The sequence below is a fragment of the Salvia miltiorrhiza genome, chromosome 1 (genome assembly GCF_028751815.1).
Source record: "Salvia miltiorrhiza cultivar Shanhuang (shh) chromosome 1, IMPLAD_Smil_shh, whole genome shotgun sequence".
NCBI classification, from domain to species: domain Eukaryota; kingdom Viridiplantae; phylum Streptophyta; class Magnoliopsida; order Lamiales; family Lamiaceae; genus Salvia; species Salvia miltiorrhiza.
In genome coordinates, this window is record NC_080387.1 from 8,191,836 (window position 1) to 8,263,924 (window position 72,089).

Genomic DNA, 72,089 nt, shown 5'->3' on the forward strand with positions numbered 1-72,089 from the left:
GGTCGCCAGCGGAATGGTGATTTCTCTGCTATCGCCAGAGGAACGGTGATTTCTCTGGCTATCGCCAGAGGAACGGTGATTTCTCTGGCTTCACGATTCCGCTGTAATGGACTTTTGCGATCCCGCTGTTCTGGCTTCTATCCCCTCTGCTCTGACTTATGACTCCTCTGGTGATGACTTGGCTACACTGGCTTCTTGATTTCGCTGACTCCAGAGAAATGGTGATTTCTCTGGCGTTTAATTCCTCCGCACTTATAATTCCAGCAGCGAAGTGATTTCTCTGGCGCTTCCGATTCCTCTGGTGCTTCGATTCCTCTGGCGCTGCTCTGGCTCTGGGGCATTTATCTGGCTTCCCATTTCGCTGCTCTGGCAAGCGGGGCTTTGCTTCTCTTACATGCCAGAGTATGCACAAAAACACGATTCTTAGCCCAAACTCTCCAAAATTTGCACTCTTCATCTCGAAAACCTAAATCTCCTGCAAAGCATAAAATAAACCATAAAACGCACCAATTTCCAGAAGATTATCTTTAAAATATGCACATGCAAACCCCTAAAATTAGAACAATTAAGCATAAATCAGTAGGGTCGAATCCCACAGGGAGTGAGGAACCACTTTGTTCTCTAACGACAAACTGAGGTGTCACAAGTCTCAATCTGTATACTCTGCACAAGAAATTAACAAGATCAATAATAACAAAGGGGTGAGGTTATTCGGTTAGGTCATAACTGTTGTTAACATTCATTTCGGTCATAGGCATACTAATAATCCGTCCATGATCCATATAAACCCAAGGCGTGGCCCAAAGACATTGGGGCGTTTCAAGGGATTATACTTCACATTTAGGATGGTTGATCCCATTGTGGTCACTTGGTCCGAAGGTCACACATTCCCCGGTCACAAGGCAATGCTTCACTTCTCCTTAGATGGTAGTCATACCCGTTACTCACCAAGTATGACCCTCACCAACCTTCTCTCCCGAGGTCCCCAACTCTGCACTTTGAGTGACACATGCCTCCTGGACACAACCATTTCCGGCTTGTTAGCCGACCAGTCATAGACATGCTACAGCGCAAAAGTTACCTTCCTCGTTCGATAACCATGGCTTTATGCCTCGTCACAGTTGATGGATATTCTCTAGAGAAGCCCAAGACTGAGGAAGGACAGTGTATCCCATCAATCCTTTCCCCACCTTCCGGATCTACAACGCCTTTTGTCGACGCTGATCAGCTACTCGGTCTTGGGTGTACCGGTTGTCATGCCTTGGTACACCCTGGCCTTTGCTTGACATGGACAGCGTTTTACCGAACGGAGATCACCCGTTAGGCCCCTACTGCCCATGGTTTCGAACAGATCCTTCCGGAACCACGAGATTCAACCGAAAGAACAAATGTCTCACGAATGTTTACATGTTAACAACAATTATTTCCACCCCTAAAACCTCACCTAAGGAATTACTCACACATAGCAGAAATCTTAAATGCGAAATGAATTAAACACATCATGAAACAAATGGAAATACTTAAATAAGATAAAGTAATACCTAAGGCTACGAGCCTTGAATCTTGTTCGAATGAAAACACGACGGAAATAGGAAATAGAACTGGAATGTAAATTGTTTCGGTGCCACACTTCGGCAGAATTAAAGTAATAAACTAAATAAAATAGAGTTCAAAAGGGCCAAGAACATTTTCACGCTGCACACCATCATCCTTTTATACTGTCGCCTGGTAAAGGTCCAACTCCAGCTGTGCCAGCTTCATATCTTCAAAGAGATCTTCTTTCCTTCTTTAGCTCAATCCATGATTGATCTGATTGAAGATAGCCTCCAGCTGCTTGCTGTCGTCAACCTTTCCCTTTCTTCCGATGCTTCTAGCTTCTTCCTCCGTCTTCTCTTTGCTTCTTCCAAATCCCCGAGATTTACTTTCCTTTTCTAGCTTTGGCTGTCTGCTTCACATGGTAGTGGTCAGACGGATTGCTTTCTTCGGTTTGATTCATACCAGGTGGGTTGCTTCAGGTTCCCATGCCCCAAGTTAGACTGGAGAGGTACTGCGGCCGAAGCTCCATGCTGATAAACATGACATAGCAATCTGGGCTTGGTAATGCCCATTCCAACCACATTCTTTCCGTTTCCGCTCCACTGGAGTTTCATTCCTTAACAACTTCGTTTTCCCCTGGACAGACCTGAACTGACACAAATAAAGAGAAAAATAGGGCCAAATGGCCCAAAAGTCGAAGACGCATCACACCTACACACTTAAACCATACTTGCCCTCAAGTATGTAGGTGGATTCACAGAAGACACGGACGAAAAGTTTGAAAGGAAAGAAATAAAACTACGAGACACGAAACTTGCATCAACATCAGGATCAGATCATACTAACATGCATCATTCAGTTTAGTCTAACCACAAACCAGAGTAATGAATATGCATAAAGTGTGATAGTAGTCTCTCTTTCTCTCAAGTACCGGGCTAAGTGTATACACTCTTACTTTGTTGTACTAGTTCTTCTAAGAGTTTGATTGAAAACTACAAGTGGAACACACTAGTATGACTCATCAGATGGTCTTTGTTTGGTTGTAATGGGGTATACGGAGCAGAGGTGGGATAAATATAGTTCAGTGGCTAATTCAGTATCACCCTTACTCAGCATTTATGTTCAGTAAAACTACAACCAACCTTTTAGTCCCTTGTTTTAATAGGGTTCACCTTTTCTTTGATTTTTGGCAATAATTTTCTTTCATTTTTTTTGTGCCAAGATTTTCTTTCTTTTCTCCAGTTCCTTGTTTACCATTTCATGCACTCCAACAATTCTTTCTTTTAGATATAGCAATAGAAAGGCTCAAGAAAGAATGAATTCGGCTCAAATTGGCATAACAAGGGATTCTTTTCACATTCATCAACAAAGAAAAATCTGGGGCCCTAATCAAAGAAATGTGCCCTAATCCCGCAAGTCATTACTAGCAATATAAGTTCTCAAACAAAATCTAGATTCCCTAGCACAGCAAAGTCTCACCAGAAACATGCGATTTTTTTCAAAAATATGGCCCTGATCTCACTGGTGGGGTACTATCTGTAACCTCACAACTACTATCATGCATATCTGTAATGACCCGACTTTTTATTAAGGATTATATACTTTTAATTACTGATTTAAGGATTTATTTTGGTAATTAGGGTTCAGCATCCATTAATAAAATACGAACTTATATGAATTTGATAATTTATATATGTGATGATTTATTTTTATTTTCAATAGATGATGCACTCAAAATATATTTTGAGTCCATTAATTTATTGTGGAGAATTTAACACTGAAGTGTTAAATATGAATCTTTTATCGATTGTTTACTTAAGCCCATGAGTAATTTAATTTATGTTAGAAGCAAGCTCAAATGGATTTTATGCTTCAATAAGAATTAGGCTTATGTGTCTTAATGTATTTAAATGAGTTTGGAACCATATAATTAAAATATTAATCTCTTAGATTTTTTTAATGATTAAATTTGAATAAATCCTAAGCATGCTGAAGAATTTACTACGCATGCTGAAAAAAAGTTCTTCAGTCATACAAAGTAGCTGAAAAAGAATTTCTATGTTCATACCATTTCCACGCTCCTCATTTTTCTTTAAAACCACAGCCACTTTCACCATTCTCACACCACCATTTTCAACTACTGCAGCCCATTTTCAACAGCAAGATTTACGGTAATAATGAAAGGAAATTCTCCCTCTTTCAATTTTCTTCACTACAGATTTCTAACTTATGCTATACACATAATTACGCAGAGATAAAAATCCACCTATTCAAGGTATCATCACCCTTTCGTTGTCAATTTTCAGAGAAACACCAACAGAGAACCACCAAAACCACATACAATTACTTGATATTTCTTTATGTGTTTACAAGATATGGCATACGATCTGAAATTTAGTTTTTTAAACTACAAGAAAAGATGTTTAGATGTTATAAGCAATTGATATATATGATATTTACAGTATGAGAATGATATGTGCTAAGAAAAATCCTATGCTATTTTGTGAACTGAATTGTGGCTTGAACCCTGCTGTGTGTGTGTGAGTCGAGGTCAGGGGATGGCAGCCGCGGGGCTGCCGGCGGTCGACAGGAGGCGGCAGAGCCACGTGGTGGTTTCCGTTCTGCCATAGAGGAAAAGAGGAGAGGGGTTTTCAGATTTTTAATTTAGAAAAGGGGAAAATGGTAGAAGTTAGGGTTTTACCTGGGCAGTCTCCGGCGACGGCGGCTCCTCAACTGCCGTGGGCCTGTGCTGCTGGCGAGAGGGAGGGCGACGCGGCGGCACGGCTTACGCCGTGTCTGCCGGCGTGTGTGTCAGTGAGGTTAGAGAGAGATCGAGACGATGTTGAGAGTTAGGGACAGAGAGAGAGGGAGAACAGGTGGCGGCCGTGGCGTTGAACGGCGGCGGCGGATCTGCCGCGAGGATGAGGAAGCAGGCGGTGGCCCGGCGATGGCGGCACACCGCGGTGGTGGTGTCTGCTGCGCCTGGGTCCAACGGCCGAGAGAGCGAGAGAGATAGAGGAGAAGAGAGGGGGAAAGAGTTCAGGGAGAGAGGAGAGGGGCCGACGCCGGCCTCCGTCCGGCGGGCACCGCCATCGGGGCGGCGGCGGCGGCAGAGCACCGATAGAGAGAGAGAGAGAGTAGTGAGATGTGGGCTGATGTTTGTGTGATTGTATGTGTAATTGTGTGTGTAATATTAGGTTAAATATGAAAGATGGGCTTTGGGCCTTATTTATTAAAATCTGACGGGCTTTGATTTAAATGTTTGGGCTCGGCCCTTTACAAATAAAAGCTGATGGGCTATTTCATTTAAAAGTTTTGGGCCTATTTTAACTTAATTGCTTGGGCTTTAATTAAACAAAAATTAAATGGATCTAATTTATCTAATTAATTTGGGCTTATATCTATTTAAATTATTTGAGCTTTTAATTATTAAAATTAAATTGAGCTTGATTGATTTAATTATATATTAACCTTTAAATTAATTATTTAAATGGAGTTCATTTGTTTCAAGTATTTTTATAAGTGGACTTTAAAATAAAATATTTTGAGTTAAACTCTTATTTAATTAATTCTTTTCAAATGACTTATTAATATGGATTATTTGAAAATGATTAAATTATTTTAAGTATGAGAAAGCATGATCTATGATGATATAATTTGTCTATGTGATATTATAGGATTTGTTTTTAAATGACGGAATATTTGACTTGTTGGCATAAATAGAACGAATTATGATTGATGCGCATGTTGATGTTCGAATAAACGGTTTCGAACCTAAATGTTAGTTATGTGATAGATGTTTTGAGTTTAAGGTTTTGAACGAGACAAGATTAATATGGATGCTAGAACCCTAAAATCATTAAAGGAGATAGTTTAGTTTAGAGACCTATCTTCCTTTCTTACACAACTTTCTTCTCGAACTTATCGACTCTTCGTCAATAAAGGTCCAGACGGGAAGTGAAAGCTAAAGAAGGAGGTAACTCTACGCCCCTAGTGGGAACGGAATGAGGTGGGCTTTCTTAAAACACGTATATAGAGATCCCCTGGATACAGGCCTCTTATACGAAATGAAATGAATGACATGATATAACTGTGATATTTCAAATGATGAATGATTATTATGAAATGAAATGTTTATGGAAATGATTAAATGATAAATGGTTCTTATGAAAGGAAAAGAAATATTTATGAATGATTGTCTGCCAAAAATATTTATGTTTTATATATGTATTCTATCTGTGTTGGTTCGCCAACTATAAAGGAAATCGAATTCGGACCCTACGCTAGACGAAGGTTTGCTAGTAAGGGTTAACGTGTACACTCATGGAAACTGTGTGTCGCTTGCGACCGGTCTTAGCGTCCGTGGAAGGAGGCCTCCTTCCCGGCGCGTAAAAGGAACAGATATGGATCATATAGACTGAAAATGGGATGCGCATCCAACTTTATGAAATGAAAGAAAATGTTTAGTAAGCACAGGTCCTTCAAGTAAAACCCTGTGTGTTACTATTGGCAGTACAATAAATGATATAAAATGTTATGTTTCCGGCATATGTTCACTGAGTATTTTTACTCAGCCCTGCATGTTGTTTTCCCTAATGTGCAGGTTGAGCGGGTGATGGAATGGAGTGGAGTTGAGCGGATGTACCCTTGTGACGTAAAATAATAATGTAACCTTGAGTATACATCTTCATATGTATAACTCACACGTATTTCCGCTGAAAGATACTCTGATTATGTTAAGGTTTTTATTTTAAGTGTAATACTCTTTTGTTGGTAATCCACTTCGACGGGCCTTCCCGAACAAACGTCTTGTATTTGCCCAAGTGATCAGTTATGATCCTAGTGTGATATAATAAATGTCTCTTTTCGTAAAATATTTGATTGTTAAGTAAATGCCCCTTTCTTTCCCCGCTTCTTAATCCCCTTCCCGAGTCATAACCCCGGTTAAACCATCCTTAGGGATTGCGGGCTGTGACAGAGTGGTATCAGAGCAGTTCGTTTGCTCTGGACCCTAGAAGTTCCTTTCAAAGTAAAGCCTAGATCGAGTCACTAGACTTATATGGGTTCATACGACACCGCTCAACACTCCATTGCATCACGCTCAATCAAAGAAAAAGGTAACTGAAGTTACAAGGTTTAAATATGTTATGGTTTTAAACGGTTGCAAGGATGTGATTGTGAAACGCATGTTATGAATGAAATGTTGATGCTTTACCTTTTTATGGCAAAATTTGTGCATATTATGTTGATACGATTGTACGAATGAAAGGACATGAACACGTTTTCCAAGGAACATAGATTGCTATAAGTTACATGATCATAATTGGAAAAGAACATAGATTGATGGATCAATAGGATATTCATATATTCTAGATGCTTGATATGTTGAATGAGAAAAATGATTGAACACCTCGAGTGTTTTGGTTTTCTTCGGGAGACTGTAGTTTCGTTGAAACTCAAAGATAGACTGAAAAGATACGTGCCACGTTGAAAGTAAGTTAACGAAAGGTGGCAAGAGACAACTTTAAGATGGGCGTTACACCACGAAGGTTTTTAAGCATAGTCTCTACGTTCGATAGTTCACACATGACAGAACATCGAATTGACTTTGTTTCATGATGAGTTATAGAAAGAATATGGTTTGACTGTTACATTACTATGTTGTAATATGTCTACTTATGGAAGAATGTTGAACGTTCAGAATATAAGTCTAGGAGATAGGACCCTAAGTTTGAGCTATTAGCTTACTGTTACGAACTTAAGTTTTGTTATGTATAGTATGATGAGAATTTAGAAGACTCAGAATTACCAAGTTCGGGATGATGTTTCCCGTGTAACTGGGAAGTGATTATGTTGGACCTGGCCAGTCCACATGATCCAAATCTCAGTAGACGTCTTTTGGGTTTATAAACCCATGTATTTCAACTTCAGTTTAAAATCAGATGGGTTCTCACTCTAGGTCATTTTGTTCGACCTGGTAGTTACTCCCTTCTACCCTCTGGTTATTTATTTGAGCCTCTTGAACAAATTTTCTGCAACACTTTATTTTGATATCATTTGAGATTTGAGCTTGTGCAACTTTTGAGTTGCCCTAGTAGATTCTTTTGAGGTATACGACTAAGAAGCGTTAGTATATTGACTTAATAAGTCACCCAAACTATAGCATGGTTAATTGACTTCAGTTGTGTCTAAATTAGTTGAGATTAGTATTTCTCCTCTGATTATTATCGACCACTCCTTTTGTTAACAATTTATAGTACAAACCGTAAGGTTTGAGAATAAGGATTTGAGTTATTTTGTCTATGCTGATTTCACAATGGAATCATGGAAAAAGTGTTACGCATGTGATATGAGAAAAGGAATGTATTGATGATCGTTTTTCTTTGAAAAATAGAATGTCTGGTAGATGAGAAGCTAGAAACGAGATGGGGACAAAAATGAACCATTACGAAAGATGGATGAACTTTTTCTCGAGTAAAGCTTGTTATAGCTATGAAACCAAGAATCCAGTTGAGGGTAAACTCAAGCCACGTTTCATAGGACCATATGAATTACTAGAACGAATATGCCCCGTAGCCTACAGGTTGGCATTGCCGCCAAGCCTTGGGAATGTGCACAATGTATTCCACGTGTCGCAGTTAAGGAAGTATGTTTACGATTCAAAGCATATGATCCATAAGGACAACATTGTTATTAGTCAATATTTGAGTTACGAAGGAAGATCCAAATCTATCTTAGATCGAAGTTCAGGTACTAAGGACTAAGTCGATACCGATAGTAAGGGACCTATGAATATATCATGGTCAAGAATAGACTACGGTCTAACAAGAAAGTGAAGTACTCAGAGTTATTTTCTGAGGTACAAATTTCGGGACGAAATTTATTTTAAGGGGGATAGTATGTAATGACCCGACTTTTTATTAAGGATTATATACTTTTAATTACTGATTTAAGGATTTATTTTGGTAATTAGGGTTCAGCATCCATTAATAAAATACGAACTTATATGAATTTGATAATTTATATATGTGATGATTTATTTTTATTTTCAATAGATGATGCACTCAAAATATATTTTGAGTCCATTAATTTATTGTGGAGAATTTAACACTGAAGTGTTAAATATGAATCTTTTATCGATTGTTTACTTAAGCCCATGAGTAATTTAATTTATGTTAGAAGCAAGCTCAAATGGATTTTATGCTTCAATAAGAATTAGGCTTATGTGTCTTAATGTATTTAAATGAGTTTGGAACCATATAATTAAAATATTAATCTCTTAGATTTTTTTAATGATTAAATTTGAATAAATCCTAAGCATGCTGAAGAATTTACTACGCATGCTGAAAAAAAGTTCTTCAGTCATACAAAGTAGCTGAAAAAGAATTTCTATGTTCATACCATTTCCACGCTCCTCATTTTTCTTTAAAACCACAGCCACTTTCACCATTCTCACACCACCATTTTCAACTACTGCCCATTTTCAACAACAAGATTTACGGTAATAATGAAAGGAAATTCTCCCTCTTTCAATTTTCTTCACTACAGATTTCTAACTTATGCTATACACATAATTACGCAGAGATAAAAATCCACCTATTCAAGGTATCATCACCCTTTCGTTGTCAATTTTCAGAGAAACACCAACAGAGAACCACCAAAACCACATACAATTACTTGATATTTCTTTATGTGTTTACAAGATATGGCATACGATCTGAAATTTAGTTTTTTAAACTACAAGAAAAGATGTTCAGATGTTATAAGCAATTGATATATATGATATTTACAGTATGAGAATGATATGTGCTAAGAAAAATCCTATGCTATTTTGTGAACTGAATTGTGGCTTGAACCCTGCTGTGTGTGTGTGAGTCGAGGTCAGGGGATGGCAGCCGCGGGGCTGCCGGCGGTCGACAGGAGGCGGCGGAGCCACGTGGTGGTTTCCGTTCTGCCATAGAGGAAAAGAGGAGAGGGGTTTTCAGATTTTTAATTTAGAAAAGGGGAAAATGGTAGAAGTTAGGGTTTTACCTGGGCAGTCTCCGACGACGGCGGCTCCTCAACTGCCGTGGGCCTGTGCTGCTGGCGAGAGGGAGGGCGACGCGGCGGCACGGCTTACGCCGTGTCTGCCGGCGTGTGTGTCAGTGAGGTTAGAGAGAGATCGAGACGATGTTGAGAGTTAGGGACAGAGAGAGAGGGAGAACAGGTGGCGGCCGTGGCGTTGAACGGCGGCGGCGGATCTGCCGCGAGGATGAGGGAGCAGGCGGTGGCCCGGCGATGGCGGCACACCGCGGTGGTGGTGTCTGCTGCGCCTGGGTCCAGCGGCCGAGAGAGCGAGAGAGATAGAGGAGAAGAGAGGGGGAAAGAGTTCAGGGAGAGAGGAGAGGGGCCGACGCCGGCCTCCGTCCAGCGGGCACCGCCGTCGGGGCGGCGGCGGCGGCAGAGCACCGATAGAGAGAGAGAGAGAGTAGTGAGATGTGGGCTGATGTTTGTGTGATTGTATGTGTAATTGTGTGTGTAATATTAGGTTAAATATGAAAGATGGGCTTTAGGCCTTATTTATTAAAATCTGACGGGCTTTGATTTAAATGTTTGGGCTCGGCCCTTTACAAATAAAAGCTGATGGGCTATTTCATTTAAAAGTTTTGGGCCTATTTTAACTTAATTGCTTGGGCTTTTATTAAACAAAAATTAAATGGATCTAATTTATCTAATTAATTTGGGCTTATATCTATTTAAATTATTTGAGCTTTTAATTATTAAAATTAAATTGAGCTTGATTGATTTAATTATATATTAACCTTTAAATTAATTATTTAAATGGAGTTCATGTGTTTCAAGTATTTTTATAAGTGGACTTTAAAATAAAATATTTTGAGTTAAACTCTTATTTAATTAATTCTTTTCAAATGACTTATTAATATGGATTATTTGAAAATGATTAAATTATTTTAAGTATGAGAAAGCATGATCTATGATGATATAATTTGTCTATGTGATATTATAGGATTTGTTTTTAAATGACGGAATATTTGACTTGTTGGCATAAATAGAACGAATTATGATTGATGCGCATGTTGATGTTCGAATAAACGGTTTCGAACCTAAATGTTAGTTATGTGATAGATGTTTTGAGTTTAAGGTTTTGAACGAGACAAGATTAATATGGATGCTAGAACCCTAAAATCATTAAAGGAGATAGTTTAGTTTAGAGACCTATCTTCCTTTCTTACACAACTTTCTTCTCGAACTTATCGACTCTTCGTCAATAAAGGTCCAGACGGGAAGTGAAAGCTAAAGAAGGAGGTAACTCTACGCCCCTAGTGGGAACGGAATGAGGTGGGCTTTCTTAAAACACGTATATAGAGATCCCCTGGATACAGGCCTCTTATACGAAATGAAATGAATGACATGATATAACTGTGATATTTCAAATGATGAATGATTATTATGAAATGAAATGTTTATGGAAATGATTAAATGATAAATGGTTCTTATGAAAGGAAAAGAAATATTTATGAATGATTGTCTGCCAAAAATATTTATGTTTTATATATGTATTCTATCTGTGTTGGTTCGCCAACTATAAAGGAAATCGAATTCGGACCCTACGCTAGACGAAGGTTTGCTAGTAAGGGTTAACGTGTACACTCATGGAAACTGCGTGTCGCTTGCGACCGGTCTTAGCGTCCGTGGAAGGAGGCCTCCTTCCCGGCGCGTAAAAGGAACAGATATGGATCATATAGACTGAAAATGGGATGCGCATCCAACTTTATGAAATGAAAGAAAATGTTTAGTAAGCACAGGTCCTTCAAGTAAAACCCTGTGTGTTACTATTGGCAGTACAATAAATGATATAAAATGTTATGTTTCCGGCATATGTTCACTGAGTATTTTTACTCAGCCCTGCATGTTGTTTTCCCTAATGTGCAGGTTGAGCGGGTGATGGAATGGAGTGGAGTTGAGCGGATGTACCCTTGTGACGTAAAATAATAATGTAACCTTGAGTATACATCTTCATATGTATAACTCACACGTATTTCCGCTGAAAGATACTCTGATTATGTTAAGGTTTTTATTTTAAGTGTAATACTCTTTTGTTGGTAATCCACTTCGACGGGCCTTCCCGAACAAACGTCTTGTATTTGCCCAAGTGATCAGTTATGATCCTAGTGTGATATAATAAATGTCTCTTTTCGTAAAATATTTGATTGTTAAGTAAATGCCCCTTTCTTTCCCCGCTTCTTAATCCCCTTCCCGAGTCATAACCCCGGTTAAACCATCCTTAGGGATTGCGGGCTGTGACAATATCATACTCAACCACCAAATCAAACCAAAACCGAAATCAGCATGCAAATTCTCATCACCATCAAACAATGCAAGTAAGACTCGACTCTAACAAGACTCTAGAGACACTAAAACATGAAAATCAAAAGATAAAAACAAAACCTAATCTAAAAGCTCAGGGTAAGAAAACTTAATTTTCTCGGTCGGAGGATCTCTCCTCCGCATTCAACCGGTCCATGATTGCCTTGAAGCCAGCGTCCATTGCTTCCCTCAGGGTTGTTATCTTCGCGCTCAACATCAGCAGCTCGTCTTTTACTTCCTTCATCTCAGCCAACAACATCACGCTCTCGCTGCTGACAAGGCGGGGTGCATCTTGCTCTTGTGGCCTCCTCGGTTCTGGCCTAGCTGCTGCTCCTTCCGGGTACACCAAACGGTATCTCCCGCCTTCGTCGGCCTCAACCACTCTCCAGCGCACAAACCTGCCGAGGTCTAGAAAGCGACCTTCGGCCAGAGCGATGTCAGTTGAGTTATCCACGTCGAACCTGACGAGCTTCTCCGCTAGGATGGTCAACAGTGGGCAGAGGGAGAGAAACTTGTTAGTATGGGTTACCCCATACTGGAACTGAAGCGCCACGGTGAACCCGAAGTTCACTTTTTTCTTCTCCATCATACACCACAACAGGAACACGTTGGAACCCTCCAGCCGACCGTAGATGTTGTAGGCCAGCCACCTGTGGCAGATCTGCAGGGCGGGGTCCCGAATCTCGTTCGACTTGCTGATATTTTTGACATATTTGGTTTCGGTAGACAACAGTGACCAGTAATGGTCAATCTGACTCCTCCACTCTGGTGTGGCTATGGTTTCCGCTTGCCTGTACTCCTCTTCGTAAACTTCTGTGGTTTCAATCACCCCCAGGTGGATATTCAGCTCATTGATCGAGAGCGGGAATATCCTACCTTGCAACTGGAACCGCAAAGTACCTGGGGTCTCGATCGTATAGTTTCCCTTGGGCTTAAACTCAATAGTGCCCATGAATTCCTCCGTCAACTTCTGGAATGCCTTCGGATTCCACTCCAGCACCTTCTTCCAACCTATCCCCTCGAAATAACCCTCCACTTTCTCTTTTATTCCCAACTCCTCCAAAGCTCCATTAACTAGAAAATACCAAAGGGTAATTTCTCTGTTCTGTAGAGTGGCATACCTTTGGCTGTCTCTCGGTATGACCGCTCCTGAAGCAGTGGTGCGTATCAGCCCTTTTTGCTTTGCAAGCTTCGGCTTTGTGGTAGTGGCTGTACTGGAGGTGGGTTTCTTTGGCGCCAAAACATCCTCTGATCTGGAGCTGTCCACGGTCTCAGTCCTCTCCGGATCTTCCTCAGCTTGCTTGCCTTTTCCCTTTTCAGCGGGGGTTGCTCTCCTAGTCTTGCTCTGGACTTCCTTGCCCTTCGTCTTACTTCCGGCCGCCGCCGGTCTGGTCTTCGTGGGCAGAGGGGGTTTGGTGACATCCAACTTCCTTTTCGCTCCAATCTTCACCACCTTGCTTTGAGGGGTGGAAGCCTCCACCTCGGTCTTGTAGGTGGCCTCCTCTCCCTCTTCTTCTCCTTCTTCGGACCCCGTCGCCGTCTTCCCTTCTTCAAGAGATGGCGCTGGTAGTGTAGGGAAAAATGGAGTGGGCTCCCGCTCTTTGGCAGTCTGAGCGGGGGTTGATTTCTTCAGAGCTTTCCTCGGCTTTTTAACTGGTGGGGTAGGTGCGACCTGTTCTTCTTCCATGGGTTTTTCCGACACCTCGATCATCTTCTCCGAGGTCTCCTTCTCTACCTCATGTTCTTCCACCACAGGGGCGTCTTCTGGCCCTCTCTCCTCCGTCTGACTGGCCACGACCGGCTCTTCGGTAGCTTTGATAGATGTTTCCTCGAATGCGGTTCGTCTGGTGGTCTATTTTGTCGGAGGTCGGGGCTTGGCAGCCTTCTTCTTCACCGGAAGTTGAGTGCTTCCAGAACCAGTTTCACCCTTAGTTTTTGCCATTGCGGGTTTTTGGGATTGAGAAAGTGTTTGGAAAGTTAGGGTTTTGGGTAGGAATTTAGGGAACTAGGTGGTTTTTAAGGTGGTATTAGCGGTTACTGAAATTGAAGGTGGTGCGAGGTAGTGGAGATCGTGTGTAGCGGTTATGGAGATTTAGGGTTTTGGAAGAAGTGGGGATAAGTGTTTAAGGGAAGTGGGGATGACGGTTATGGCAAGGCTTTAAATTAATGTAACACCCCGTACTTTTATGAGTAGTAGTAGTGTCGAGACACTACAGAGACTACTACGGTACTGAGATATGAGATTATAATTAAGATGAGATGGAGTTATGATGATAAATAGAGATATTGAGTATTAGAGTTACACTATTTGATGAGATGAGTTATTATTCTAGATGGAGATATGAGTCTGATAGAATTAATGATAAAGATAGCGAGTGAGCAGTTTGAAAAAACGAGTTGAGATTGAGATGTTGTTTGAATTTCTTTTCTTTCGATAAATTGTAGCAGCTCTGGAGTAGCCGAGCTCTACTCTGGCAGCAGAGCTGAAAACCGAGCTCTGCTCTGGAAGCAGAGCTGAAGTTGAGATCTGCTCTCGAAAAAGTTGATGAGTTTTCGAGTTTGCTCTTGTCTGCACTGTTCTGCCTTGAGTTTTGCTCTACTTTGCTGAGTTGTGTTTGCTCTGCTCTGAACCGAGAAGTCATTTCTCTGCTCTGACAGAGAATTCATTCCTCTGCTCTGACAGAGAATTCATTCCTCTGCCTGCCCTGACAGAGAAGTCATTCCTCTGCTCTGACAGAGAATTCATTCCTCTGCCCTGATAGAGAATTCATTCCTCTGCTCTGACAGAGAATTCATTCCTCTGCCCTGACAGAGAATTCATTCCTCTGCCCTGACAGAGAAGTCATTCCTCTGCTCTGACAGAGAATTCATTCCTCTGCCCTGACAGAGAATTCATTCCTCTGTCCTGACAGAGAAGTCATTCCTCTGCCCTGACAGAGAATTCATTCCTCTGCTCTGAGCCGAGAATTCATTTCTCTGCTCTGACGTGAATTTTTTTTGCTCTGCTTTGGCGAGCATTCCTCTGCTCTGGCGAGTATTTCTTCTCTGCTCTGACGAGCGAGGCAGAGCTGAGTGAGCTCTGCTCTAGAGGCAGAGCTGAAATCAAGCTCTGGTGCGGAACCGACTTTAGAGAGAGAGGAGTCAAAGCAAGTGGATAAACATAGTTATCGGATTAGATTTTTTTTGGATAATTAAGCATGTGTTTTTATTGAAACACTTGGTGGCAAAGTAAATGGGATTAAATAAAGTACCTTATTTCTCTTTCATCCCTCATAGCAGACGTCCCTTTCCTCTCTCTTTTCTCTCTCTCCTCTCTCGACTATCTTCACCCAACACCATTGATGTGATAGAAAAAAAAAACTTCACAAGCTACTATTATGCCATAACCACCGATTAAATCAAGCTGAAAACACTTTTAAATCCATAGAACAAAAGCTGGGTTGAAGGTTCGAGCTAGGAATCAAGAAGGTGGAGTTATACTTTTTTCTACACAAATCATAAGAGTAAGCCTCTAAACACATAAATCTACTCATAATTAAGCTGTATAAGCATGAAAACAACTCCTAATTCAAGCTGGTAATTTTCGAAAATTACTAGGGTTGGAAGTCTTCTAAAATTTTGTCATCTTCTAACTTTAAGTGGAGAGTATATGCATGCTATTAAGATGTTATTTATTTGTCTTTGAATGAAAAGCATGAATTGATTTTGAGATATGGAATATTAAGGTGTTAGGTTGTGTGATGTTGGAAAGTTGAAGTTCATGAAGAAAGTGAAGATTTGAGTGGTTATATGAGTTCTTGAGCATGCTATGATGTTAAGTGATGGTTTAGATTGATGATTAGAAGTGATGAAATGAGTTTTGGTATGAGTTTGTTGTTGAGAGTTATGATGTTATATTCAAGTTAGAGATGTTTTTGAGATATATGAGTTTTAAGTACAAATTGGAGAAATTTCGTAGGCCTACTGACCTACTGTGATCGATGGTTTGTCGATGTCTAATAGCTTTGAAAAATTTATAGCAAGTCCCTACATGAGTCTTGAGTACCCTGGTAAAAGTTGAAGCCATTTCAACTTCGTTTCATATTTCTTTAAAATGCAAAACCTAAACTGCACTTTATTACCGAGAATTTCAGAGAACAGGGGAAAGAGTCATTTATTTCAGTAGCTTCCTATGTGATCTAGCTTTCCAAATTTTTATGTATCAACCTTATTGTGTTAGCTAGATATTCACCAAAGTTGATCCCAGTTTGGCAACGTTTACTATTGTTCAAAAAATTTAACTTTCGGTTTCACAAAACTGCCAGAAATGGTAGATCGTGGTAAAAACGTCATATCTCTCAAACCACTTGGAGTTTTCGACTCTACTTTTTTTAAGTGAAATTAGACTCGAAGATCTTTCTTTCGGTATGAGTCTTGAGTCCAGGAGATGTCGGAGTCAGAACAGTTTAAATTTTGAAGTCGAGTCAGTGAAAAACAGAGCATGTTTTGTTGATGTTTGATTGTGATTTCTTATGTGCCTTATGTGATTGTGTTGCCTATGTGTTTGAATGAGATTAGACGAACCTTATATGAGAGATAAATCGAGACTTAGAACCATGATTTTCTTGAAACCTATCCTTGAACTTAAGGATGTGAGATGATTGGAGAGTTTATATAGAGTTGAGTAAGGAGATAGAATATGAGATAGAGCATAAGTTAATGTTTGAGAATTAGTCAATGAGTTTCTAATCGAGATTCATTTTATAACATGAACTTTCGATGATGATGATCCCTGAAGACACGAGCAGAGCAAGGAAGTAAGTAACTCCACTTTGACGGGAGATTTTGAGTAAGGTCTTCAGGTGGGCATTATTTTGAGTATACAATTTAAGAGCTTTTCTAAACTATTTTAAATGATGATGAAATTATGAGATGTTTGATGTTTTGAGATTATGATGATGTTTGAGAATTATTGACTTGCCAATATTTTTTATGATGATGTTGAGCTTGTATGTTTACCCTCTACTGATGAGTTGAGATGAGACGATCGGGTCCTAGGCAGTTGATAGCTATCCTTCCAGGGCTAGTGTACACTGAGGTGACTATGAGCCGTCTTCGGGTCGGCCGGTCACGGTGCTTGAGAAGGAGGCCTACTTCTCAGTACCTTGATGATGATGAAGAGTTGTAGATGTGGTACATACATGTCGAGTACTTGTCTGTAGACACTTAATTATGATGTTTATGGTTAAAACTGCTTGCACAGGTTCTTTTAAGATATAATTCCTGTGTATTGCTGAAATGTGGCAAGTTCAATTTATAGCTCTATGAGCTGCTTTGTTTTCGGCGATATGCCCACTGAGTATTATGTACTCACGCCCTGCATGTATTTCTAAACGTGCAGGATAAGCGGAGGGGGAGTATGGTGCGGTGCTGGTGGGGAATGTTTCGGGTTGACGTTTTCTTTCTCTATCGTATGTCTGTTTTGTCGATAGAGTTTTGATATGAAGTTATGTTATATTAAATCAAGCAGTTTACTCACGATTATGTGTCTTCATACATATAGTCGGTTCACCTTTTGTTATCACACTCTGAATATTATGACTCTACATAAAAATCGAGCTATGTTTGTTTTGCTTTCATGTTGAGATTCATGATATTTATCGAGTTATGACGATGTTGACGATTATTCCCTTTTGATGAATTATGATGATCTTTCCTTAGCATGTTTCTTTGTGAGCTTCCGCTGTTGATCTATGTATTCTTTCCATCTTCCCCCTTCCTTTTATTAGTCGTATCGATACTCGGTCCCCGCTATTACTAGTGTCGGAACCGGGCTGCGACAGAGTGGTATCAAAGCAGGTCGTTTGCTCTGAGTCTAATGCTTGATTGAGTTGAGCTTTTATTTGCTCTTATTTATGAGTTGAGTACTAGTCTAATTTGAGTTCTTAGACTGGTTTGAGAGTCAGTCGAAACAGAACCCCAGCACCCCATCTCCTCCGACTTATCGAGTAAAAGCTTTTGATGTTTTTCTTTCCGCATTCATGCTGAGTTTTGATTTGACCCACTGATGAGTTATGTGATGTTTGATGGCGGAACTATCTGAGCATGATGGAACATGATGAGAACCATGAGTTGAGGAATATTTGGGAGTTATGTTGATGCTAGTATAGCCGTTGCCCCACCGTACCAAATGAGAAAGAGTATGTTGATGATTGGGGTGGAATACCAAGTAAGTTTCGTATCCACTTTTGAGAAACACGATGTTTTTGTTTTCAGGATGCAGCGTATTGTTGAAGAAGTAATGAAACGCTGGTTTAGAGAGTATGAGCCAGATGAGGACGATACGCTAGGAGAGTTTCTAGCGCATTACCATCGACGCTGGCAGAGGGTTATTCCCTACGGGATCGACGGAGCGGACGCTATCGACCTTCTGATTCCGCGGTTACCACCCACGTGGGGAGTTTGGGCGACAACGTTAGTCCATCTATTCGTGGGCACTACGTGGTTGGGAGGAGTGAGGTATGGTGATATTAGCGGTTTTATCGCGACGCTCAACCATTGTTATTTTGCGTTCGGTGATCCCTCTGCACCGCCGTACGAAGTGCCCGATGGGCCGGTCCAGGGTGGAGAGTTAGTGGTTGCACCCCCACTGCCAGATGAGCCTTACCCGGTTGCACCACCACCCCTTAGTGAGGCGATGCCGATTATATCTGAGCAAGCTGTTTCAGATTCGATAGTTTTCGAGACGTATTCACCGGTCGTGGAGCACGATCCGTTTTCATATTTGGCAATGATCACATATGCTAGCGCCGACTTACCATTATGGGTTTTGACCCCGGTGACGGCACCCTTGCCAGTGCTACCTATCAGGTCAGCACCGCCGATTGTTTTTACAGAACCTCAGATTCAGCGGGTATCGAGGCCATCCGATTCGAGAGTTGCCCCAATGCTAGATTCCGATGTTTTGGCTTTACAGCCTTACACGCACCAGCTCCACTATGCACCTTATCGAGGCGCCCAAGAGGGAGGATCTCGACCTGCGAGGTTAGACAGCGATGAGGAGGATCCGGACGAGGAAACTCCGGATATGACAGTTGGACGCGGGCGAACCCAGCCTTTACGGCATTAGGTTGCGGACGACGGCACCGAGACATGGGTTTCTATTCCCGAGGTGCCGGTTTACTATCCGATGTATGACACGGATGTAGAGGATGAGCCGCGTGAGGATGCACCGACTGATGATGTTGGGAGTAGGATATCAGGTGATGACGATGACGATGACGAGATGAGAGATTGATAGATGACGACTGAGACTATCTAGAGATGTATATGTATATATATAGTGATGCATAGCCGATGTACATAGCTAGAAGCATAGTATAGAACATATATGACGCTTAGTCCCTATGATGCTTGCATAGCGAAAGCATCATTATAGTATAGGGCGTTTTGTACAGAGAACCTTTGCTTTTGTGTAAGACCTCAAAAGAGAGGCAATTTTCCCTATTATATAGAGATGACGTTGATGACTAGAGAGCTTTATGTCACATCAGAGTTTTGAGATTGATGATTTGATGCATGATGTTAGATGAACGATAGAGATAACGAGAACTATGAGAATTCTATATGAGAAATATAGAATTGAGTTGAGATATAGAAAACCGAGATAAGAATTCTATATGAAATATATAGAACCGAGTTGAGACGTATATTTGAGTTGAGAAAATAGAACTTGTATTTTGAGATGACGAAAAGATTAGCTTTAAGGCTGATATATATATATATATATATATATATATATATCTTTCTTACCCTTATAGTATGCCCCCGAGAAGGAGAAACAGAAACCGAGAAGAATAGGAGGAACAGAGAAATCCTACACCACCACCTCCTCCACCACCAGAGATGAGAATAGAGGAACTTTTCCTGAGACAAAATCCACCAGTGTTTAATGGATCTGGAGATCCTGCTAAGACGGAAGAGTGGATCCGGAGTATGGAACGGATCTTTAGATTTTTGAGATGTGATGATCACGAGCGTCTTACATGCATGTCCTATCAGCTCAAGGGATCTGCAGATTTCTGGTGGGAAGCTAAACAGAGAACCATGACCCCAGAGCAAGTAGATGCCCTAACTTGGGATCAGTTCAAAGCAGCTATGTGTGAGAAGTATATACCCCGGAGTTACCGGAAAAAGAAGGAAACGGATTTTGCCAATTTGAAGCAAGGCAATAAGACAGTAGCCAAGTATGACCGGCAATTCTGCGATTTGGCTCGATATGCCCCATATCGAGTGGACACGGACAAAAAGATGTCGGAACTATTTTGTTCTGGTTTGAAGCAAGAGATACGAGTTGTGTTAGAAAGCCAGAGTGCGCTAACGTATGCTGAAGCACTGAACAGAGCGCTAGATATAGAATTGGCTATGCAGCCAGAGAAAATGAGTCAAGCTTCGACGTAACTGTTGAACTCGAATTTTCAATCGGGAAGCCAATCTTTTTCTGGCCAAGGCCAGAAAGGCAAGAGAAAATGGGACGACCAAAGTCAAGACCCCAAGAAGCCGTGGCAGAGTCAGAATGCACCGCCACACTATCAGAACCGAGATAGACGGCTTTACGTTGGCCAGACTGCTCCAGTAGCAGCTCCACAAGGATCGCGAGGAATACCTCATTGCCCGAAATGCAATAAGCTACACTTGGGAGAGTGCAAGATGGGACAGAACAGCTGCTATACCTGCGGAAGGATCGGACACTACTCCAATCAGTGTCCAAATCGCCAGCAAAGTGGAGGCGGAGGAAGGCCAAACCAGTACCAGCCACAGCTCAAAGCGATGGAAGGAGTCCTACCGCTACCGCCGCCACAGCGACAGCAGCCAGCCTATCGACCACGTCAGTCAGGAAGGCAGCCGCCAGCCCCGCAGGTGAATCAACCCCATCATCAGAGAGTGTTTGCGCTTGAGCAGAAGGCTCAGGACAAGAATCGAGGAAATCTAGCAGGTATTGATGAGTTGAAGGGTGTACCCATAGTAATACTGTTTGATATGGGAGCATCCCATTCTTTTATTTCCCATACTTGTGTCGATACTATGGAATTGAATATAGAGCCTGCTCCACAACATCTAAGAGTGATGACTCCAATAGGCAGAACCACTACGGTCTCACTCATATGTCCTGACTCAGAATTCGAGCTAGAATCGATTAAGCTCAGGGCTAGAAACCTAAGGATGATGTCTATGTGGTACATAAATATTATTTTGGGAATGGATTGGTTAGAGGAGAACCATGTGCCGATACAATGCAAGGAGAGATGAATATCGTTTTAATTTCCAGGCCAAGAGCCTACTTCGTTTGTTGGCGTTGAGAGAAAATGGAGAAAGTCACCAATAATTTTGGCGCGTCAAGCCCGAAAGCTTTTGCAGAGAAATGATACAACCGCGTATGTTGTATAACTGAATCAGAGTGAGGAGTCCAAAACAAACATAGATGACGTTCCAGTCGTACGAGAATATAAAGACGTTTTCCCTAAAGCTTTATCAGGATTACCCCCAGATCGATAGCTCGAGTTTACGATTGATCTTGAGCCCGGAGTCGCACCGACGTCAAAGGGACAACATAGAATGGCCCGACAGAGTTGCAAGAATTGAAGCTGCAACTTCAAGAATTGCTAGTTTTGGGCTTCATTCGACCTAGTGTTTCCCTGTGGGGAGCATCGGTTCTCTTTGTCAAAAAGAAGGACGGTAGTTGGAGGTTATGCATTGACTACCGCGAGCTGAATAAGGTGACACTGAAGAATAAGTATTCGTTACCTGGGATCGATGATTTATTCGATCAACTCGAGCACTTTTTCAAAGATTGACTTGAGAACGGGGTATCATCAACTGAAGATAAGATTGGAAGATATTCCGAAGACGGCATTTCGTACGAGATACGAGCACTATGAATTCATAGTCATACCTTTTGGATTGACGAATGCTCCTGCAGTGTTCATGGATCTCATGAACCGAGTTTTTCACGAATACTTAGACAAGTTCGTGTTAGTGTTCATAGATGACATTCTGATTTACTCAAAGAGTAAACGAGAACACGAAGAATATTTGAGAATTGGGTTAGAGAGTTTGAGAGCTGAAAAGCTATATGCTAAGTTCAGCAAATGTGAGTTTTGGCTTAAAGAAATCAATTTCCTTGGCCATGTCGTTTCTGCGAGAGAAATCGAAGTAGACCCAGCAAAAGTTCAAGCGGTAGAGTGGAGAGCACCGACTACACCACATGAAATCCGCAGTTTTCTAGGATTAGCAGGGTATTACCAAAGATATATTGAGGGCTTTTCAAAAATCGCTAAGCCATTGACGCACCTGCTAAAGAAAGAAGTTAAAGTTGAGTGGACGAACGAGTGTAAGTTGAGTTTTTTTTTCAAAGCTGAAGAAGAGAATTACCACTGCCCAGTTTTAGCGGTTCCAAAGGCGAACAAAAAGTATACAGGCTCTACAGACGCATCGAAGAATGGACTGGGATGTGTACTGATGCAAGATGGAAGAGTTATTGCATATGTCTCACGACAACTCAGGCCGCATGAGATGAATTATCCGACGCATGATTTAGAGTTAGCAGCCGTAGTGCATGCTTTGAAGATCAGGAGACACCATCTTTATGGAGTACGGTGTGAGATATACACCAATCACAAAAGTCTCAAGTACTTCTTTGAGCTAAAAGATCTGAACATGCGACAGAGAAGATGGCTAGAGTTGGTGAAAGATTACGATTGCGGGATAAATTATCACCCCGGAAAAGCTAACGTTGTCGCTGATGCGTTGAGTAGAAAGAATCAAGGAGAGTTAAGATTTTTCCTTACTCAAGAAGAAAACTTGATCAAAGAATTCGAGAGATTGAGATTGGAGGTAGTGATACCACCTTAAACGACGGAAATAGTGATTGCTACACTGAACGTTACATCTGACCTACGATCAAGGATAATCACAACTCAAAGAGAGGATGAAAAGATGGAGAGGTTACGAATGAAGATTCGAACCGAGAAGATGGAGAATTATCAAGAAGCGGCAGACAATGCCATATTATTTGATGGAAGAACGTGTGTGCCTGATAGAGAAGAGCTGAAAAATGAAATCATGAGTGAAGCTCATGACACCCCTTACACAGCACACCCAGGACGTACGAAGATGTACCAAGTTTTAAAAATAAGATTTTGGTGGAAAGGAATGAAACGAGAGATAGTGCGATTGCACGGAGTACGGATGACGATTACATAGGATCGAGATTCCAGATTTACTTCACGTTTCTGGACGAGCATGCAAAAAGAGTTAGGTACTAAACTGAATTTTAGTACAGCCTTTCATCCGCAGACGGATGGACAGTCCGAAAGGACTATACAAGTTTTAGAAGACATGATTAGAACTGTTGTGCTAGATAGAGGAAGTCAATGGGAGCAAGTTTTACCCCTGATCGAGTTTGCTTATAATAACAGTTTCCAATCAACTATTAACATGGCTCCATACAAAGCCTTGTATGGACGAAAATGTAGATCCCCACTTTATTTGGGATGACGTGGGAAAGAGAGAAAGTGCTTGGACCAGAAGCCATTGAAAAGATGATCGCCATTGTGCGACAGATTCAACAGAGAATTAAAGAAGCACAAGATTGCCAAAAGTCTTATGCAGACATCAGGCGAACAGAGATTCATTTTGATGTAGGAGACAAAGTCTTTCTTAAAGTTTCCCCATCCAGAGGAGTACATCGTTTTGGAGTTAGAGAAAAACTCAAACCGAGATATATTGGACCCTACGATATACTCGAGAAAGAAGGCCCTGTTGCCTATAGACTTACGTTGCCTCCGAGCTTCGCGAACGTTCATAACATTTTCGATGTTTCACAATTAAGAAAATACATGTTTGATCTAAAACACGTCATTCATAAAGAAGAAGTGTCCCTAGAGCCGGACTTGAGCTACGAAGAGAGGCCCGATGCTATTCTGGACTGGAAGATCCAGCAACTGAGAAACAAGTCAATTCCTTTGGTGAAAATCCAATGGAGACATCATGGGCAAGAGGAAGCAACATAGGAACTTAAAGAGAAGATGAAAGAGAAATATCACGAGCTTTTTCCCGAAGGTGAATAATTCAAATTTCGGGACGATTTTTTTTTAAGGGGGGTAGGATGTAACACCCCGTACTTTTATGAGTAGTAGTAGTGTCGAGACACTACAGAGACTACTACGGTACTGAGATATGAGATTATAATTAAGATGAGATGGAGTTATGATGATAAATAGAGATATTGAGTATTAGAGTTACACTATTTGATGAGACGAGTTATTATTCTAGATGGAGATATGAGTCTGATAGAATTAATGATAAAGATAGCGAGTGAGCAGTTTGAGAAAACGAGTTGAGATTGAGATGCTGTTTGAATTTCTTTTCTTTCGATAAATTGTAGCAGCTCTGGAGTAGCCGAGCTCTGCTCTGGCAGCAGAGCTGAAAACCGAGCTCTGCTCTGGAAGCAGAGCTGAAGTTGAGCTCTGCTCTCGAAAAAGTTGATGAGTTTTCGAGTTTGCTCTTGTCTGCACTGTTCTGCCTTGAGTTTTGCTCTACTTTGTCGAGTTGTGTTTGTTCTGCTCTGAACCGAGAAGTCATTCCTCTGCTCTGACAGAGAAGTCATTCCTCTGCTCTGACAGAGAATTCATTCCTCTGCCCTGACAGAGAAGTCATTCCTCTGCTCTGACAGAGAATTCATTCCTCTGCCCTGATAGAGAATTCATTCCTCTGCCCTGACAGAGAATTCATTCCTCTGCCCTGACAGAGAATTCATTCCTCTGCCCTGACAGAGAATTCATTCCTCTGCTCTGACAGAGAATTCATTCCTCTGCTCTGAGCCGAGAATTCATTTCTCTGCTCTGACGTGAATTTTTTCTGCTCTGCTCTGGCGAGCATTCCTCTGCTCTGGCGAGTATTTCTTCTCTGCTCTGACGAGCGAGGCAGAGCTGAGTGAGCTCTGCTCTGGAGGCAGAGCTGAAATCAAGCTCTGCTCTGATGGTTGAGATGCGCTCTGCTCTGGTGCGGAACCGACTTTAGAGAGAGAGGAGTCAAAGCAAGTGGATAAATATAGTTATCGGATAAGATTTTTTTTTTGGATAATTAAGCATGTGTTTTTATTGAAACACTTGGTGGCTAAGTAAATGGGATTAAATAAAGTACCTTATTTCTCTTTCATCCCTCATAGCAGACGTCCCTTTCCTCTCTCTTTTCTCTCTCTTCTCTCTCGACTGTCTTCACCCAACACCATTGATGTGATAGAAAAAAAAAACTTCACAAGCTACTTTTATGCCATAACCACCGATTAAATCAAGCTGAAAACACTTTTGAATCCATAGAACAAAAGTTGGGTTGAAGGTTCGAGCTAGGAATCAAGAAGGTGGAGTTATACTTTTCTCTACACAAATCATAAGAGTAAGCCTCTAAACACATAAATCTACTCATAATTAAGCTGTATAAGCATGAAAACAACTCCTAATTCAAGCTGGTAATTTTCGAAAATTACTAGGGTTGGAAGTCTTCTAAAATTTTGTCATCTTCTAACTTTAAGTGGAGAGTATATGCATGCTATTAAGACGTTATTTATTTGTCTTTGAATGAAAAGCATGAATTGATTTTGAGATATGGAATATTAAGGTGTTAGGTTGTGTGATGTTGGAAAGTTGAAGTTCATGAAGAAAGTCAAGATTTGAGTGGTTATATGAGTTCTTGAGCATGCTATGATGTTAAGTGATGGTTTAGAATTGATGATTAGAAGTGATGAAATGAGTTTTGGTATGAGTTTGTTGTTGAGAGTTATGATGTTATATTCAAGTTAGAGATGTTTTTGAGATATATGAGTTTTAAGTACAAATTGGAGAAATTTCGTAGGCCTACTGACCTACTGTGATCGATTGTTTGTCGATGTCTAATAGCTTTGAAAATTTTATAGAAAGTCCCTACATGAGTCTTGAGTACCCTGGTAAAATTTCAAGCCATTTCAACTTCTTTTGATATTTCTTTAAAATGTAAAACCTAAACTGCACTTTATTACCGAGAATTTCAGAGAACAGGGGAAAGAGTCATTTATTTCAGTAGCTTCCTATGTGATCTAGCTTTCAAAATTTTTATGGTATCAACCTTATTGTGTTAGCTAGATATCCACCAAAGTTGAGCCCAGTTTGACAACGTTTACTATTTTTCAAAAATTTTAACTTTCGGTTTCACAAAACTGCCAGAAATGGTAGGTCGTGGTAAAAACATCATATCTCTCAAACCACTTGGAGTTTTCGACTCTAATTTTTTTTAATGAAATTAGACTCGAAGATCTTTCTTTTGGTATGAGTCTTAAGTCCAGGAGATGTCGGAGTCAGAACAGTTTAAATTTTGAAGTCGAGTCAGTGAAAAATAGAGCATGTTTTGTTGATGTTTGATTGTGATTTCTTATGTGCCTTATGTGATTGTGTTGCCTATGTGTTTGAATGAGATTAGACGAACCTTATATGAGAGATAAATCGAGACTTAGAACCATGATTTTCTTGAAACCTATCCTTGAACTTAAGGATGTGAGATGATTGGAGAGTTTATATAGAGTTGAGTAAGGAGATAGAATATGAGATAGAGCATGAGTTAAGGTTTGAGAATTAGTCAATGAGTTTCTAATCGAGATTCATTTTATAACATGAACTTTCGATGATGATGATCCCTGAAGACACGAGCAGAGCAAGGAAGTAAGTAACTCCACTTTGACGGGAGATTTTGAGTAAGGTCTTCAGGTGGGCATTATTTTGAGTATACAATTTAAGAGCTTTTCTAAACTATTTTAAATGATGATGAAATTATGAGATGTTTGATGTTTTGAGATTATGATGATGTTTGAGAATTATTGACTTGCCAATATTTTTTTATGATGATGTTGAGCTTGTATGTTTACCCTCTACTGATGAGTTGAGATGAGACGATCGGGTCCTAGGCAGTTGATAGCTATCCTTCCAGGGCTAGTGTACACTGAGGTGACTGTGAGCCGTCTTCGGGTCGGCCGGTCACGGTGCTTGAGAAGGAGGCCTACTTCTCAGTACGTTGATGATGATGAAGAGTTGTAGATGTGGTACATACATGTCGAGTACTTGTTTGCAGACACTTAATTATGATGTTTATGGTTAAAACTGCTTGCACAGGTTCTTTTAAGATATAATTCCTGTGTATTGCTGAAATGTGGCAAGTTCAATTTATAGCTCTATGAGCAGCTTTGTTTTCGGCGATATGCCCACTGAGTATTATGTACTCACGCCCTGCATGTATTTCTAAACGTGCAGGATAAGCGGAGGGGGAGTATGGTGCGGTGCTGGTGGGGAATGTTTCGGGTTGACGTTTTCTTTCTCTATCGTATGTCTGTTTTGTCGATAGAGTTTTGATATGAAGTTATGTTATATTAAATCAAGCAGTTTACTCACGATTATGTGTCTTCATACATATAGTCGGTTCACCTTTTGTTATCACACTCTGAATATTATGACTCTACATAAAAATCTAGCTATGTTTGTTTTGCTTTTCATGTTGAGATTCATGATATTTATCGAGTTATGACGATGTTGACGATTATTCCTTTTTGATGAATTATGATGATCTTTCCTTAGCATGTTTCTTTGTGAGCTTCCGCTGTTGATCTATGTATTCTTTCCATCTTCCCCCTTCCTTTTATTAGTCGTATCGATACTCGGTCCCCGCTATTACTAGTGTCGGAACCGGGCTGCGACAATTAAGGAAAGAATAATCTCCCCAAAATTTGAAATTCAAATTTCCTTCGGAAACCCAAACGTTCCCGTCCCATCATGTCAGACTGCTGCCTCCGCCTCTCTGACGTCACCCCTTCCCGGTTAGACCTCTCCTGCTCGCAAAATTCCCAATCCTCCACCTACACACTTTGCAACGCAAAGTGGGTTTGAAATCTCCACTGGGCCTCCGCCCTTTCTTACCTTTTCCGGCCCATCTCATCTGCAAGTTAGTGCATCCAAACAAAACAGAACAACTTAAAAGAAAAGAAAATTCGGTAAAGGCCATACCGAAGAAACCACACTGGGTTGCCTCCCAGCAAGCGCTCTTGTTTCCCGTCTTGAGCTCGACACTCCTTCGCTCTTTATTCGTACACAGGGTCGAGAAGGTGGCATTCCTCCTTCTCCTTTACTACTTGAGCAAGCTCATGGTAGGGCTTCAGGCGATGCCCATTCACCACGAACGTATCAACTCCATTGTGATCGTACACTTCTATGCTCCCATTTGAAAAGATCTCTTTAATCACGAATGGTCCTGACCATTTTGAATGAAGTTTCCTAGCCATCATCTTGAAGCGTGAATTAAACAATAGGACCTTTTGTCCCACCAAGAATTCCTTCTTTCTGATCTTGGCATCATGGATCTTCCTGGTCCGCTCTTTATAGAGCACCGCATTGTCGTCAGCCTTCAACCGAAGTTCTTCCAACTCACTCAGCTGCAACTTCCTTGCTTCTCCAGCTAGGGTCATACTGAGGTTGATTTGCTTGATTGCCCAGTACGCCTTATGTTCGATTTCCCCAGGTAAATGACATCTTTTCCCATAAAGCAAGCGGAACGGGGACATTCCAATAGGTGTCTTGAAAGCAGTTCGGTATGCCCATAACGCGTCCCCCAAATAGTTACTCCAGTCCTTGCGGTTAGGGTGTACCACCTTTTCCAAGATTCTTTTTATCTCTCTGTTGGAAATCTCAGCCTGGCCATTGGCTTGGGGGTGATATGCTGTAGTGACCTTGTGTGTCACCCCCACCTTCTTAGTTAGTGCTCTGATAGTGGCATTACAGAAGTGAGACCTCTGATCACTGATTAGAATTTTGGGTATACCGTACCTCTCGAACACTTGCTCCTTCAGGAATCCTGCCACGGTGTGAGCATCATTGCTTGTGGTTGCCTTAGCTTCAACCCATTTTGACACATAATCAACTGCCACCAGAATATACTCGTAGTTCCTTGACTTTGGAAAAGGCCCCATAAAGTCAATTCCCCACACGTCAAAAATCTCAACTGGCATGATTGGAACTTGTGGCATTTCATCTCTTGCGGTAATACCTCCAGTCATCTGGCACTTCGGGCAGCTCTGTACCCACTTTCTTGCATCCGCGAATATGGTGGGCCAGTAGAATCCACTCTCTAAGATTCTGTGGGCCGTGCGCTTTCCCCCAAAATGCCCGCTGTTTGCTGTTCCATGACACATGTCTAGAATTTGGGCATGTTCATCCTCAGGTATGCACTTCCGTATGACTTGGTCTGCTCCAGTTCTCCAAAGATATGGATCCTCCCAGTAATAGAATCGTGCTTGCACAAGTAACTTTCTTTTCTCAAACCTTGTCAATCCTGGGGGCAACTCTTTAGTGATCAGATAGTTAGCTATATCGGCATACCATGGCTCCTGGTTGGCTAGAGCATACAGTTCTTCTCCTTCCACTCGGGTGCATACAGAGTATAATTTTTCGTCTGGAAAAGTATCAGTAATGGGCATACCATCATCCTCTTCCAGTTGCAACCTGCTCAAATGATCCGCCACGAGATTGGCAGCTCCCTTTTTATCTCTTATTTCGATGTTGAATTCTTGCAAAAGTATAATCCACCTGATGAGCCGAGGTTTGGACTCCTTTTTGGCCATCAAATACTTCAACGCTGCATGATCCGTGTAGACCACCACCTTTGTTCCCAAAAGGTAGGAACGAAATTTCTCTATGGCAAACACCACTTCTAAGAGTTCTTTCTCGGTAGTGGTATAGCTGCATTGTGCTGGATTCAGAGTCTTGGATGCGTAATAGATCACACAACTCTCTTTGCATTTCTTCTGCCCCAGTACTGCTCCAACGGCATGGTTGCTGGCATCACACATAATTTCGAACGGTAAGTCCCATACCGAAGGTTGAATAATGGGGGCTGACACCAACTTGTTTCTCAAAATTGTGAATGCCTCCTTGCAATCGTCATCAAACTCGAACGGCACATCCTGTTGAAGAAGTCTGGTCATGGGCTGGGCAATCTTGGCGAAATCTTTAATGAATCGCCGGTAGAACCCTGCATGACCAAGGAACGCCCGTATGTGCTTTACTGTTGTCGGGTAGGGCAATTTGGCGATGGAATCAACCTTCGCCTTATCCACTTCGATTCCCCTTTCCGAACTCACGTGCCCCAGCACTATTCCTTTCCTTACCATAAAATAGCATTTCTCATAGTTAAGGACCAGGGTTTTCTCCACGCACCTTTTCAACACAAGCTATAGATGCTTCAAACATGTGTCGAATGAGCTACCATATACAGTGAAGTCATCCATGAAAACTTCAATGCAATTCTCAAGTAGGTCGGAGAAAATGCTCATCATGCACCGTTGAAAGGTTCCCGGTGCATTGCATAATCTGAACGGCATTCTTCGGTATGAAAATGTTCCAAATACACAGGTGAAAGTGGTTTTCTCCTGGTCTTCATGTGCCACAAAGATTTGCATGTATCCGGAATATCCATCGAGAAAACAGTAATAGGCATTCCCAGCTAGTCGTTCCAGCATCTGGTCGATAAAGGGCAATGGGAAGTGATCCTTCCTGGTTGCCTCATTCAGCTTCCTGTAGCCAATACAAACTCTCCATCCTGTTTGCAAACGGGTGGGTACAAGCTCGCCTTGATCATTCTCCACAACCTGTATTCCTGACTTCTTCGGTACGACATGGACTGGACTCACCCATTGGCTGTCGGATATGGGATAGATGATTCCCAATTCCAGTAGCTTGAGAATTTATTTCAAGACTACCTCCTTCATGACGGGATTCATCTTTCTTTGTGAGTCTCGAACAGGTTTGGCTCCTTCCTCAAGATAGATGTGGTGCATGTACTCTGTGGGACTGATGCCTTTGATGTCGGCTAAGGTCCAACCGATGGCTTCCCTGTTCTCCCGTAATACTCTGACTAATCGATCTTGCTGCACACGGGTTAAGTCAGCACTGATGATAACTGGGAGCGTTTCTTCTGGGCCCAAATAAACATACTGCAAATGCTTAGGCAGCTTCTTGAGTTCTAGCATGGGTGCTTTCTGGATTGATGGCAACAGCTTCTCGTTCTGCCCATACTGAGCCAACAACTCTGGTTTGCTTGTCTCTGTTCCTCCAGCTAAGTAGACCTCCTGAATTAGCTCCTTGATCTTCTGGTCTACCTCCAATTCAGCTTCCATGGTACTTTCTCGGAGAGAGTATAGTTCCATGATGGCTTCCTTCATCTCATCATCCTCCATATGCTCTGCATCTCGATCAGTCAGACCATACTGAATCACTTTCTCTATAGTATCCCCGGAACCAAAAGCAATTCCCTGTTCTTGCACCAATGGCTCAAACACATCGATCATGTCCACCGTTTCCATTGCTTGTTTCATCTTCATGGTCTCATAGATGTTGAATTCTTCTTGGACTCCATCGAACTCACATGTTAAAATTCCGGTTTTCATATCGATCTTGGTTCCAGCGGTCATCGTGAACGGTCTTCCCAATAATATGGCATTCTCCCCGGTTTCAGGTCCAGTGTCCAGAACATAAAAATCACCTGGGAAGATTAAATCTCCAGCCTTGATCAGTACATCCTCCACCACTCATTCAAGGTAAGCGTTGGATCTGTCGGCCAACTGTATGACCACACGGGTGTTCCTCATGTCACCAATATTCAATCTCTTGTACACAACTAATGGCATCACATTGATCGCGATCCTAGGTTTCACATGATCCTATTGATATTATTAAGATATGATAGATCCCTAATTCCCGGATAAAAAGAATAATTATCCTAGCAATGATTTAATGAGTCTTGATGCCTAGGTTTTCTCTAAAAAAAAAAGAGACGGTAAATAAGAAGATGATTATTTTTTTTCCGTGTGTTGTTGATTTCAATAAATATATATATTTATTTTCATTTCAAAGTATGAATAGCAAAGTGCATATTTATTTCGAATACGCGTTTGTTTTAGTTCGGTTTGAACGATTACGGGCCCGTATAGAGGGCCAAAGGTGGGCCGATTCTTAGAGAGCCTTGGGCCGATTTTAAGGCCCTATTTTAGAGCCCAAATGCAGCCCATTTCAGCCCCCAAAGCCCACTTACACATCACCCTTTCAAATTCAAAAGGGGACAAGGGTGATCATTACATGCATGGGGAACTACCAAAATGCATGGGAAGTGCAAGAGTCTCACAACCAATGCACCCATGCATTGGTGGCAGCCACCCTACCCTCCCCTAGGCCTTATTTTCGTTCCCCCTCCCTCCACTTAAGTCATTTGGCTGATGCAACTTCCTCTATACTCTTTAACTCTCTCTACAAAGCCTAAAGCCTCACTCCCCCTCCATTTTCGTCCCTCCTCCTTCCCCCACCCTCACAACGTTTCTCCCACCATTATCACACTCCATATAAGCCCTTGAAGCCCCAAGAGAAGTATCAAAGCAAGGGAGAGCGTGGAAAAACTAGGGCGTAAAGTTAGAGTGAAGGTTGTGCTTCGAGGGTGAGTTTTTCTTTGATTTTCTCAACTGAAAAAGCTTTATGGCTATGGATTTTTACACATGTGTGTGATATATTATGTGAGGATATGATTTATGATTTTAGATGTTCATTTTGGTAGAGTTTATTGGGTGAAAAACCGTGCATGAGGTAAGGCAGCGAATCTGCCATAAGCATACTGCTCCGGCAGTGTTTTGCAAGACGATTCCAGCCATCCAAACGGTCCCCAAAAATTCCCAAATTAATTGTGTATCGTGTTCAATATGTTTTCTATAGTATGATAAAATTTCGGAATAGTTTGAGCTCGTATGTTTTAATTATGAATTTTTGAACATGACTGCCTGTCTGGAATGCATTTCTGGTAAACAATTTTTGGGAGGCCATAAGTCAAGTTTCAATCGGTGAAAACCTTTGAAACTTGAATATGTCACTCTAGACTCCCGTATCTTTCTTTTGGTATCGGCCTAACCATTTTTGAGTAAGGAAAACAACCGGTATAAATTCTTGAAATCTAGTTCTTATTCTTTGTACCATCTAGTAGCATTTACAAACCTACGAATTTGAGGTGGAAAAGGCCAACCTAAATCTTTGATTCTCAAGTCCATTTTTCTACTGAATATTCATTGACATGTTAGGAACTTGTTTGTTTATTTATAGAAGTTTTGGTAAAGACTAAGGTGGTTTTTCTGATTTAAACTTTGAATCTGCCGAACTTGAACTCTTTTTGTGCACTGAAATTTGGATGTTAATATCTCCTAAACCATGAATCTTCTTGGGGTAAATTCAACTGGAGAGTGTTACACTGTCTCCCTAGTTTTCGGATTGACCTTGGAGTTCCTAGTGGCGTTTTGTAATGGGAGATATGAATTTTTAAAGAAGGCCCATTGACTTGGTTCTAATCTGGAAATCTGAAATTTCCATATTTTTGCTTGTTAAGTACCCATCTTTGAATGGGCATATCTTGCTCGTTTGAACTCCGTTTCATTCGATTCAAATTGGAGAATGATCCTTGAAATGTCTAGTTTCCAGAATTTCCTTTGGAGCCTCATTTAGAGATCCGAGCCAGAATTGGTGTCTGTTGCAAAACAACCCCTTAAGAGCTCAAGTTGTTGAATTATTTTCTAAGTTTGAAAGTTGGTTTTAAAGGATGTTTCATGAAATATTATGTATATGTGCATGACGAGTTTGGGATATGTTTTGTGCAAAGTTTTCATGAAAATGAGTGAGTTAACCTAGATAAGGCATCAAGATAAGCTAACGTATGTAAAATGCATAATCCCTAGTTCGATTTTGCGTTGTAAGTCCGGGAATAGGTTGACCTAGAGATCCTAAGCAGACAATGGTTTTTGTTATCCATGATATGCTCTAAGAGTTAAGAACTCGTCTTGTAGGAATTGGTCCGCAGGACGGTGCCACAGCTTAAGATCACCTCTCTCTTTCACACCGAAGATCAGGTGGGTTATATTTGCAAAAGTATATTGGGTTAGTAAGCCCTCTCTTTTTATACAAGCAAATATGTTTTAAATTGTGAATGCATGCAAATATTTTGTTTGGTTGTTACAAAGAACAAACGGGGTTGTCCCCACAGAACAAACGGGGTCGTCCCCAAACGATCGGCTCTGTCCCCGACGGGGGCCAGGGTAGTGTACACAAGTAAGAAGTCTAGGTATGGGATTGATTCGGCCGGGTCTCCCATACTTAGCACCAAGAAAGGTAACATCAAACCAGAAAGGCGCGCAAAGGTTAAAAGAGCTGCGGCTCACAAGTATTTCAGAATTTATAGTAATTATTTTTCAAGTATTGCTATATTTTCTTACAGGCATGCATCTCACCAAGTATCACAGTTCTTTACAAACCAGTTTAAAGAAAAAGGGGCATTAACTTCACTGAGTGCATTAGTACTCAGCCCAAAGTTTTAAATCATTTCAGGTTAATGGAGTCGGGCGCAGCGGGGGCTAGGTGGTGGTGGTGGTCTGGAGCTGTCGACAAGGTTTCTCAATGATATTTATTTCCCATAACCTCGATCACCAAACATTTCATTTTGTTGGTTATGCCCTGCGTGGCGATTATGAGCTTGTTTACTGCTTTCCCTAAACAACTGAACAATTGAGTTGCTCTTGGGCACTCAGACACCGTGATAACGAACTCTCTAAACTTGACCGGAGTCCTCATACTTCGTGTTAAGTTGGGTTTCCTTTGAGCAGAACGATTAAAGAATAGGTTCATTAATTCCGCTAATTAACCAAGTTTTTTTTACCAAAATAGTTAAGTTACTTACTTCCGCTAAATAACCTTGATAATCACACCCAGTTCAGCGTGGCTGGCCCCTAGATAAGTCGGGCCAACCTACCCCGGATTTTCGATCCTAGGTTTCACATGATCCTATTGATATTATTACGATATGATAGATCCCTAATTCCCGGATAAAAAGAATAATTATCCTAGCAATGATTTAATGAGTCTTGATGCCTAGGTTTTCTCTAAAAAAAAAAAGAGACGGTAAATAAGAAGATGAATATTTTTTTTTCCGTGTGTTGTTGATTTCAATAAATATATATATTTATTTTCATTTCAAAGTATGAAAAGCAAAGTGCATATTTATTTCGAATACGCGTTTGTTTTAGTTCGGTTTGAACGATTACGGGCCCGTATAGAGGGCCAAAGGTGGGCCGATTCTTAGAGAGCCTTGGGCCGATTTGAAGGCCCTATTTTAGAGCCCAAATGCAGCCCATTTCAGCACCCAAAGCCACTTACACATCAGCCACCCTTTCAAATTCAAAAGGGGACAAGGGTGATCATTACATGCATGGGGAACTACCAAAATGCATGGGAAGTGCAAGAGTCTCACAACCAATGCACCCATGCATTGGTGGCAGCCACCCTACCCTCCCCTAGGCCTTATTTTCGTTCCCCCTCCCTCCAGTTAAGTCATTTGGCTGATGCAACTTCCTCTATACTCTTTAACTCTCTCTACAAAGCCTAAAGCCTCACTCCCCCTCCATTTTCGTCCCTCCTCCTTCCCCTACCCTCACAACTTTTCTCCCACCATTATCACACTCCATAGAAGCCCTTGAAGCCCCAAGAGAAGTATCAAAGCAAGGGAGAGCGTGGAAAAACTAGGGCGTAAAGTTAGAGTGAAGGTTGTGCTTCGAGGGTGAGTTTTTCTTTGATTTTCTCAACTGAAAAAGCTTTATGGCTATGGATTTTTACACATGTGTGTGATATATTATGTGAGTATATGATTTATGATTTTAGATGTTCATTTTGGTAGAGTTTATTGGGTGAAAAACCGTGCATGAGGTAAGGCAGCGAATCTGCCATAAGCACACTGCTCCGGCAGTGTTTTGCAAGACGATTCCAGCCATCCAAACGGTCCCCAAAAATTTCCAAATTAATTGTGTATCGTGTTCAATATGTTTTCTATACAATGATACAATTTCAGAATATTTGGAGCTCATATGTTTTAATTATGAATTTTTGAACATGACTGCCTGTCTGGAATGCATTTCAGGTAAACAATCTTTGGGAGGCCATAAGTCAAGTTTCAATCGGGGCAAAACCTTTGAAACTTGAATATGTCACTATAGACTCCCGTATCTTTCTTTTGGTATCGGCCTCACCATTTGTGAGTAAGGAAAACAACTGGTATAAATTCTTGAAATCTAGTTCTTATTCTTTGTACCATCTAGTAGCTTTTACAAACCTACGAATTTGAGGTGGAAACGGCCAACCTAAATCTTTGATTCTCAAGCCCATTTTTCTACTTAATATTCATTGACATGTTAGGAACTTATTTGTTTATTTATAGAAGTTTTGGTAAAGACTAAGGTGGTTTTTCTGATTTAAACTTTGAATCTGCCGAACTTGAACTCTTTTTGTGCACTGAACTTTGGATATTAATATCTCCTAAACCATGAATCTTCTTGGGGTAAATTTAACTGGAGAGTGTTACACTGTCTCCCTAGTTTTCGGATTGACCCTTGGAGTTCCTAGTGGCCTTTTGTAATGGGAGATATGAAGTTTTAAAGAAGGCCCATTGACTTGGTTCTAATCTGGAAATCTGAAATTTCCAGATTTTTGCTTGTTAAGTACCCATCTTTGAATGGGCATATCTTGCTCGTTTGAACTCCGTTTCATTCGATTCAAATTGGAGAATGATCCTTGAAATGTATAGTTTCCAGAATTTCCTTTGGAGCCTCATTTAGAGATCCGAGGCAGAATTGGTGTCTGTTGCAAAACAGCCCCTTAAGAGCTCAAGTTGTTGAATTATTTTCTAAGTTTGAAAGTTGGTTTTAAAGGATGTTTCATGAAATATTATGTGTATGTGCATGACGAGTTTGGAATATGTTTTGTGCAAAGTTTTCATGAAATTGAGTGAGTTAACCTAGATAAGGCATCAAGATAAGCTAACGTATGTAAAATGCATAATCCCTAGGCATCAAGACTCATTAAATCATTGCTAGGATAATTATTCTTTTTATCCGGGAATTAGGGATCTATCATATCTTAATAATATCAATAGGATCATGTGAAACCTAGGATCGAAAATCCGGGGTAGGTTGGCCCGACTTATCTAGGGGCCAGCCACGCTGAACTGGGTGTGATTATCAAGGTTATTTAGCGGAAGTAAGTAACTTAACTATTTTGGTAAAAAAAACTTGGTTAATTAGCGGAATTAATGAACCTATTCTTTAATCGTTCTGCTCAAAGGAAACCCAACTTAACACGAAGTATGAGGACTCCGGTCAAGTTTAGAGAGTTCGTTATCACGGTGTCTGAGTGCCCAAGAGCAACTCAATTGTTCAGTTGTTTAGGGAAAGCAGTAAACAAGCTCATAATCGCCACGCAGGGCATAACCAACAAAATGAAATGTTTGGTGATCGAGGTTATGGGAAATAAATATCATTGAGAAACCTTGTCGACAGCTCCAGACCACCACCACCACCTAGCCCCCGCTGCGCCCGACTCCATTAACCTGAAATGATTTAAAACTTTGGGCTGAGTACTAATGCACTCAGTGAAGTTAATGCCCCTTTTTCTTTAAACTGGTTTGTAAAGAACTGTGATACTTGGTGAGATGCATGCCTGTAAGAAAATATAGCAATACTTGAAAAATAATTACTATAAATTCTGAAATACTTGTGAGCCGCAGCTCTTTTAACCTTTGCGCGCCTTTCTGGTTTGATGTTACCTTTCTTGGTGCTAAGTATGGGAGACCCGGCCGAATCAATCCCATACCTAGACTTCTTACTTGTGTACACTACCCTGGCCCCCGTCGGGGACAGAGCCGATCGTTTGGGGACGACCCCGTTTGTTCTGTGGGGACAACCCCGTTTGTTCTTTGTAACAACCAAACAAAATATTTGCATGCATTCACAATTTAAAACATATTTGCTTGTATAAAAAGAGAGGGCTTACTAACCCAATATACTTTTGCAAATATAACCCACCTGATCTTCGGTGTGAAAGAGAGAGGTGATCTTAAGCTGTGGCACCGTCCTGCGGACCAATTCCTACAAGACGAGTTCTTAACTCTTAGAGCATATCATGGATAACAAAAACCATTGTCTGCTTAGGATCTCTAGGTCAACCTATTCCCGGACTTACAACGCAAAATCGAACTAGGGATTATGCATTTTACATACGTTAGCTTATCTTGATGCCTTATCTAGGTTAACTCACTCATTTTCATGAAAACTTTGCACAAAACATATCCCAAACTCGTCATGCACATATACATAATATTTCATGAAACATCCTTTAAAACCAACTTTCAAACTTAGAAAATAATTCAACAACTTGAGCTCTTAAGGGGTTGTTTTGCAACAGACACCAATTCTGCCTCGGATCTCTAAATGAGGCTCCAAAGGAAATTCTGGAAACTAGACATTTCAAGGATCATTCTCCAATTTGAATCGAATGAAACGGAGTTCAAACGAGCAAGATATGCCCATTCAAAGATGGGTACTTAACAAGCAAAAATATGGAAATTTCAGATTTCCAGATTAGAACCAAGTCAATGGGCCTTCTTTAAAAATTCATATCTCCCATTACAAAACGCCACTAGGAACTCCAAGGTCAATCCGAAAACTAGGGAGACAGTGTAACACTCTCCAGTTGAATTTACCCCAAGAAGATTCATGGTTTAGGAGATATTAACATCCAAATTTCAGTGCACAAAAAGAGTTCAAGTTCGGCAGATTCAAAGTTTAAATCAGAAAAACCACCTTAGTCTTTACCAAAAATTATATAAATAAACAAACAAGTTCCTAACATGTCAATGAATATTTAGTAGAAAAATGGGCTTGAGAATCAAAGATTTAGGTTGGCCTTTTCCACCTCAAATTCGTAGGTTTGTAAAAGCTACTAGATGGTACAAAGAATAAGAACTAGATTTCAAGAATTTATACCAGTTGTTTTCCTTACTCAGAAATGGTGAGGCTGATACCAAACGAAAGATACGGGAGTCTAGAGTGACATATTCAAGTTTCAAAGGTTTTAACCGATTGAAACTTGACTTATGGCCTCCCAAAGATTGTTTACCAGAACTGCATTTCAGACAGGCAGTCATGTTCAAAAATTCATATTTAAAACATACGAGCTCCAAATATTCTGAAATTTTATCCTAGTATAGAAAACATATTGAAAACGATACACAATTAATTTGGGAATTTTTGGGGACCTTTTGGATGGCTGGAATCGTCTTGCAAAACACTGCCGGAGCAGTGTGCTTATGGCAGATTCGCTGCCTTACCTCATGCACGGTTTTTCACCCAATAAAATCTACCAAAATGAACATCTAAAATCATAAATCATATACTCACATAATATATCACACACATGTGTAAAAATCCATAGCCATAAAGCTTTTTCAGTTGAGAAAATCAAAGAAAAACTCACCCTCGAAGCACAACCTTCACTCTAACTTTACGCCCTAGTTTTTCCACGCTCTCCCTTGCTTTGATACTTCTCTTGGGGCTTCAAGGGCTTCTATGGAGTGTGATAATGGTGGGAGAAAAGTTGTGAGGGTGGGGGAAGGAGGAGGGACGAAAATGGAGGGGGAGTGAGGCTTTAGGCTTTGTAGAGAGAGTTAAAGAGTATAGAGGAAGTTGCATCAGCCAAATGACTTAACTGGAGGGAGGGGGAACGAAAATAAGGCCTAGGGGAGGGTAGGGTGGCTGCCACCAATGCATGGGTGCATTGGTTGTGAGACTCTTGCACTTCCCATGCATTTTGGTAGTTCCCCATGCATGTAATGATCACCCTTATCCCCTTTTGAATTTGAAAGGGTGGCTGATGTGTAAGTGGGCTTTGGGGGCTGAAATGGGCTGCATTTGGGCTCTAAAATAGGGCCTTAAAATCGGCCCAAGGCTCTCTAAGAATCGGCCCACCTTTGGCCCTCTATACGGGCCCGTAATCGTTCAAACCGAACTAAAACAAACGCGTATTCGAAATAAATATGCACTTTGTTTTTCATACTTTGAAATGAAAATAAATATATATATTTATTGAAATCAACAACACACGGAAAAATAAAATAATCATCTTCTTATTTACCGTCTCTTTTTTTTTTAGAGAAAACCTAGGCATCAAGACTCATTAAATCATTGCTAGGATAATTATTCTTTTTATCCGGGAATTAGGGATCTATCATATCTTAATAATATCAATAGGATCATGTGAAACCTAGGATCGAAAATCCGGGGTATTACAACCTACCCTCCTTATGGAAATTTCGTCCTCGAAATTTGTACCTTGGTATGGCAATTCGGGGTACTGTTGGTTCATGTTAGACTCCAGCTCCCAAGTTGCCTCTTTTTGCCCATGGCGATCCCACATCACTTTCACCATTAGGATCTCTTTGTTTCTAAGAACTTGTATCTTCCTATCAATGATGCATACTGGTTTCTCCACATGACTAAGATCTGGCTCGAATGTTAGATCATCATATGTTATCACGTGTTTGGGATCGTACACATATTTCCTGAGCTGTGATACGTGGAAAATATCGTGCACTCCCACTAGACTTGGAGGTAGTGCTAGCTTATAGGCGTTCTGACCTATCCTTTCCAGTATCTCAAACGGCCCGATGAAACGGGGTCGCAGTTTTCCTCGCTTGCAGAAACGCACTATCCCTTTCATTGGTGATACTTTGAGGAAGACCTTGTCACCTACTTCAAAGGCTAATTCTCTTCTTCGCTTGTCTGCGTAGGAATTTTGTCTGTCTTGAGCTTCTTTGATTCGCTTGCGAATCTGTGCCACGATATCTATCATTTCTTGGACCATTACTGGTCCTAACACCTTTTTCTCACCTACCTCGTCCCAATACAGTGGAGATCGACACTTACGTCCATACAATGCTTCGTATGGTGCCATCCCGATGGTGGTCTGATAACTGTTGTTGTAGGCGAATTCCACAAGTGGTAAGAGTTTCTCCCATTGCTCCCCTTGATCGAGTGTAACTGTCCTAAGCATGTCTTTGAGCACTTGGATAGTTCGCTCAGATTGTCCATCAGTCTGGGGATGGTACGCTGTACTGAAACGAAGTTTAGTGCCTAAGGCGTTGTGGAGACTTGTCCAAAATTGCGACGTAAATCTTGGGTCTCGATCGGATATTATTGTACTGGGCACACCATGAAGGCGAACTATTTCTTTAACATAAACCTTGGTGAGCCTTTCGAGGTTCCACGTCATCTGGACTGGTAAGAAGTGAGCTGACTTGGTTAGTCGGTCGACGATGACCCAAATCGCCGTGTTTCCTGATTTTGACTTGGGTAGCCCCACTACGAAATCCATTGTGATGTGCTCCCATTTCCATTCTGGGATTTCTAGCGGTTGTAGAGTCCCACCTGGGAGCTGATGTAGGGCCTTCACTTGTTGGCACACCAGGCACTTTGCTACGTGGGAAGCTACGTCTTTCTTCATACCTTCCCACCAGAAACTTTGCCTCAAATCTTGATACATCTTGGTGCTGCCGGGGTGAGCGGCATATGGTGTGGAGTGCGCTTTTGTGAGGATCTCCTCCTTAAGCATTGGGTCGTCGGGTACGCACAATCTTCCTTTGAAGGTCAGGGCGTTGTCTGCTTCTTCCCTAAATTTTCGGGGTCCTCCCATTCTGCTAGCTAAACGTTTCTTTTCTAAGGCCTCACTCTGGCGTTGGGCAGAGATGATTCTTTCCCGAAGGTCTGATCTCACAATCAAGGCTGCTATGCGTTCTTGGATTGTTTCTGGGGGTACTACTACCTCAAGCCTAAGTTTCTCAAATTCTCGAGTCAATTCTGGTTCCTTAGTAAGGGTACTCCTTAGGCTTGCTGTTATCTTTCGGCTCAATGCATCAGCTACCACATTTGCCTTCCCTGGGTGATAATTAATGGTACAGTCATAATCTTTTACCAACTCTAACCATCGCCTTTGTCTCATGTTGAGTTCCTTTTGCTCAAAAAAGTACTTCAGACTCTTGTGGTCTGTGAAAATTTCACACTTTGCACCATAAAGATAGTGCCTCCATATCTTTAGCGCGTGTACGACGGCTGCTAACTCTAGATCATGTGTGGGGTAGTTCATTTCGTGTGGCCTTAACTGACGCGAAGCATATGCTACAACCCTTCGATTTTGCATCAGTACACAACCGAGTCCTAACTTCGAGGCATCGGTATATACTGTGTATCCCTCACTTGCTTCAGGTATGATCAATACTGGTGCCGTCGTCAATCGCTTCTTCAGTTCTTGGAAACTAGCTTGGCACTCCAACGTCCACTTGAAAACTACCCCTTTCTTCAGCAGTTGCGTCATTGGTCGCGCTATCTTGGAAAATCCCTCGATGAATCGTCGGTAGTAGCCTGCCATCCCCAAGAAGCTTCTAACTTCAGTAACTGAAGTTGGTACATTCCAGTTGCTTACAGCTTCGACCTTCTCAGGGTCCACTTTGATTCATTCTGCTGTCACAATGTGACCTAGAAACTGCACTTGCCTAAGCCAAAATTCGCATTTACTGAATTTGGCATACAATCGCTCCTTCCGTAGCATTTCCAGTACTATTCTAAGGTGTTGGGCATGATGATCAGAATCCACGGAATAGATTAAGATATCGTCTATGAATACTAGCACGAAACTATCGAGGTACTGGTGAAATATCCTATTCATGAGGTCCATGAATACTGCGGGTGCATTTGTTAGTCCGAACGGCATTACTGTAAATTCATAGTGGCCATATCTTGTTCGGAATGCAGTTTTCCAGATGTCATCCTCACGAATCTTAAGCTGGTGGTAGCCTGATCATAGATCTATTTTTGAGAACACCGATGCTCCCTTCAGTTGATCGAACAAGTCACCAATCCTAGGTAGAGGGTAACGATTCTTGATGGTGAGCTTGTTGAGCTCTCTGTAATCAATGCACATTCTGAGCGATCCATCCTTCTTCTTCACGAACAGAATTGGTGCTCCCTATGGTGATACACTTGGGCGGATAAACCCAAGCTGCAGAAGCTCCTGCAATTGGATCTTTAGTTCTTGAAGCTCTTTGGGCGCCATACGGTATGGTGCTTTTGAAATAGGTGCGGCGCCAGGTTCTAAGTCTATTGTGAACTCAAGTTGACGAGTTGGTGGTAGACCCGGTAGCTCATCCGGAAATACATCTGGGTATTCACGTACTACTGGAACGTCTTCTAAGTTTACCCCGTTATTCCCCTTCTTAGTGATGCATACTAGGAAGGCTTGACATTTTTCTTTGTGTAGTAACTTGACGGCTTTCATTGCAGTGATAACCGTTATCTTTTTGCTGGACCCTACCATGGCTCCATGGTAGGTGATCTGCTCTTTTCCTAGCGGTGAGAAGATGACCTCCCTGTCTTGACAATTTATCGTTGTCCTGTTGGCTGACAGCCAATCCATTCCCAGGATAAGGTCAAAGTCGATCATAAAGAGTACCCTGGGGCTAGCGAAGAACTTATGTCCTTCTAGGTTTAGTTCTAAATTCAAGCAAACTTCCCTTGTTCTCATCGTTTCCCCTGAAGGGGTGAGTACTTCTAGTTCTTTATCTGCCCTAGTAGGCACAATATCTAGTGCGCCACACACAACATTGGAAAATAAAAGAATGTGAGGCACCAGTATCAAATAATGCCAAAATGCTTTCTCCGGCTATGGTGATCATACCTGCTAAGTTCCCCTGGGTTCCAGCTGCCTCTTGCTGGTCCATAGCGTAGGCCCTTGGTGCTTGCGGTGCCCTTGGGCCCCCGTTGCCCTTTGGGTTTCCTCTAGGGTTTTGGTTAGGTCGTTGTGGACCTCCCTTGTTCTGGTTAGGCTGTTAGGGACCTCTTTGGTTTGGTTGGGTCATTGGAGCTCCGTTGTTTCTTGGACAATATTTCTTGATGTGTCCAATCTCGCCACACTCATAACAGCCTGTCATCCCTTGCCTGCATTCCCCAAAGTGTTACTTGGGGCTTCTGGTAGTTTGGTTGGTTGGATCTAGCCCAAGGTTTCTTTCCCTTTGAATTCTGATTTGAGGATTGGCCCTGAGGCCCTTCCCACTTCCTTTTCTCTTGCCTTCTCTCTTCCTCAGGGAGCTGAGCTTCTGCGTTCAAAGCCTTACTCAAGGCCTGGGCATAAGTGAGCGTATCGTGCGTGGACAGGGGCACACCAATCTCAGGGCGTAATCCTTGTCTAAACTGTTCTGCCCTTTTGGCATCCGTGTCAACGTGGGCTGGTGCATAACGTGCTAGCTGATTGAATGCACGATCGTATTCCTCAACGGAGCAATTTCCCTGACGCAGTTTCCAAACTTCATTTTCTCTTTTGTGTCGAAAGCTTAGTGTAATGTACCTTGTGAGGTATGCTTCTTTGAACTCATCCCATGTCATGGTCTCAAATGCCTCATTGGTGAAGGTACGTCGCACAGATTCCCACCATAGATCTGCTTCTCCCTCGAGCTGGTAGGTGGCACAGACCACCTTCTCATGTGTACTGCAGCGCATGCGTCCGAAGACTTTTTCAATCCCGTGGATCCATTCCTTAGCATCATCAGGCTTCCCTGTTCCATTGTAAGTTGGGGGCTTCTTTTTCTGGAAACTTTTGATTAAGTTGTCCATCCGTTCGAGTGCCAGTTGTTCCAGCTCTTCTTGGTTGCGGTTAGCATTGCAGTTTCTTGCCATTTTGATAAGGTAATATCGAAGGTTCTTTATCGAGTGCTCATCGAAAGGTTCAACTTGGCTATTCAAGGAGCATTCAAATTGTTTGGATATGACCCTCAACCCCATAAGTAGTGGGTTGGAACAAATAAATCATGAGGGTGATAGAAAGTTTGCCTACTGAGAGGGTTCAAAAATAATCCACGAGTTTAACTTCATCAGGATTTTATAATGGAACAATAAGTGTAACCAATAGTCAGCCTCCTGAGAGGACATAGCAAAAGAAAAAAAATACATCAAGCTTCTCTCCACGAAGGCTTCAAATATTGTGGTTATGAATTGACTCAAGGGTCATTGATAAGTAAGGGCTCATGGAGAAAGGGTTTTTAATCTCTCTGACTCTTTGCCTCGTTATAATTCTCATGCTGTCTAGCTAGCGGCGAGCATACTCTCTCTATCGTAGTGGATGTTCGTCGATCATCTTCCTTGTTTGCCTCGTAGTTTTCCAATAGGCTCCAATTCTCGGGGATATTATTCTATAATGTTATCGCCTCGACGATGCACTGCCCATGTCGTTGATCGTTACCCTTCGTTCATGGTTCAGGTATCTCTCTATTCGTCCTGCTACGGTATATCTCCTAGCGGTATTCTTTCCCTAGGTCGTATGTTGTTGTGCCATCTACAACATAAGGTTCTAATCTAGAATTGCGGGGCAACATAAAGTAAAACTAAATACAAACATAAACTTCCATCTGAGCTTGGGGACCTATCCTTCTTGATCATGTCCACTATCTTAGTCCGTACGTCTAGAGTTTCTACCCTAAGTTACTCAGGGTCGGTTCTCGTAGACCTCAATCAATTCCTAGGGCATACTACCCCTTACTCGTGACTGGTCAAATGTAAATAACTTTGAGGGGTGCTACCCTCCTTAAAAGCATAACACATAATTCAATTTTGAGTTTAAAACATCATCACATTCACACACTTTCATAACTTGTGAGGGGATACTGTCCCTCTTTACGAAAGAATAACTCATATCTTGCGAGGGGAAACTGTCCCTCCTTGGTCAAGATAATTCATACATGGGCATTAACACTAAACTTTCACCAACAAGTAACTTGAAAACTTGTACCTGTTTTTCTCGAGTCGGGGCAGAGGAGTAGGGGTGTGGTCCTGGTGGATTTGTCTTGGAAGAAAAATAACTTGGGCTCTAGGGTATCCTTTGAGCAACCTGGGCTCTGATACCATCCTATGACGGCCCGACTTATCTAGGGGCCAGCCACGCTGAACTGGGTGTGATTATCAAGGTTATTTAGCAGAAGTAAGTAACTTAACTATTTTGGTAAAAAAAACTTGGTTAATTAGCGGAACCTATTCTTTAATCGTTCTGCTCAAAGGAAACCCAACTTAACACGAAGTATGAGGACTCCGGTCAAGTTTAGAGAGTTTGTTATCACGGTGTCTGAGTGCCCAAGAGTAACTCAATTGTTCAGTTGTTTAGGGAAAGCAGTAAACAAGCTCATAATCGCCACGCAGGGCATAACCAACAAAATAAAATGTTTGGTGATCGAGGTTATGGGAAATAAATATCATTGAGAAACCTTGTCGACAGCTCCAGACCACCACCACCACCTAGCCCCCGCTGCGCCCGACTCCATTAACCTGAAATGATTTAAAACTTTGGGCTGAGTACTAATGCACTCAGTGAAGTTAATGCCCCTTTTTCTTTAAACTGGTTTTTAAAGAACTGTGACACTTGGTGAGATGCATGCCTGTAAGAAAATATAGCAATACTTGAAAAATAATTACTATAAATTCTGAAATACTTGTGAGCCGCAGCTCCTTTAACCTTTGCGCGCCTTTCTGGTTTGGTGTTACCTTTCTTGGTGCTAAGTATGGGAGACCCGGCCGAATCAATCCCATACCTAGACTTCTTACTGGTGTACATTACCCTGGCCCTCGTCGGGGACAGAGCCGATCGTTTGGGGACGACCCCGTTTGTTCTGTGGGGACAACCCCGTTTGTTCTTTGTAACAACCAAACAAAATATTTGCATGCATTCATAATTTAAAACATATTTGCTTGTATAAAAAGAGAGGGCTTACTAACCCAATATACTTTTGCAAATATAACCCACCTGATCTTCGGTGTGAAAGAGAGAGGTGATCTTAAGCTGTGGCACCGTCCTGCGGACCAATTCCTACAAGACGAGTTCTTAACTCTTATAGCATATCATGGATAACAAAAACCATTGTCTGCTTAGGATCTCTAGGTCAACCTATTCCCGGACTTACAACGCAAAATCGAACTAGGGATTATGCATTTTACATACGTTAGCTTATCTTGATGCCTTATCTAGGTTAACTCACTCATTTTCATGAAAACTTTGCACAAAACATATCCCAAACTCGTCATGCACATATACATAATACTTCATGAAACATCCTTTAAAACCAACTTTCAAACTTAGAAAATAATTCAACAACTTGAGCTCTTAAGGGGCTGTTTTGCAACAGACACCAATTCTTCCTCGGATCTCTAAATGAGGCTCCAAAGGACATTCTGGAAACTAGACATTTCAAGGATCATTCTCCAATTTGAATCGAATGAAACGGAGTTCAAACGAGCAAGATATTCCCATTCAAAGATGGGTACTTAACAAGCAAAAATCTGGAAATTTCAGATTTCCAGATTAGAACCAAGTCAATGGGCCTTCTTTAAAAATTCATATCTCCCATTACAAAAGGCCACTAGGAACTCCAAGGGTCAATCCGAAAACTAGGGAGAAAGTGTAACACTCTCCAGTTGAATTTACCCCAAGAAGATTCATGGTTTAGGAGATATTAACATCCAAAGTTCAGTGCACAAAAAGAGTTCAAGTTCGGCAGATTCAAAGTTTAAATCAGAAAAACCACCTTAGTCTTTACCAAAAATTCTATAAATAAACAAACAAGTTCCTAACATGTCAATGAATATTCAGTAGAAAAATGGGCTTGATAATCAAAGATTTAGGTTGGCCGTTTCCACCTCAAATTCGTAGGTTTGTAAAAGCTACTAGATGGTACAAAGAATAAGAACTAGATTTCAAGAATTTATACCAGTTGTTTTCCTTACTCAGAAATGGTGAGGCTGATACCAAAAGAAAGATACGGGAGTCTAGAGTGACATATTCAAGTTTCAAAGGTTTTCACCGATTGAAACTTGACTTATGGCCTCCCAAAGATTGTTTACCAGAACTGCATTTCAGACAGGCAGTCATGTTCAAAAATTCATAATTAAAACATACGAGCTCCAAATATTCTGAAATGTTATCCTAGTATAGAAAACATATTGAAAACGATACACAATTAATTTGGGAATTTTTGGGGACCGTTTGGATGGCTGGAATCGTCTTGCAAAACACTGCCGGAGCAGTGTGCTTATGGCAGATTCGCTGCCTTACCTCATGCACGGTTTTTCACCCAATAAAATCTACCAAAATGAACATCTAAAATCATAAATCATATACTCACATAATATATCACACACATGTGTAAAAATCCATAGCCATAAAGCTTTTTCAGTTGAGAAAATCAAAGAAAAACTCACCCTCGAAGCACAACCTTCACTCTAACTTTACGCCCTAGTTTTTCCACGCTCTCCCTTGCTTTGATACTTCTCTTGGGGCTTCAAGGGCTTCTATGGAGTGTGATAATGGTGGGAGAAAAGTTGTGAGGGTGGGGGAAGGAGGAGGGACGAAAATGGAGGGGGAGTGAGGCTTTAGGCTTTGTAGAGAGAGTTAAAGAGTATAGAGGAAGTTGCATCAGCCAAATGACTTAACTGGAGGGAGGGGGAACGAAAATAAGGCCTAGGGGAGGGTAGGGTGGCTGCCACCAATGCATGGGTGCATTGGTTGTGAGACTCTTGCACTTCCCATGCATTTTGGTAGTTCCCCATGCATGTAATGATCACCCTTATCCCCTTTTGAATTTGAAAGGGTGGCTGATGTGTAAGTGGGCTTTGGGGGCTGAAATGGGCTGCATTTGGGCTCTAAAATAGGGCCTTAAAATCGGCCCAAGGCTCTCTAAGAATCGGCCCACCTTTGGCCCTCTATACGGGCCCGTAATCGTTCAAACCGAACTAAAACAAACGCGTATTCGAAATAAATATGCACTTTGTTTTTCATACTTTGAAATGAAAATAAATATATATATTTATTGAAATCAACAACACACGGAAAAATAAAATAATCATCTTCTTATTTACCGTCTCTTTTTTTTTTAGAGAAAACCTAGGCATCAAGACTCATTAAATCATTGCTAGGATAATTATTCTTTTTATCCGGGAATTAGGGATCTATCATATCTTAATAATATCAATAGGATCATGTGAAACCTAGGATCGAAAATCCGGGGTATTACATCGAGGCTCCCAAGTCCATCATGGCCTTGTCCATGTTTGTCCCGCCAATGTTGCACGGAATGGTGAACATCCCTGGATCCTTCCTTTTCGTGGGCAACTTCCGTTGGATCACCGCCGAGACACTCTCTCCCATCACATAACGACTTCTTCCTCCATCTTGACTTTTCTTGAACAAAGGTCTTTCAAGAATTTGGCATACTTTGGAATTTGCCTGATAGCATCGAGTAGGGGTATGCTTAGTTCTACTTTTTGAAACATCTTCATCATTTCACTTGCTTCCTTCTCTTTAGCTTTCTGTCTCAGGCGTCCTGGGTAGGGTGCGTCGGTTGGGTTGCTACCTCCAATTTGTTCATCAGTTGGATCTTTACAACTTTTATTCAAGCTTCCTTGAATCAGTTTAGCCTCAGCTAACAACTCTTCTTCATTTTCCTCTCCTTCTGGAAACTCAGTTAGCACAACTTGGGCGTGTTCTCTGGGGTTGATTCCCATGGATGGGAGCTTACCAGCGTTCTCTTCCAATTTGGCCACTGCCTTAGTCAAGTGACTAATTTGCTGGTTGGTTTGGTTCATGCCGGCACGAATTTCATTGCGAAATTTCTCGCTCTCTTTAGCCATGTTTTCGATGGCTTCTTCCCAAGGCGCTCTCCGATGTGGTGGCTGGTAAGGAAGTTGTTGTTGATTATGGTTGTGGTGTTGGGGTGGTCCCAGCTGGTACTATTGTTGATGTTGGTTCTGATTATACTGAGGACGTTGCATCTGTGCTCCCATATTGTTCTGCTGTTGGGGCTGACCATCTTGCTTCCACCGAAAGTTAGGATGATCCCTCCACCCTGGATTGTAAGTGTTTGCAAATGGATCATACTTCCGTGGATTTCCATCATGTCCTCCGATGGCATTAACGTCAACAATATCCTCGCCAAAATTGGGACAATTCTCGGACTGATGCCCGATGGCATCGCAAAGGCCACACTAGCGAATCTTCTTCGGTATAGTCAGGCCCAATAGAAGTTCCTTGAGTTCGTTCATGCTCTTTTCCATAGTTTTCTCCAGTTTGGACATCTCCTCATTCTCTTCAGTTTTCCTCGGTTTTTCCAGATTTCTTTCATGCCCCTCATCGCGTGATTCTTCTGCCATGGTGCCCAACAATTGAAAGATCTCCAATGGAGTCTTGCTCATTAACGATCCATTACAGGCTGCTAGGACCAGACTGCGATCATTCCTCCGCATGCCCTTTACAAAACTCTCCACTTGATCTTTTGGAGATATTTGGTGATGAGGACAGTTGCTTAGCATTCTCCTGAATCTCGTCCAATATTCATAGAAGGATTCTAGCCCATCTTGTCTGATGCTGCGGATATCCCATCTCATCCGCTCCACTCTTGATGCTGGGACGAACTCTTCCAAGAAGGCCTGTTGCAGTTGTGCCCATGTAGTGACACTACCTTCTGGTAGATCATACAGCCATCTTCTTGCGTTGTCCACCAAGGTAAAAGGAAAGAGTATCAGCTTGACATACTCTTGCTGTTCATCACTGGATTGATGCATGATTGTCATTTCAAAATCTTGGAGATGAGTGTGAGGATCATCTCCTTGGTATCCATTGAACTTCGGTAAGATCTGAATTAATGAAGGCTTCAGGTCATACCGACGAGGTGCGAACGCGTTTGCCGGTAAGGTGATTTCGTTCGCTCTCAAGTTGAGATTAGTTGGGTATGCCAACTGTCTGAGGGTCTGCGCCTGCTCAGCTGCTGCTTGCTCTGCTTCTGCCATAGCTTCGCATCTCGCTATTCGTGCTCCTGCTCGTAGTCGCCTTTCGGTATGATCAATATCAGGGTCAAATACAATTGCTCTTGCAACTCTACGAGTTCCACTCATGCACCAATAGCGGAAAATGGAATGAGGAGAGAACAAAATTGTTGCGCGTCACTCCCCAGCAACGACGCCAATTTTGACACACACCCGTCGTGCGGTGTGGGCAAAATACTTGTGTATGCCTAGTACAGACGATACACGCTCCTACGTCCCACAACAAGAACTCAGTCTTAGTGGCAAGTGTAGGGTCGAATCCCACAGGGAGTGAGGAACCACTTTGTTCTCCAACGACAAACTGAGGTGTCACAAGTCTCAATCTGTATACTCTGCACAAGAAATTAACAAGATCAATAATAACAAAGGGGTGAGGTTATTCGGTTAGGTAATAAATGTTGTTAACATTCGTTTCGGTCATAGGCATACTAGTAATCCGTCCATGATCCATATAAACCCAAGGCGTGGCCCAAAGACATTGGGGCGTTTCAAGGGGTTATACTTCACATTTAGGATGGTTGATCCCATTGTGGTCACTTGGTTCGAAGGTCACACATTCCCCGGTTACAAGGCAGTGCTTCACTTCTCCTTAGATGGTAGTCATACGCGTTACTCACCAAGTATGACCCTCACCAACCTTCTCTCCCGAGGTCCCCAACTCTGCACTTTGAGTGACACATGCCTCCTGGACACAACCATTTCCGGCTTGTTAGCCGACCAGTCATAAACATGCTACGGCGCAGAAGTTACCTTCCTCGTTCGATAACCATGGCTTTATGCCTCGTCACAGTTGATGGATATTCTCTAGAGAAGCCCAAGACTGAGGAATGATAGTGTATCCCATCAATCCTTTCCCCACCTTCCGGATCTACAATGCCTTTTGTCGACGCTGATCAGCTACTCGGTCTTGGGTGTACCGGTTGTCATGCCCTAGTACACCCTGGCCTTTGCTTGACATGGACAGCGTTTTACCGAACAGAGATCACCCGTTAGGCCCCTACTGCCCATGGTTTCGAACAGATCCTTCCGGAACCACGAGATTCAACCGAAAGAACAAATGCCTCACGAATGTTTACATGTTAACAACAATTATTTCCACCCCTAAAACCTCACCTAAGGAATTACTCACACATAGCAGAATTCTTAAATGCGAAATGAATTAAACACATCATGAAACAAATGGAAATACTTAAATAAGATAAAGTAATACCTAAGGCTACGAGCCTTGAATCTTGTTCGAATGAAAATACGACGGAAATAGGAAATAGAACTGGAATGTAAATTGTTTCGGTGCCACACTTCGGCAGAATTAAAGTAATAAACTAAATAAACCAGAGTTCAAAAGGGCCAAGAACATTTTCACGCTGCACACCATCATCCTTTTATACTGCCGCCTGGTAAAGGTCCAACTCCAGCTGTGCCAGCTTCATATCTTCAAAGAGATCTTATTTCCTTCTTTAGCTCAATCCGTGATTGATCTGATTGAAGATAGCCTCCAGCTGCTTGCTGTCGTCAACCTTTCCCATTCTTTCGATGCTTCTAGCTTCTTCTTCCGTCTTCTCTTTGCTTCTTCCAAATCCCCGAGATTTACTTTCCTTTTCTGGCTTTGGCTGTCTGCTTCACATGGTAGTGGTCAGACGGATTACTTTCTTCGGTTTGATTCATACTAGGTGGGTTGCTTCAGGTTCTCATGCCCCAAGTTAGACTGGAGAGGTACTGCGGCCGAAGCTCCATGCTGGTAAACATGACATAGCAATCTGGGCTTGGTAATGCCCATTCCAACCACATTCTTTCCGTTTTCGCTCCACTAGACTTTCCTTCCTTAACAACTTCGTTTTCCCCTGGACAGACCTGAACTGACACAAATAAAGAGAAAAATAGGGCCAAATGGCCCAAAAGTCGAAGACGCATCACACCTACACACTTAAACCATACTTGCCCTCAAGTATGTAGGTGGATTCACAGAAGACACGGACGAAAAGTTTAAAAGGAAAGAAATAAAACTACGAGACACGAAACTTGCATCAACATCAGGATCAGATCATACTAACATGCATCATTTAGTTTAGTCTAACCACAAACCAGAGTAATGAATATGCATAAAGTGTGATAGTAGTCTATCTTTCTCTCAAGTACCGGGCTAAGTGTATACACTCTTACTTTGTTGTACCAGTTCTTCTAAGAGTTTGATTGAAAACTACAAGTGGAACACACTAGTATGACTCATCAGATGGTCTTTGTTTGGTTGTAATGGGGTATACGGAGCATAGGTGGGATAAATATAGTTCAGTGGCTAATTCAGTATCACCCTTACTCAGCATTTATGTTCAGTAAAACTACAACCAACTTTTTAGTCCCTTGTTTTAATAGGGTTCACCTTTTCTTTGATTTTTGGCAATAATTATCATTCATTTTTTTTGTGCCCAGATTTTCTTTCTTTTCTCCAGTTCCTTGTTTACCATTTCATGCACTCCAACAATTCTTTCTTTTAGATATAGCAATAGAAAGGCTCAAGAAAGAATGAATTCGGCTCAAATTGGCATAACAAGGGATTCTTTTCACATTCATCAACAAAGAAAAATCTGGGGCCCTAATCAAAGAAATGTGCCCTAATCCCGCAAGTCATTACTAGCAATATAAGTTCTCAAATAAAATCTAGATTCCCTAGCACGGCAAAGTCTCACCAGAAACATGCGATTTTTTTCAAAAATATGGCCCTGGTCTCACTGGTGGGGTACTATCTGTAACCTCACAACTACTATCATGCATATCATACTCAACCACCAAATCAAACCAAAACCGAAATCAGCATGCAAATTCTCATCACCATCAAACAATGCAAGTAAGACTCGACTCTAACAAGACTCTAGAGACACTAAAACATGAAAATCAAAAGATAAAAACAAAACCTAATCTAAAAGCTCAGGGTAAGAAAACTTAATTGTCTCGTTTGAATCATATACATACATTCATTACATCATTTACAGAAATGCATGTATGTTTACTGGGTTAGCAAATCGCAAGTTCATGTTTTTACAAACAACAAAACTTAGAATCCACTAAGTATGTACATTCTGTGTAATCTGAGAAGAAGTATAAATGTAGAGAGTTTTAAGAAAAGACTTATAAAAGAATCGACTTGATAAAAGAGGAGTCTTGAACTTTGATTTCATGGTGGAGCCTGGGTGTTGTTGGTCCGAGCCGGAGAGCCAGGGCGATGGAAGAGAGGTGAGACGGTGGCCGTTGATGTCGTCTGACTTAGGGGCGAAGGGGAGGTGGGTGATGTATCTAGGGCTCGGCGGTGGCGGCTCTTGGCCGCGGTCGCCGGAATTAGAGGAAATAGGAGCGGTGATTTGGGGACTTAGGGCTCCGCTAGGCGGTGGTTCAACTGCCGTTCGGCTGAAGAGAGGGAGCTCAGGCGACTGCCTTGTCGCCGAAAATTTTCACAGAGAGAGAGAGAGAGAAGGTCAGGGGGCGGCGCTACCGCTCAAATTTCGAGCGACGCCGGCGAGGGAGTACTCTGGTTCTTATTTTCAGCGAAAGGGAGAAAATGGGAGAGTGAGAAGAGGGTGACGCCGGCGAGGGAAATACCGGAGGGGGAATTGAGCGACGCCTGTATCGGTTTGTGTGTGTGTGTTTCATTTTGGGGAAGAAAGAGTTGAGAGAGAGTGTTGAGCGGGCTGGGTGAATTGAAGAGAAGGGTTAGGTGTTGGGCTCTGTCATGGGCCAATTTAATTCTCTGGTGGGCCATTTTTATTTAATTTGTTGGGCTAAAGTTGTTATTTAAGTCATGGGCTGAGTTTATTTAAAGTATTGGGCCTTTATTTATTTCTTTATATGGGTGCGAATTTTTAAGAAGTTGGTCCTTACATTTAATTATTTTGGACAGCTCACATTTTAATTAATTTGACTATCACTAGTTGATTAATTATTTTAAAGATAAATTGCATAATAATATTTTATTATTATTATTATTATGTGCATATTTTAAATGAATTACTTATTATATGTTTCAAGCATGACATGTTGCATTATGCAACATAAAGTATTTATGAGTTAATTGGTTTTATTTATAAATTCAATTATGAAAGAAAATCAAGTAAGGATATTGTTGGCGTCCTTAGCTCAAGAATTAGTTTTCAATTATTTATTTATTAAATTTTGAAAACTCGGCGTGATGAATCATAGAATGTTAAGAGCCTTCACTATGACTTAAGATTAGATTCAGGAGACCTATTAAGAGTAGATTTCTTGTAGGCTTTGTGAATCAGGAGGATTAGCGCTGCTATTCCGATTCAGAGTTATGATTAAACGACAGGCTTTGCCTATACATGTGGGCTTACTTTCCAAATGTATAAAGTATGTTTGAGTAATTAAGCTCTAAATGTTTCAATGAAATGCAAATTGTTTATCCAATAAAATATTTATGTGCACTCTACTCTATTTAAGGTTGTTGAAATGGAAATTTTATTGAAAAAAGAAAATTCGAAAACCCTTGAAAGCACAAGCGCAGACTAAGGGATGAGCCCCAAGAAAGAGAGCTCAAGCAAACAAAACACAAACCCTAACAAAAAGGGACAAAACCGAAAAACTGAAGACTAAACAAAACAACGCAGAGAGGGGGCAGAAATGAAATCTCCGAAGCTCCGGCCGAACCATTGCCCCTAGGCTAACCCGGCCCCCGAAAGACCGAAACAAGACCAAAACTAAAAGCCGCACACAAACGAACTGCCAAGCAGCAACGCAGAGGAACGACAAAAGCAGGGAACGCTCCACATGAACGCACACCACCGAGAGGAGAGCCTTGAACCAGAGCACCACAAAAACCTGCAAGCCCAAAGAAAACACAGGAGAAAATAGGGGAAAAGCAAAATAGAGAGAAACCGACAGAAACGCCCGACACCCACCAAGGGAAACAACCCTTCCACAAAGGCCCAACAAAACCCCAACGACCACCTCCAGAATAGCGAGGGAACACAAGTGGCTCCAACAACCAAGCATATCTCAAACCAGACCAAGTCCCTTCAAGAAACCACAAACCCCAAGAAATGTGCAGAGCTAAGGCTTTGAGAAGCCACATCAAGCTAATACAAACCAAGCCGATCAGACCCAATTCTCCGCTAGAAGTGAATTTTCTAGTGCAATTACCTTTATAGTCTAATCTCATTCCTTTATATATATGATAAAACGCTTTCAACAGATAGGCCATCTTCACAGGATGAAGCAATTGGGAGTAACCAAAGACTTCCCGCGAGGTTTCTCATGCTCATAATGAAGAGACCATCAGAGGAGCAGAGACCTGAAGCTATTAAAAACTTAAATATCAACCAACAACAAACCAGAGAAAAGAAATTAGGCATATTGTAATGAAAACACTCCTTCTAGCATCTACTGGACAAATCACGTCATGAATTGCTCAACAAGATGTTGCAACCAAAACCTTAGACCCATTACACAACTCGAGAACCGCAGAAAAAGAGGGACCAGGCCAACCACCAAGACAACCACAAACCAGAGCCACAAAAGAACCGAAACTAAACCAAAGAGATGCGCAGGAGCAAGAAAAACCAGAGAGGAAGGGAAATCAACCAAAGACAGGCAAAAACAAGAAGGGAACAAACCCCAAACAAGGGAAAACAAAAACCGAAGAGAAGGGGACCGGAACTTCCTTGGAAAGAGCAGCACCCTCAAGTCACGATCCGAACATAAGGAATGAGCCGTTTGTCATCATGAATCAGCTGAAGGATATCAGGAATCGCAAAGGGCCAGAAACCCTCATGCGCCACCAAAGAGGCCATGAAATCAGCAACACAATTCCCTTCCCTGAAAATGTGAGTGATAATAATATGAAGACCAGCAATAGAAGAGATAACCTTTTTCCAACGGCTGAAGAACCTCCAAGAAACGGTATCCGAACGAGAACGGAAAAGATCAACCATGTACGTGCAGTCCGTCTCAATCCACACATGGTCCCAACCATGAACCACAATCTACTCCAAAGCAATGATGAGAACCAGAAGCTCAGCCTCGAACGCCCAGCCCCGGCCAGCAGAGAAATGGAAATAACCAGTTACAAAACTAGAAGACCGGATAATCCCGCCAACATGAATAAGAGGAGGCGAACCATGAACCGAGCCATCAATGTTGATCTTCTGCCAAGGAGGAGAAGGAGGGAGCCAGAACACATAGATGTAGGAAATAGGATGACGGGGCCCACCTGGCACCCCAAGGCTGTGAAGAACAAGTAGCTCCTCCACCGAATTCACCATCTCGCCCAAACTGAAACGAGAGGCCTCCAGGATGAAGGCTTTGACCTGAATGGTCAGAGCCACCGCAGAAACCGGAGCCTCCTCAAACACAACCCTGTTTCGTAGGTTCCAAAGGATCCAAATAGCAGACATGACACCAACCCGCCAAAGATTGACTACCTGCTTGCTGGTAGGCACGCCCATCGCCCAAATGATCAAACCCCCAATATCAAAAATCGACGAACCATCCACTCTGAACCAAGAAAAAAGGGAGCACCAAACATGTCTAGCAATAGCACACTCCCAAAAAAGATGGTCAATGTCCTTCCCCGCATCTCTGCAGAGCGGGCACCATTCAGGACCAATATACCCGTGGCGACGCATAGAGCTGGCCGTTGAAAGACGACCAAGAATAACTTGCCAAGTTACAATAGACCTGCGGATCAGAATAAACGGCGCCTAAATCCATTTTCCCCAATCCACCTCCAGAAAACTGGGACGAATATGATCCATGGCAAGAGAAGAAGAGACCTCCCCAAAATGCGAATGAGTTCAAGCCCGGCGATCCTCACCACCACTGATAGGAATCGAGACAATGTCAAAAGCAATGTCCGGAAAAGCCTGCAAAAAATCCAAGGTGAAGTGCCAGGAATCATCAAAGTAATAGTCCGAGATAGGCTGCCTAAGATACTGATGGACGTCAAAAGGAATCCCAATTCTATCAATAAGTCTATAACCTAACCAGCTATCTATCCAGAATAAAATGGTAGAACCAGAGCCGATGGAGCAATGAGTATTACTAACCAAAGAGTCAATAGAATCCCGCGTACTCAACCAGATCGTGGAAGAAAACCAAGGAGAACAAGGCTGAAAACAAGAATCCAAGTACCACTGACGGAACAACTGGAAATCCAGGGAGTTAGAAGTAATCAGCAGCCAACCCAACCTAAGCATGGAACTCTAACTGATGTGGAGAAGGATTTGATGTTCAGCCCACCCTGGGTCTTAGGAGCACAGACCCGATTCCAAGCCACCGAGGAATTGGGTTTGGAAGTAGTGTTGCCCGTCCAAATAAAGGACCGGCAAGCATGATCCAGATCATGCAGTAGCTTCGCCGGCCACTTGTAGATCAACATACTATGAACCGATGTACTCTGGATAACCGAGGTGACCAAACAAAGATGACCTGCCATGGACAGCTGCATGCCCTGCCAACGGGGGAAATGTGCAATAATGCGGTCCTGGATGCAAGCCGAGCGGGCAGAGGAGGCTCGACCTGCAAAAATGGGAACGCCCAAATAAACAAAAGGCAGAGAACCAAGGGAGAAACCCAAATCACATTTAAACCGACGCCGCATCTGGGGAGAACACCTTTGCCAAAGAAAACCGTGGACTTGGCCTTATTGCAAAACTGCCTAGAGACGGAGGCATAGATCTGAAGAATAGAGTAAAACATCCTGCAACTACGCCGCTCTGCCTTGCAAAACAAGAGAACATCATCTGCATAGAGGAAATGAGAGGGGAAGAGCTGGGACCAAGACAACCGCATGCAAGAAATAAAGCCCCTATCCGCAACATCCAAAAGAAGTCGACTCAAAAGCTCCTCAGCCAGACCAAACAAACAGGAGACAAAGGATCACCCTACCGAACCCCCCGCGAATAGCCAAAGAACCCATGTTGTTCCCTATTGAAGAGAACCGAAATCCGCGCCGAATGAAAAATGACTCTAATCCACTGGCGGAAAAGTAGAGTGAAACCAAAGGAATCTAACACAACCTCAACAAAATCCCAATTAAGGGTGTCAAAAGCCTTCTTGATACCAACCTTCAAGGCCAAATTCCTACCCTGAATCGAACGCTCCATACAGTTGACCCCCTCAGACGCAAGTAAAATACACTCCTGAATAGAACGACCCGAGATAAAGCCAAACTGATTGGTCGAAACAATCTCCGCCGCCACCGCATTCAGCCGCGAGGCTATAATTTTGGTGATGACTTTGAAGAAAAAATTCCCCAGCACAATCAAACGATAATCAGAAACCAGCACCGCGTCCGCCTTCTTGGGGAGAAGACAAAGAAGATTCAAATTGAGTCCATGGGAGAGGTAACCATGAGAGAAAAACCGTCTCACGGCTGCCACCACGTCCTCACCCACCACATCCCAAGCGTGCTGAAAGAAAGCCCCATTAAAACCATCCGGACCAGGAGCACTATCTTTATCCATGGAGAAAACTACCGAGCAAATATCCTCGGCCGCAGGAAGAGTAGTCGGCCTATCAGAGTGAGCCAAGGAGACGGAGCTAGGGATGTAACCTGAAACCCAAGATCTATCAACTAACCTAATGGCCGGTTTAAAGAAAATATCCTCATAAAACTTAACAACATGAGACGCCATCATCGCCGTGTCCTCCGAAATAACCCCATCAATACTGAGCTTCCTAATGGATTGATTGGATCAACGCCATTTAACCATGGAGTGGAAAAAATGGGTATTCCTATCACCATCAGAAAGCCAAGAGACACGGCTTTGCTGCCGCAAGTGTTCGGACTTACGCAAGAAGATTGTGCCAATCCGAGCCTGCAAACCAACCTCCTGATCAAAGAGATCATCAGTGTAGCCCTGTTCATCAATCCCCCCCTGAAAGGAACTCAAATCCTGCTACAGCTCAGCTAAGGCAGAATTATAATTCCCGAAAGTATCTCTGTTCCAAGCCTTGAGGGCTGGGTGAAGACGCTTCAACTTTTTCATAACTCTGACCATCGGACAAAGACACTCCAAATAAGCAATCCAAGAAGCACGGACCTGATCTAAGAAACCCTCATACGAACACCACATATTCAGAAAATAGAACCGGCGATTGGCGTGGCCGGAGGCCGTGTCCCGGCACCTCAGCAAAATAGGCGAGTGATCAGAACCAAGCCGAGGAAGAACCAGAACGGAAGAAGAATGCCAAATATCAGAGAACCCCTGAGAAATGAGAGCTCTATTCAACACAGACTCAATCGGAGAAGGGAACCTCCGGCGATCCGTCCAAGTGAAAAAAGGACCCGAAGACTCAGGCTGAATCAAATCATGATCCTCAATGAAAGCACGAAACTCGCTACAAGGAACAGAAGCCGGAACCCTGCGACCGGGGCGCTCATGAGCACCCAAAACAAAATTGAAGTCGCCAAGCATAAGAAAGGAACCTACAATAAAGGGCTCCACATCCATCCAAAGCTGGCGCCTCTCAATGTAACTGCAAGACGCATGAGTGAAAGCCAAAGTAGAGACAGCCCCCATAATAGAACACCTAATAACCACCCCTGGGTAGAAGAGAAAACCACACCCGGAGCCAAAGAAGGATCAGCAAAGACCCAAATGTTAGAACGACGTCTGCCACGCGCATTCTGATGAACCGGAGAGAGATTCAAATAACGCCAGTAAGAGCTCGGAATGCTAGAAAACTGCGACTTTGGCAAAAGGATGCCAAGAAAACAAGGCCTGTAAGTACTACAGTAATGGAGAAGAAAAGACATAGAAGAAGAAATGCCTCTGATATTCCAACACAGCACATTCATTGAGAAACAACAGGGGAGCCATCCTCCCGAAGAGGATCATCATCATCATCGGCCATGTCCTCCCATCTCTGAGAGGAGGCACCAGAAAAAACCTCATTCATCATCTGAAAGGCACTAGAAGAAGAAGAGTCTACACTGAAATTCTGAATCACAACACCAGCAGACTGGGTGGCAGAAACTTTCTCCAATAACTCCACTGGTTCAGAGGAAGAACCGCGCCGAGGTGCCATCAAGGTCCCTCATTTCTGCCTGGGAGGGTCAAGATAAACTTCGCCTGTCGAGGAGGAGCTTGGAAAAGACACATAACTAAACCTGCTCGGGTCAGACAACGGCAAAGACCAGCAACCCCATCCCCCACGACCTTGAGGAAGAGGAGGGCGAGAAGCGATCACCTTCTTAGGATGAGGCGAAAGCGGACCCAAAGAACTCTGGGAGCCAGGCGAAACAGATCCAGAAATAGTCCTCTGCACAACAGTCGTGGTAACTTGCGGAGAGGAGCAACAGATCCAGAAAGAGTACTCTGCTCTGTTTAAGGCTCACAAAGTTAATCAATTGAGGTTCTCTTATGACCTAACACGTTATCTGAGAATCGTGTACACATGCTAGCTGATCTGGTGGGTTGATCTCAAACGGGCACTGGCCAAATGCGTTATAAGGGTGCTCGGCTGGATGTGTTCCGGAGCATGTGAAATATAAGGGCCTGCCTTGGTAGCATCCCGAGGTCAAAGTAAACTTGTCTGGGCTACGCCCTCAGTTCAAGTAAGCAGGAGTAATGGATCTGTCGGTGGCTAAAAGGTTCGGGATCATAGCGAGTAACGGAAAGGGAGTGTGACATGTACGCACAAATGAAAGAAATGTTTTAACATGCTTAGAAGTTCATTTACTTTAAAACCTTCTAAGTCATGTCAAGTATAATTGGATAAACTGCTCTTACAAAAATATGAAATGTTTCAGAAAATGTATGCCCACTGAGTACATTTGTACTTAGCCCAAATACTTTCAAATATTTTCAGGTTTGCTGGCCGGTGCTGACGGGACTGAGCTGAGGTTGGGATTCAATTTCCAATTTAGACTTCCGTTATAGCAATAAATTTTATACGTCTTTTATTTTTCCAAGTTAAGACTTTCATGTTATATTTCAAATGATATCCCTGATTGAACGTAGACTCTTAATTCCTAGTTATATGCTAACGAATGTTGGTTATCAAAAGTATGAAACAAAACTTGTGATCCAAGTTTTAGCAAGGTTTTTCCCTTGTCTTATTTCTATGAATTAGTCGCACTTTGATTGTATTTATTCCTTCAAGAATTGGGGTGTGGCAATAAGCAAATAAAGAAATTTTAATGACCGCGCGACGGAAGGCTCGAACCCAGGATCTCATGTTTTGGGAATTAACCTCCTACCGCTAGGCCAACACACGCACATATTCAGTTTTATTCTTAATTCGATTGAAATTAAATTACGAATCGTACTGTGACTACTGTCTTCTTCTTCTATTCTTCTTGTTTCTGCCCAACGCTCATCTTCTGTAACAACCCGCTCTTTTATTATATTTAAATCCAGGAATACGATAATTATTATTTCATCTTTCAGTAAATCAAGCCCAGTAATTATTTATGATTTAAATTCAGCTTATGACACTGGATTATATTCAATTAAGCAGGATTATTATTTTATTACCAAGTCAGTAGCTTCGCGTAAATAAAACCGCGATGAGAATTATTGAGTAAACCAATAATTATTCATTTCAGATTCATAACTGACTTAGCTAAGTCATGTTATTTATTAATCACAGTAGAATTATTTTTCTATTTTTATTATTATTTCTTGAGTCGTGAATTTATTCCGACTTGTGAAGAATTTAATCTACGTTATTAATTTAGATATTATTCCGTGTTTTAAATTTAGCACGCCATGCTCCCTCAGCCACTCTATTCTCACCCGTGCTTAGCTTTTCTTTTCCACTCCTACATAGTCAAAAAAAAAGAATTCAGCAAATCTCCTAGGATTGTTGAGCGTACTATTCATCAACCACGCTCATTAATCTCAAGAATATTCAACAGACAAATCTAAATTGTCAGCAGCAAATCTAATCACATTAAATTCTTCAACCACGCCTCAATTTAGCCGTACTATTCATCATCTTTTCACACTAATCAGCTCTCCATAAGTTCAGTATAAAGCCATCCTCATTCACCCTCTTCATCACAGCAACAAATCTACTCCTTCCATCGAGAAATCACCAAGCATAATCTCCTCATTCCCATTCCACAAACGTTCCTAGCAAAAAGAGGAAAGACTACACTGCTCTTCATCATTCTCTGCCAAAGCATTTTCAAGTATCAGTTCATTCAAACAATAACCAACCAACAAAACCATTCAAGGTATTTTCAGTTCACTATCTTCATATATGCATTTCACTTCCCTCACTTCATATAAAAGAAATTCGAAACATAGGATGAGAAATATTACAGAAAGATATAGCGAACCACATATGCATACTTGATCGATAACTTTTCTCAACAAGTCGAGGATTCATACATTGTTATACTCTACACCTTAGAACAGCGAATCATGAGAACCCCCACGCTTAACAACTAGAAACTGAAGTAGAAGAAGAATGAAACTAGATAACTTAGCTTGTTAGAAGAGTAATGGCTGACCGCCCTGTTCAGTCGAGTCCAAGGAAACAACTGACTGCTCTGCTTGACTCGGCTTCGAGTCAGCGGCGGCGAGCGAGCGAGATCAATCGACGATACACATAGGCAGCAGAGCCCGCTGCTCGTCGGAATTAAACAGCAGCGGCGACCTTCGGCTCCGTCGAAGGAAGCCTCGGACTCGAGTCGAGGAAGGAGAAGGCAGAGGCCGTGGCGATAAGCGATCGAGACCCCGGCTGTTCGTCGACCTCCCTACTACAGCGGTGGCAACGGCGAGATTTCCAGAAGGGAGAAGAGGAGGACTGACGCCGATTTGGGAGGACGAACGGTGACGAACGACGACTGTAAGTCGCCGGATTTACAGAACCACGGCGGCGGCAACGACGTTCTGCAGAAAGAGAGGAGCTAGAGCTCGATTTGCAGAAGGAGATGAACTAGGGCTCGGGCTCCACCGACGCTTCGAATCGAGAGAGAAGAGATCCACTCTCGTCGGGTTACAGCAGCAGCGACGTCGCGGAGGGAGGCGGCGGCCGCTCGCCGGCGACGGCTGGAACGGCCAGAATACAGCGCGACGGTAGCTACACAGGAAGGCAGCCCCGGCGAGCTGGCCTCTGTCGGCAGCAGCTGTTCTGCCGTCTCTCGCCAACTCCAGAGCAGCAGCAACGGCAGCAATTCCAGGAGAGGCAGCGGCTGCCGAGGCTCCAGCTGGCGACGGTGGCGGCAACTCCAGACGGCGGCGACTTCAGTGGGCGATTGAAGGCGGAGCGAGATTGAGGAAGAGAGAAGGAGGCGCCGAACCTCGGCGCGATAGAGGCTGATTCACCGGATTTCGGAGCTCTGCAACAGCAGCCCGCGACTCCGGGCGAGCAGCAGCAGCTCCAACGACGACTTCAGCGGGCGATTGCAGGCGGAGCGGCGCGGCGGCGCGACGCCTGAATCGAGCGAGAGAGAGAGAGATGTGAGCAGCGATTCTTTCTTGATTTTAGAGAGAGGGGGAATGTTCTACTTTAATAAAGAAAAGGGAGATGTTGAGTGGTGTGAATTATTGAGAAATATTGAGAGAGAGAGAGAGAGATGTGAGCAGCGGTTTAGATAGATAAGAGAAAGAGAGAAATAGTGTTCTTCTTTAAAAAAAAATAGAGAAGAATCAGTAGTTATATTGAAAAGCATTCTTCTTTAATAAAGTTAGAAAGAAAACCGAGTGCTTTGAATGAAAAAATATAGAGAGCTTTGATTATTAAGATGTAAAGTATGCTTAAAATATAATAAATGCAAAAGAGAATTGTCGGTAGAGAGAACCGAGAGTGAAAACTTAAGAGAGGAGTGGGCCTTCCTCAGTTGGGTCGGGTTTGGGCCGATTCCTTTTGGGCCTAGTTTATTTTATTGGGCCGGAGATTAATTCAATTGGGCTTTGCTTATTTTATTTCCATTGGGCTAATATATATATTGTTTGGACTCTATTATTTTTATAAATGGGCTCTTATTATTTATTTTGATTGGGCTTCTATTAATTGTTAATAATGAATTTATTATTTTTTATTAATTGAACTCCTACTATTTAATTGATTAAGTTCAATGAAATTTATTTAGTTAAGCCCAATGAGATTTATTAATTTAGGCCCCATTATTAATCCTAATTATTTTTTAATTAGTGATAAATTTTTAAGACTTACTAATCATTAATTAGTAAGTAAATTATATTATTTTAAGATGAGTAGATTATTAAAGATTAATAATCCGACCTCATAAGACGAGCTTTAATTCCTTAAATAGGATTAGCATCTCATAATTTAATTAAAGGAATATGAGTCATGCATAATCATTTCACGCATCCTCATTTATTGAGATTTTTCGAGAATTAGAATCTTATTTTATTTTCTCGGATTAAAGGTCAAGCACCAGAGTTAGAGCTAAACCGTGAGTCTGCTATTCAGGTGGGCTTTCTACGTATAAACTAAAATTATATATTAGAATTGTTAAGACTTTATGCTTATGAATTTAAATGATATTGTCAATGCCTAAATGCTTTATGTTTTATTATTAATTGCCTATCTGATGTTAATCGAATTCGGATTCTGGATGGGACCGCAAATCCCTTCGGAATTAGTGTACACCCTTGTGATCGTGAGTCATCTAGCGGGTTGGCCGATCATAGTGTCCGTAGAGGGAGGCCTCCCTCTCGGCACGAGTTACTGATATGGTGATTAATGATATAAAATGCCTGCGCGGGTTATTGATGAAAGAAATGATATTATTGTTGGTAAATACGAGTCTTTAAAGGAAAACCCTCGTATCTTACTACTGTTGAAAGGCTTGACAATAAAATATTATGCATGTATGTAAATTTCGGCAAGTGTCCACTAAGTACTTTTGTACTTAGCCCTGCATGTATTTTTAAATGTGCAGGTTGAGCGGTGATCGAGGATGTAGTGTGCAAGCGGAGTTTCTGTCAGTCTAGGATGAGTACCTCAGAGTAGAGTATATGTCTTCATACATATACTCAAATTGTTATTCCGCTGCGAACACTGATTATGTTAAGATATTATGTCATTTGTCAAACAATATGTATTATTTAATAATGTACTAAAACCATTGAGTACCCCGTTTTGGGATAATATTATGTACGGTCCCATTGTGGCCTTCGTTGACATCTAGATATTTCGATTGATTTCTTTATACAAGTCGAGTCATCAAGAAAACGAATATGCCCTTTCTAAATCCCGCTCCTAAATTCCCTCCCTTAGTCGCGGTTTTCCCGAATTTGCTATCCTTAGCAAGTGCGGTCGTGACAGAATGGTATCAGAGCATTTCTTTTGCTCTGAGTACTACTCATTCCTTCTAAGTTGAGTCTAGATTAAGTAAGTTAATACACTTTTGAACTAGTTGACAAAAGCTTGGCACTACATCTCGTCACGCTCAACGGAGGTTATGGTAAGTACTTTCAAGTTTTAATTAAGTTAATTTCTTGAAATGTATGAAGCATGAATAAGTATGACTATTGTATGAATCACAAGAACTTAGAACTATTAAGTTATATATATGCTCACTCACACGAAAGAACATAGAAGAAAACTTAGGGAGATGCCTTAACTTTTTCTTCATGTTACGATGACATCGACAATGACGGTCGAAATAGAGAAAGAAGAATCACACGAAGAGTCGCATGATGAAACCACGAGCATGAAGATTTAACAGCGTAACGAACGCCAATAGTGCGTTGACGGCATGGGCATAGCTTAAATATTCGAGTGTTTTTCTACGATGAGATCTCGAATTAGCTTGGCCTTTTGAACTTATTTTGTTGAAACTTTTAGTGCTCGTTGCTAGATTTAAGAATATCATCATCACATAACAAGCCCTAAGTTCGGTAAACAACGACACTAGAACTATATGATAGTCGAATTGGTAATCTGTGATTAAGTATTAAGAACCTATATGGCTTGTGTAAATGCTAGATTTAGATGATGAGGTGTTTTTGCACGTTATGGTTATTGAACCGAACTTGTTTTCCGATTTTAGATATTTAGAACCTTATCGCCTTAAGTTACTTGTCGTGTGCTACTTTTGACGATAGAATTTCCTTTGTTAGATGGCGAGGACTGTTTTCACCCGACGACGACCACTGCCCCCATGGGCTAGTCCAGAGGAGGTCGAGCAGTCCTACCGCACCTATGCTCCATGTCACGGGGATAACCTCGGACAGTTCCTCGCAGGTTTTCACAGACACTGGGTCGAGGCGAGTGCACATGGAGTATCAGGGTATGACGGTATCCTGAGGTTGATTTTACTGTTACCTTTCGAGTGGCAAGGATGGGCTAGGCTGATCTCTGCCCATTACATCTTTCGCCGGGAGGATTATCACGACCTCGTGGGAGACTTCCCTAGCTTTATTGCGGAGCTTCAGATCTGTTTCACTTTGTGGGGCCGCGCCCCTCTAGGGCCCTACATCCTTCCGGGAGACTACGTACAGGTGGGGACGCCTTTGCCAGCGGAGACACCCGCTACTGCCCCTGAGTCTCCGATGGCCTTGCCACGAGATTCTCCACCACGTGCCTCAGTTCTAGGGCGCCGTGGTAGGCACGATGACGAGGCAGGCCCTTCTCGTCCACGGGCTCGTAGGGATTTCCCATCGCCTCCTGACTCAGCGATCCGAGCTACTGCTACTCCACCACCACTGATACCTACGATAGATGCAAGGTTTGAGGCTGCCATGGCAGATGTCGACAGGGTCATGGCCAACATGAGGAAGTTCCTAGATAGGGACAAATACCCTGTGCAGGAGGATGACGATACAGCACAGTATGGTACGATGAGGATTACTCGTCCGGAGCCCATGCCAACTCCAGCTCCGATCAAGCCTCGTACCACGGCCAGGATCCGCACCAGAGACGATCCGATCCGTGAGATTATGGACGACATCTTCCGCTCAGCCCAGATCATGCAGGAGACAGGCGAGGGCCAGGGAGAGACTCTGTTGCCCAGCTGGGAGCCGGGCGAGGATGAGGAGGAGGACCCCGAGGAGGAGGAGGAGGAGGACCCCGAGGAGGATCCAGAAGAGGACCCCCTGGCGTCACCGAGGAGCAGTCGTACCACGACTCAGAGTTCACAGATTTGATAGTTTTAGCTTGTGGATGTACTCCGGAAACGATAATTCGTTCCAATGACTATGTTTTTATTTATGTTGTTTCTAGCTAGCATTAGTACGGAAATGTTGGTCTCTAGGACATTCCGCGAATAAAAACCCTTTTGTGATTGCTTAACTAGTAAGCCGATACATCATAGGGAGTACTAGATAGACTTTACTTACATTTTGGGTTGACGATGTAAAAGCCCTCGATGAGGCAATATTCCATGATATATATATGACCCTAGCATGGGCTTTCTGCGACGATCTCGTATATGTTTTATGTTTCTCTACGGGTTCTTATTCTTCACGAGTCAGTTAAGAATGTAGTAACTTTGAATAATGTGACTCGTGTATGCAATGGATCCTGTTATATTTTTGGAGTTATGATAAGTTAAATTTGACAAACAGTTCTTTATTAATTGCCTTAGAGACTCCTGTATAGAATGCGTTAAAATGGGTGTTTGTATTGTACAGAATGCCGCCTAAACGAGGTCGCCCCGCTAGGAGGAACATTAACAACAATGGAAATCGTGATGAAATACCTGAGGGACGGCGAAACGACAGGGAACCTACCCCACCCCCTCCACCCCCTACTAGAAGGACTGAAGAACTGTTTCTTCGACAGAATCCGCCCACATTCACTGGGACAGGCGACCCAGCCGAGGCCGAAGCTTGGATACGCGCCTTGGAGCGTATCTTCACCTTCCTACACTGCACAGAAGAGGAGCGACTCTCGTGTATGTCTTTCCAACTAGCCGGATCGGCTGACTTTTGGTGGGAAGCCCGCCGAAAGACTCTGACTCCCGAACAATGGGCAGCATACACTTGGGAAGACTTTAAGACGGGATTATATGATAAGTATATTCCCAAAAGCTACAGAAAGAAGAAGGAGGCTGAGTTCTATAGCCTGAAACAAGGGAAGAAGACGGTGACAGAGTATGACAGAGAGTTCTGTGATCTATCGCGTTATGCTCCGCAGCAGGTGGATACTGATGAGAAAATGGCGGAGAAATTTTGTGCCGGTCTGAGGCACGAGATTCGGATGACTCTAGCTAGTCATGGTGGACTCTCATACACTGAGTCTTTGAACAGGGCACTAGACATCGAAGCTGCGATGCCAGTAGAAAGATTGGCTCCGCCACAGACCTCAGCGCCAGCCAACCCACCTGCACGCCCTCAGAACTTTAAAGGGAAGCGCAACTGGAACGACCATGGAGGAAATGAAAACCAGACTAACAAGAGGCCATGGCAAGGAAATGCTCCGTTGAGACAATATCAGCAACAAGGACAAGGGAAGCAACAGGGTCCTGCCCCGGCTGGAGGCAGCCAAAGACAAAATGAAGTTCCCCTTTGTCCAAAATGCCACAAACCACATCGTGGTGTCTGTAGGGCTGGAACTGATAGTTGCTACACGTGTGGCCAGAAGGGCCACTACTCCTCACAATGCCCCAACAAACAGCAGGGCGCGGCAATCAGGACCACTTATGCCCAGCCCCTGCAAGCAGTTCAAGGGCAACACCAGCCCCGCCAACAACAGCCATACCAGCAGCAATACCAACACAAGCACCAACAGCGCCAACAGCAACAGAGGCGGCAGCAACCATTGCCGCAGCAGGCGAGAGCCTTTGCTCTCACCCAAAACCAGCCCGAGAAGAACCAGGGAAACCTGGCAGGTATGGGCAAGCTTAAAGGTTTTTCCATAATGATTCTGTTCGATACTGGTACCTCGCATTCTTTTATATCTGCCCCTTGCGTAGATACCGTAGAAATCGAATCAGAACGAGCTAAGTGTGCCTTAAGAATCACTACACCCTCAGGAGAAAGATCTACCACCACACATGTTTGCTCGAACGTAGAATTTGAAATAGGAGAACTTAAGATGGTAGCGAACAATCTTAATATTCTGCTCATGTGGGACGTAGATATGATCTTAGGAATGGACTGGCTAGCTGAGAATCACGCCACCATCCTTTGTAGTGAACGAAAAATTTCTATTCGACCACCTGGAAAGGAACCGACGGAATTTCACGGCATAGGTATGAAGAAAAGAGTACCAGTGATATCCGCATTACAAGCCAGAAAAGAGATGATGAAGGAAGGAAGCACAGCTTATCTCGTCTACCTAAACGGGGAAGCTAGTGAAGACAAGAAGGTGGAAGATGTGGCAATAGTACGAGACTTTCCAGAAGTTTTTCCTGAAATATTGCCAGGACTACCTCCAGACAGGCAACTAGATTTCACCATTGATCTAGAACCTGGATCTGCCCCAGTATCAAAGGCACCGTACAGGATGGCCCCAAAGGAACTACAAGAATTAAAGGTGCAACTACAGGAACTCTTGGACTTGGGTTTCATCAGACCCAGTGTCTCGCCTTGGGGAGCGCCTGTACTCTTTGTCAAGAAGAAAGATGGAACCATGAGAATGTGCATTGATTATCGAGAGTTGAACAAACTGACGCTTAAAAACAAATACCCTCTTCCAAGGATAGATGATTTGTTCGATCAACTCAAAGGAGCCAGTGTATTCTCAAAAATAGATTTAAGGTCTGGTTATCATCAACTGAAGATCAGACCAGAGGATATATCTAAGACCGCTTTCCGCACAAGATATGGTCACTATGAATTCATTGTCATGCCATTTGGTCTAACCAATGCACCGGCAGTATTCATGGACCTCATGAATCGAGTTTTCCATCCATACTTAGACAAATTTGTCTTAGTGTTTATAGATGATATCCTCATCTATTCTAAGAATGACCAAGAGCATGAAAATCATTTGAGAATCATCCTGGAGACATTAAAGACGGAGAAGTTGTTCGCCAAATTCAGCAAGTGCAAATTTTGGTTGAAAGAAGTAATGTTTCTAGGGCACATCGTATCAGCAGATGGAATCAAGGTGGACCCCGCCAAGGTGCAAGCCGTGCGCGAGTGGAAATCACCAACCACACCTAATGAAATCCGGAGTTTCTTAGGTTTGGCGGGATACTACCGGAGATTCATCGAAGGATTCTCTAAAATAGCGAGACCAATGACGCAATTACTTCGCAAAGGAATCAAGTATAAGTGGAACGAAGAGTGTGAAGCCAGCTTCCAAGAGCTGAAGAAGAAATTGACAACTGCACCAGTGCTAGCAGTTCCAGCAGCCGATAAAGAATACGTGATCTTCACGGACGCGTCTAAAAATGGGCTAGGTTGTGTGTTGATGCAAGAAGGAAAGGTCATTGCCTACGCCTCGCGACAACTAAGGCCACATGAATTGAACTACCCCACTCATGATCTGGAATTGGCTGCAATTGTGCATGCTTTGAAAATTTGGAGACACCATCTATACGGAGTTAGATGTGAAATCTTCACTGATCACAAAAGCCTTAAGTACTTTTTCGAGCAGAAAGACTTGAATATGAGACAGAGGAGATGGCTCGAGCTCGTGAAGGATTACGACTGCGGTATCAACTACCACCCGGGAAAAGCTAATGTAGTAGCTGATGCTTTAAGTCGTAAAACTCAATCCGAGTTAGGACTTCTTCTCACTCAAGAGGACACGCTTGTAAGGGATTTTGACAAATTGAAGATAGAAGTGGTTCAGCCACCGGCAACGACAAGAGCAATTATTGCAACTCTAGTAGCCGTCCCAGACCTCAGAGAAAGGATCGTCAGTGCCCAGAGAGCGGATGAGAGCTTGGAAAAAGTTCGTCTCAAGATCCGAACAGGCACGCCAGGAGGCTACCAAGAGGCAACGGATAACGCAGTTCTTTTTGAAGGAAGATTGTGTGTTCCCCATAACGAGGAACTCAGAAACGAGATCATGAGTGAAGCTCATGACACGCCCTATACCGCTCATCCCGGGAGTACCAAAATGTACCAAGATCTAAAACAGAAGTTTTGGTGGGACGGGATGAAACGAGATATAGCCTCGTTTGTAGAGCGTTGCCTTGCATGCCAGCAAGTGAAAGCTTTACATCAACGACCATATGGGAAATTGCAACCATTGGAAATTCCAGAATGGAAGTGGGAGCACATAGCGATGGATTTCGTGACGGGTTTACCCAAGACAAATAGGGGCAACACAGCTATTTGGGTAATAGTAGACCGTCTCACGAAATGCGCTCATTTTATACCGATTCCAATTACCCATGGATCGGAGAAACTAGCCCAACTGTACATTCGTGAGATTGTACGGCTACATGGAATACCAATATCCATTACTTCAGATAGAGATTCAAAATTTACTT

At 42.3% G+C, this 72,089-nt stretch overlaps 3 protein-coding genes and 5 long non-coding RNA genes across 8 annotated transcripts; 5 read left to right on the forward strand and 3 right to left on the reverse strand.

Moving 5' to 3' along the window:
- Positions 1-10,396: 10,396 nt before the first annotated feature.
- LOC131006485 (uncharacterized) lies at positions 10,397-11,641 on the forward strand. Its single transcript, XR_009095544.1, has 2 exons — positions 10,397-10,875; positions 11,470-11,641. It is a non-coding gene; the product is annotated as an uncharacterized LOC131006485 (long non-coding RNA).
- Positions 11,642-19,788: 8,147 nt separating this feature from the next.
- LOC131013499 (uncharacterized) lies at positions 19,789-20,343 on the forward strand. Its single transcript, XM_057941644.1, has one exon. The coding sequence runs from the start codon at positions 19,789-19,791 to the stop codon at positions 20,341-20,343; it is 555 nt and encodes a 184-aa protein (XP_057797627.1).
- A 249-nt stretch (positions 20,344-20,592) lies between these two features.
- On the forward strand, positions 20,593-21,192 carry LOC131013586 (uncharacterized). Its single transcript, XM_057941745.1, has one exon. It carries the CDS (start codon positions 20,593-20,595, stop codon positions 21,190-21,192), a length of 600 nt encoding a protein of 199 aa, XP_057797728.1.
- An 11,157-nt stretch (positions 21,193-32,349) lies between these two features.
- Positions 32,350-34,640, forward strand: LOC131006486 (uncharacterized). Its single transcript, XR_009095545.1, has 3 exons — positions 32,350-32,439; positions 33,827-33,889; positions 34,365-34,640. It is a non-coding gene; the product is annotated as an uncharacterized LOC131006486 (long non-coding RNA).
- A 2,460-nt stretch (positions 34,641-37,100) lies between these two features.
- LOC131006487 (uncharacterized) lies at positions 37,101-39,530 on the reverse strand. Its single transcript, XR_009095546.1, has 3 exons — positions 39,336-39,530; positions 37,886-37,948; positions 37,101-37,410 (listed from the first exon to the last, which is right to left on the reverse strand). It is a non-coding gene; the product is annotated as an uncharacterized LOC131006487 (long non-coding RNA).
- A 4,292-nt stretch (positions 39,531-43,822) lies between these two features.
- On the reverse strand, positions 43,823-44,581 carry LOC131013791 (uncharacterized). Its single transcript, XM_057941828.1, has one exon. It carries the CDS (start codon positions 44,579-44,581, stop codon positions 43,823-43,825), a length of 759 nt encoding a protein of 252 aa, XP_057797811.1.
- Positions 44,582-46,026: 1,445 nt separating this feature from the next.
- Positions 46,027-48,285, reverse strand: LOC131006488 (uncharacterized). Its single transcript, XR_009095547.1, has 3 exons — positions 48,146-48,285; positions 46,695-46,757; positions 46,027-46,219 (listed from the first exon to the last, which is right to left on the reverse strand). It is a non-coding gene; the product is annotated as an uncharacterized LOC131006488 (long non-coding RNA).
- A 5,431-nt stretch (positions 48,286-53,716) lies between these two features.
- Positions 53,717-54,738, forward strand: LOC131006489 (uncharacterized). Its single transcript, XR_009095548.1, has 2 exons — positions 53,717-54,193; positions 54,231-54,738. It is a non-coding gene; the product is annotated as an uncharacterized LOC131006489 (long non-coding RNA).
- The last annotated feature ends 17,351 nt before the right edge of the window (positions 54,739-72,089 follow it).

Excerpts from the sequence above, each read along its gene's own strand:
- LOC131013499 (XM_057941644.1), top strand. The coding sequence starts at position 19,789 with ATGAGAATAGAGGAACTTTTCCTGAGACAAAATCCACCAGTGTTTAAT.
- LOC131013586 (XM_057941745.1), top strand. The coding sequence starts at position 20,593 with ATGGGACAGAACAGCTGCTATACCTGCGGAAGGATCGGACACTACTCC.
- LOC131013791 (XM_057941828.1), bottom strand. The coding sequence starts at position 44,581 with ATGGCAAGAAACTGCAATGCTAACCGCAACCAAGAAGAGCTGGAACAA.